Here is a 60948-nt window from a genome sequence, read left to right on the forward strand (position 1 = left end):
TGTCACATTAATTACCATTTAATGTGGAAACGTCTTTTTATGCGATTATTGTCGATTTCTTGTGCGACTTTGTGCGATTTTATAGCTATTGTGTTTGCAATTTTTATATTTGTGCGATTTTTGTCGATTTCTTCTGCGACTTTGTGCGATTTTGTAGCTATTGTGTTTGCAATTTTTATATTTGTGCGATTTTTAGCGATTCCTTGTGCGATGGTGTGCGATTTATATTCAAATATGTTGCCAACCAGGATTATTTCTGGTGTGCGATTAATGTGCGATTTATGTGCGAGTTTGTGCGATGTTGTATGTCATTCACTGGCTGTTATGCGATTTCTATGCGATTTCTATGCGATTAATAATCTTCCTGTTTGTATTTGCAGATGGCTCCAGAACTCATTCTCCCCTTGGCTGAGCATTTTCCTGGGCGTATCACTTACCGAGGAAATGGGTACTTTGCTTCTATTAAAGCAAAGTTTGAAGCCTTTAACCTGACCGAGAGGGTGAAGGAAACTCCTTTTGGAGTTTTTTGGAATGCGAATGAACTGAAATTCTCCGGGGTGATTGTGCATCAACTACTGTTGAGGAAAATGAAAGTGAGTGAGGTAAAGAATGATGAAGTGTGGTTTTACGTGGGTAAAACCGAGGCCAGATTTGGAAGATCTGAGTTTGGATTGATTACGGGACTGAAGATGAGCGGTGGCCCCTCGACTGAAGAATTGAATACACTATGTGAGTCTGATCGGATATTGCGGGACTACCTCAATAATGCCAAACGGGTCACTTTCAAAACCCTTTGGCTAGCTTTTGAGGCGTGCGATGTGGCCGACGACGTGTACAAGCTGGGGCTGTGTGCATTTGTTGAAGGAGTGCTTCTATCTAGGGCTGAGGGTGTTTACATATGGTCGGATATGCTGAAGTTGGTAGAAAACGAGGAGAAGTTCTTCGAATATCCGTGGGGCCTTCTTTCATATCAGAAGTTGTTGTCATCCACAGCCAAAAGTATGACTGACCTGAGGAAGAACTACCTTGATAAATCTACTAAGGATAAGAAGAAAGGGAAGAAGGAGAAAAAAATTACTCAACCAGAGGCGAAGTACAATGTCTACGGATATGCACCGGCGCTACAATACTGGGCCTTTGAGGTGATGCAGGATTTGGGGAAGAAGTACGGGCAGTGCAGAGGGACTAGATTCCCTCGAATGTTGAATTGGAGCACCCCCAACACAGTTACGAAACATGATGTCAAGCAACCTGATGTCGCTACCCTATTCGAGAAAAGGGTATGCCAATCTGACTTTCTTTGTTGTTTTGGTATTTCTTTTGCTAAATTGTGCTTTACAACGATTTTATGCGATTTTAATGCGATTTTTGTGCGATTTAAACATGTTTTTCATTTGCCTCTGTTTCATTTAGCGAGTTTATGCGATATCAATGCGATTTTTGTGCGAGTTAGACCTATTTCATTTGCAACTGTTTTATTTTGCGAGTTTATGCGATTTTCATGCGATTATTGTGCGATTTCACTATGCTGAGTAGGATTCTGCTATTATTCTGCTATTTTCTGCGATGTTATGCGACTTTGTTGCGATTTTTGGGCGAGTTTAATATGCTTTTTGTGTTTTAAACAAACCTGATCTTTTCTGCGATTTTATGCGACGTGTGTGCGATTTTTGTGCGATAATTAATATATATTTTTTTCCAGATGGTTGTTCTTCAAATTCTGTATCCTAGGAATTGGGAGGTGGACTATTGGAAGAGCAATTGTGAGGGTGAGGTCCCCACGGTGGAAATGGGGTTGGATGAGGTCGAAGAAACGCAAGTCGGGGCGCAAGATTCGACCGCATTCCAGACCCAAGCCGAACGGGTGGCGGATTATGTGAAAAAGTCCAAAATTATTCCACCATCCCCACCCAAAGAAGCACCAGACGCCTCCACATCTGCCACCGTGCCCCCAACGCCTGCCACTGTGCCCCCAAGCTCTGCTCCAGCCAATGACTCCAACTACCTCTTGTTGGCTAAGAGGTTGGAGAAGGTAGAAGCGCAACAAGTTGCGATTCTGACTGCGCAGACTGAGATGAAGGCTGACTTCAAGAGAAGTCAGAAAGAGATGAAGAATCTTATCATGGATCAAATTGCGACCGTGATAAGTTTGTTACAGAAGCAGCCTTCGGAGCCGACACAACCATCAGGGCCGGCACAGCAATCAGACCCCACACCATCAGACACGGCAGAGCCATTACAGACGGTACATCCATCACCGCCGACATATGATGATGATGATGATGTCTACCCAGAAGATTGGCAACCTGACGCATGTGACGTTCCTTCTACTCCTGCAAACGCCATTGTCATTTCGCTGGGTGATACTGAATCTCAGGATGTGGAAGAGTTGCAGGGGCCACCAGATGGAGTGGAGTTCTGTAGGCTTAGGCGAAAGCGCAAGCCGGTTTTCTTGAATGACTACACTGCTGGGAAGAAGAAACAACGACATGGGCCCGTGGTAGTAGACACCCTGAAACCGGCGGACGCCCGGCTGTTAAAATTCTTCCAGAAGTGGATCACTTATGCTAGGGACAATGGCCGTCCTAGGGATGTTCACCTTTGGCGAAGCCACTAGATCGTGGTTCGTGAAGTTGATGGTCTTTTGAACGAATGGCTCGAAGATGCTGTAAGTTATTTCTTAACAGAATTAATTTATTGTGTTTTTTATTGTTTGTGCGACTTATATGCGACTTACATGCGATTTATATGCGATTTATACTTATTGTATATGTAATCTGGTTTATGCGACTTTATGCGATTTAAGTGCGATGTGCTTGCGATTATAAACTGATTTATGTTGGTTCGCGATTACTGTGCGATTTTTGTGCGATTGTTGTGCGATTATTTGAAACAATTTTGGTAATTTGCTGTGCGATTTCCTGCGATTCGTTGTGCGACTTTTATGCGACTTCTTTCTAACTGTTTTCATTTGGAACACAGCAAATTGATGCCATGGCGCACTTATTGAGAAGAAGACGGACCCTGTACCCAGAAGTCTACACCCGAAAAGGTGTAGTTTTGGACACATCTGCTCCACAGTTCTTTTCCATGTTTTGGAATATGTGTGAGGGTGACAGGGGCAAGATCAAATGGGATGAGAGCGTCATGAGTTACGTGCAGGGGATACCGCACAGATACTTGCCATGTTGGGAGAAGCAGGAGTACATATACTTTGTGTTGCACCTTCCCAAAGAGCGCCACTGGGTGGCAGTTGAGGTGGATATCGAGAACTGGGAGATCATTGTATATGATTCTGATATCGGTGCCACCGTTGAGGCAGCCATGGAGTCATATTTGAAGCCTTACAGCGAGCTCTTTGCAAATCTAATTCGAGATAGCGGTTATTTCCAATACAATAATTATGTACATCCGGTGGAGTTGGGCGATCTCAGTCAGCTCCTACCCCTCCATTATAGACGAGCTACCTCGGAGGTTGTACCACAAACGAACGACGGTGAATCTCTTTTTCTTTTGTATATTTTGAGTAATTTATTTAATTTTGCACTCCATTATGAATTACTTAACTTAATTGTTGCTAATATTTAGTTTTTTTTTTAGTGGCAATTGTGGAATGTATGCCATGGAGCACATTGAGCACTTGATGCTGGATCGGTCGTTGGAGCATGTGCATGATGATAACATGCTCACCTTTAGACATAGGTGGTGTGTGGACCTATTTTACCAGAACTTAACGTGGTAGTTTTTTGTAGGTTTTTGCAATGTTAATCTTGTACACATAAACTCCCCTTTTGTAATTGTATTATAATCTCACCAAATTTATATATAACAAGTAAATTTAAAGCTATTTAAATTGTTGCTTATATCAATTTATTTCTTTTTTAAATTTTTCATAAATCCTGTGAGAAGATGACTTCTTGATAAATTATTTCACTAGGAATCGCATTAAAATCGCACATTCATCGCGCATATAATCGCCAAAATACACAAACTAACAAATCTAGATTAGTTCACATCGCAGAAAAATCGCACCATAATCGCACAATGTCGCCAAAAATACAGAACCAAAGCAAACTCAAAAACAGGATCCTGTCAGTTAACATCGCACAAAAATCGCACCATAATCGCAAAATGTCGCCAAAAATACAGAACCAAAGCAAACTCAAAAACAGGATCCTGTCAGTTAACATCGCACAAAAATCGCACCATAATCGCAAAAATATCGCCAGACACTACAGAAACGAGCAACCAAAAAACAAGATCCTATCAAGATCCTGTCAGTTAACATCGCACAAAAATCGCACAATAATCACAGGATATCGCCAAAAAAACAAAACAAACTACAAACTAGCTCCTGTCAGTTACAAATCGCACAGTAATCGCATAATGTCGCCTAAAATGGGTAAACAAACCAAAAAATTATTAATCTAGGAGAAAAAAGCACAATATCCAACAACCAGCAATACAACACATATTCATTTAAAAATTGGAGAAATGGTTCAAACTCGAGCTTTGCATGTAGCTCTGTTGTGCCCTGAACCGTGACATAGCGAACAATGACGAGGTTCCACTACCACCTGACCACTAGAAGGTCGACGCTTCGTCGGTCTTCTACCTGCATTGCTCTTCCTAGGCCGACCTACTGGTTTTTTCTCCACTGGTACCCCGATTCTTATGTTCTTGATATGTTCCGGTAGTACCCACTCATCCTCCTCGCCAACAATATTAATTGTGGCATCGTAGGTTTTCTTCCACGTTTCTTTAGTGTAATATGGAGAGCAAAGTGTGTACACGCTCACATTCTGACTAACTTCGCGGCACATGCATGTGGACAAGGGATTTTCAGCATTTGGAAAAGTCCGCAAGTGCATGTTCTCTCCACTAAGTTCACATCACCACCTCTCTCACCTTGAGGACTCGTACCAACGTTGAACAATTGGGCACCATTACGAAGGACACTCCTGAACATACCATCTTTGTGTTGATCCTTTAAATCATTTTCAAAAGTAGTAGCCAAAGGAGTAGCGCACTTACTAGCCTTTTCGAGACGAGAAGCAAACCAATTTTGAAGTGTGAACCTGATGAAGTCAACCAAAATAGTTCCGGATATTTTACGAATTCTTCGTCACCTTGTTGAAGCTTTCGGCAGCGTTGCTTGTCATTATGTTGTACCGATCGCCCGGACAATAAGGACGAGCCCACTTTTCAAACCCTATTTGCTCGACGTATGTAGCAATGGCGGGGTCCATACGTTTCAGCACCTCAAAATGCCTATCACATTCCGTCTTGTTCCATGCGTAAGCTGCAAGCCATATTTGCTTGTTGCATACATCAGTCTTAAACTTGTGATTGACATTCATAGTAATATGCTTGAAGCATGCACAGTGGCATGCTTCTGGGAAAACAACATCAACAGCATGTTCAATGCTTTGATGCCTATCCGATATGAACATAAGATTTTCAACCGGACCAATGGCTTCCTTCAACTTTCGCAAGAAATACTTCCAAGAGTCATGATTCTCACTGTCAACAATTGCAAAGGCTACCGGAAACAATTGGTTGTTTGCATCGTACGCAACAGCAACTAACAGTGTTCCTCCATACTTCGTCTTCAAGAATGTTCCGTCGATACTAATCACAGGACGACAATACTTAAATCCCTTCCTACAAGCATCGAGTGACCAGAAACAGTACTTGAACCGGTTATCCTCGCTGACAATGTCAGTAATAGTGCCTGGATTATTCTGTTCCAGCATGTAGAAGTAACCATATAATTTCGTATAAGATTCTGCTGGAGTACCCCTCTTGTACATAACTGCCTTCTCTCTACATCTCCAAGCTTTCTCGTAACTCATCTTGATGCCATATTCATCAAACATATCCCTCTGAATGTCTTTTGCCTTGTAGTTAGATCCATCGGATGTGTACTTGTTCTTAATAATGTGACCAATGACCCACGGTGCTGCTTGCCGGTGATCAGAATGTCTAGAATCCAAGTTACATGTGTGTTCGTTGTGAAACACAGTAACCTCAAACATGTCACAAAGTGCCTTCTTCTTCCCCCTTAATCTCCATTTACAATTTTCATCCTTACAAGTAACGTAAAACACATCAGTGCCAGACTTACTTACCATCCACTCAAAATTATTTTTCAGTGCATACCTACCAACTACATTCTTCAATTCTTCCTTGTTTTTGTACAACTTGCCAAGATATATCTCCCCTGAAGGCGTACCACTAAGAGATGTTGTATACACATTATTTTCCTCTATGTCTTCCCTTGTCCACACAAGAGGTTTGAATTTAGTAGAAACTTCAAATTCGGATACGGGAGCACTATTAGAAGGACACGGCCGATCGCTACTAGTTCCTGGTGTTTGGCGATTCTCCCTACGGGGGGGGGTCTTCTTTGTCGCTCTACTTGGTTGCTTGGAGTTAGTTCCATCCTCAGGGGAGGTACATCAGCAGCCACATCATCATCCACACCCAAATCAACCACAGGATCATTGTTGTAAAAGGGAGCATCGAACTCATCTGAATGATGAAACTCGATACCCACTCTCTCATCATCTACATTAGTGCCAACTTGCTCGTCCAAACCAACCCCCAGATCAGTTTCTGGGACAAAGGTCCCAACAACACTTCTAGGGGTTACATTTCGGGGAGTCTGCTCCAAATTCACATTCTTCTTCACCTTAGTCACAAATAGTGGCAACAAGTTGTCCACACTCATTTTTGCCTTCATGCTCAAGAACACTCGTAGTTGACTATCTTTCACTAAAACCTCAGGTGGAAACTTAGTGCCTTTCATGTACATGTAAAGAACTTCTAACTTCAATTCAAACACCAAGGGGTCCACCTCCAACTCCTCATGCAAAACTTCATGCAACTTTTTCAGTGTACAGTCAATGTCCAATATCAATGTCTTACTTTTTGAGGAATCAAATACCCAGTTGAAACCCTCCAAAGTCCAAACGCCATCATACAGTACAGGCACAAATACAGATGAATCTGTCCCAAAGAAAAACAAACAAACTTACATTTAAAAATACCATACTATATCGCACACACTATCGCACAATATCGCACAACATCGCCTTAAGCTAGCATAAAATAAACCAGTTATGATGTCGCACAATAATCGCACAACAAAGGAAAGAAATCGCATAAAGTCGCACAATATCTGGAAATCAACAAAATCGCATAACGACGCAATATAAATCGCACACAAATCGCCAAACATTAATATCGCATATACAATCGTACAATAATCGTACAAAGTCGCCAAAATTGATCATGTCATCCCTAACCTCAGATTTCTCATGACATCGCACAACACATCGCATTATGTCGCATAAAATCGCCAAAACCAAAAAAAACCCAGAAAAACACAGACTGTTAGCCACAAACTCTACCTCCATTTCAAGGACACAAAAGTCACATATTACAACTAACAACGTTCAGATCCATACAATACAACAAAAAACAACACTATTTACTAAGAAAAATACTTACCCATTGCTTTGTTGAGTGTGGTGGACTTTGAGGGTGAAAATCTTCAAGGTGGCAGTCGGCCAAGACGTGGAGGTGGCAGGCGGCGGCAGTCGGTGGCAACGGAGAGAGCAATGAGAAAGAGAGACAAAGTGAAAGAGAGAGAGTGCGAGAAGAGAAAGAGTGAGAGAAGAAAGAGAGAGAGATCAAACGAGAGGGAAAGAGAGAGAAATGAGGGGCTGATTTTTTTGGGTTTGAGGAGAGGGCATTTTGGGGTTACCATTAAAAGATTGGCAATTAGGGGTGTGCATAAATTGATCCAATCCAATGAGAACCGACCGATCCAATTACAACCGACCGCCAAACATTGGATATCCAATTGTGATCGGATCGGATTGGATGTTATTTTTAAATATCCAATTGGATCGGATCGGATGGTGGATGGGGTGTCTAAAAATCCAATACATCCAACATCCAATCGAACTAATTAGTATTTTCATTTAGTTTGGATGAGTAATTAGATTTTATATTGTTATACGTCAAATTTATATGTATATATGAAAATTAGCATTAAAGTTTTACTCTTTTTTTCTTGGATTGGATGGATCCAGTCTGATCCAATACATACTGGATCTAAAATACTGGATGGATCCAATCCGATCCAAAAAATACTAGGTTTAAAATATTGGATAAACCCAAATTAAATAAATAAATATATATGAAATACATCCAATGGATAGAACCGATCCAATCCAACATCCAATGGATGTTGGATCGATTGGATGATGAAATTAATTGGATCGGATCGGATGGTAAAATCTAACATCCAATATATGATTGGATCGGATCTGGATAGGCCTAAAAATATTGGATGTGATCCAATGAACACCCCTAGGCATAGTTACCAAATTCTTAGGATGATGGTATAATTTAACACCATTACACATTTTTAAGCATAAAATGTCAAATTTCCCTTTATATATATTGTCAAAAAAGAATAATTTATATTGTATAAGTGATCGCACGTCTTAATTAAATCAATATAAAAAATTAAATGCTGCTGAGTAGAATCGACCACACAGGAATATTGATTCTCATTGCGTAAAATTTTGATATAAAAAAATATTAAAAAAAAAAAAAGGAGTTAGGGACAACTATTATGACGTGTAATTGCGGCAGCTTTGTTTGCTTTCTCCCTACCTCTATTTGCTACTCCTAAAATACCAGTTGATGTAAATAAGTGAAAATAGTAAGGGTAAAATAGTAAAATAATAAACCAAAAAACTAAACACATGAATGAAGGGCCGAGAAAGCAACAGAAAAGAAAGTGAAGAAAAGCCCTGATTATTATTATCGAGTTCTGTGTGAGATCTGCCAAAAACCCACCCCACCCTTTCTCTTCTCTCTCGTTTTTTTCACAATATTATTCTCAAAAATTACATAATAAAAATAAAATTAAATAAATAAACCCTAAGACCGTTTTTTATATTTGGGCGTTGCGTTGGACTCCAAAACGTCGTCGTTTTCCAATGCGCCTCGCTACCTCTTCCATCGATCTTCTTTTAACTTTCTTACATATAAATATCTAATTTTATATTTATTATATATATATTGACAGACAGGTATCTTTCTATTGATTTCGTCTTCGAAAGAAAGAAAGAAAGGAAGAGAGGAGAAGAGGAAGAAGATGAGGATCCGGAAGAACGCGAAGGTCTCCCCTTTGCTATTCTCTTCGCACGCTTCAGCTCCCGAGGTTCTGCAGTCGCACGTGTGCCAGCTCAACCAGTCTCCCTGGGATGTGATTCCTTTCGCCCAATACTCTTTCTCCAACCAGGTTACTTCTCCTCTCCCCCTTCTTCTTCTTCTTCCCTCATTTCTCTTTCTCTACCCATCGCAGATCTACCCCAACCCCTCTTCTGCATTTTCTTTTTCATCATCATTATTATTATTATTATTCACTAGGGTTTTTCTTCTTATTATTATCATTTTATCTTTTTATCGTTTCTCATTATTCTTTTAGGGTTACTCAAACCCTAAATTTCATTCTCTTATTCTGTTTGGCCAACAACGGCCGATTAGGTTAGTGGGTTTTCCTCATTATTTTGTTTTTTCGGTTTCATCATTATTATTATTATTATTAAATATATACAGACAGAAGGGGATGAAGATAGTTTCACCGGGAATGGGAGCCTTGGCGATTCTAATATTGGAGCAGTAGAGAGGTAAATATTAATTATAATAAGCATAATCCACTCATCCATATTATTATTATTCTAATTATTGACTGTCTTGCTATTATTCTTTTTTCAAAGTTGTTGATGAGATTCATTTTATCGAGACTCGACTGTTACTGTTATTAGTTAGGGTTTTTCGTATTCATTAATTTTTGTGGTGACGAAATTCTTTAAGCTTCTGGGTTGTACTGCAATTAATACATATATGGGTTTTGCGAAAGCAGTGTGTCATCGTTGATGGACGTGGGCGAAGACCCTATAATGATCATTAAGGATAATAATAATGATGATATTATCGTCAAAAACGACAATAATATTATATATAAACAACTATCGAACGACAACGAATTACATCGAGCTTCGTCCAGTAGTACTGTCGTTGGTGAAGTATTATTATTGTGCCAGAAAAACGACGGCAAAGGATGGCAATGTAAAAAACGAGCTAAAGACGGTTACTCCTTTTGCCACCACCATTTGACTCTCCTTAGGTCTTATGCCCATAACACTAATAATAGTACTAACTACGATACTACTATCACTACTACTTCTACTTCTACTAAGGCCAAATCAGCTGCCGTCGACGCCACCGGAGTTCGCCGAACGAGGGGACGCGCCGCCGCCACCAAGAAGGGTTTGAATAATTCCACAAACCCATATGAATTTTACTATTATTCTGGGTTTGGTCCTCTATGGGGAAGGAAGAGAGGGGAGAGAGGTGAAGTTAGGGCGGCCACGGTGGCCGCCGCTGAGGAAGAGAATAGCGATTCATCGGATCATAGCCCACCGCCACCACGGCCGCCGTCGTCGTCGAATACGACGACTTTAATGGATAACGATGAATTCGACTATGATTTTGACGATGACGAGGATGATGAAGATACTGCCAGTGGCGATAACGGTAAGAAACGGATGCGGAAGCCGGTCAAGGCTCGATCGTTGAAATCCCTAATGTAAATAGTGAACCAATTTTATTTTAAGGGTTAACGTTTAAAATTTTAAGCTTTTCTTTTCAAGTATTAATTAATTTGTATTGTAATCGTAGTCGTTAATTAATTTCTCTTCTTATATATATGTTGTTGTATTTAACAAAAAATGAAATAAGAAGAGATTGACTGTTTTTGTGTTATGTTTTTTGGTGGGTGTTTTTAGGGTTTGGGAATATTGGATAATATGTATGATTTTATTTATTTATTTTTGGTGTTAAATTTCCATATTGTGTAGTGGGTGGGGTTAGAGTATCTCTGGTTTTGGGAGTAATTTTAGGGTGTGAATATCTGGTGGACCGAAGAAAATTATTAGTCTCTTCCGATTGAAATGAAAAGGGTATTGTTGTCAATTTTGGTCCCACTTGGTTTGGAGAGTGACATGGAAGGGGTAAAGTGGGTATTACAATACACTCCGATATTAAAAAAAAATAATAATAAAACCAATTTTAAAAATTTACTCTTTAAATGTATATATTTTTTAAATTTCATTTCTCTCATTATTTTGCATCAATTTCAATAAATGTTTTAAGTATTTTTTAGATAATGTATTTAAAATATATTTATTTTAATTTTTTTGTATTAATCTTTAAAATATATAATTAATTTTTATTTTATTTATGTATTTTTTTAAAAATGTGAAAAAGGAAAAAAATAAAAAATAATATAAACTGAAAATATATATTTTATAGAAAAAATGAAAGAGTGTTTTTTTTTTAATTTTTATTTCTACACTTCAAAATAATTTCTTTTTTTTTTATTTGTATTTTTACAAAAATTCACATAGCAATCCGCATAGCAACCAATCAAGCAATCTGAATCGCAATAAATATTCACATAGCAACCCACATAAAAATTACTAGAGCAACTATCGAAGTAACTTAAACCGTAAATTTAAAAAAAAAAAAAAGTTAAAAAATAGTATATACGAAAATTCTCCAAAAATTAATAAAATGAGATGCTTTGTAAATTTTAGAGGTACAAATAAAATTTCCCTATATCTACACTCCAAAAATTTATATATGCACCTCAATATTAAAAATTTAGATGACGTTTGGTAACACTTTTACTTTAAAATTTTTAATCACAAAAATAAGAGTAGAATTTTTGTTTTTAAAAAATTTATTTTTGAAAAATAAATATATGTTCTATAACCACTTTTATTTTTTAATTTTATTAAAAATATAAAATAAAAGTGTGTTTTGTAAATTTTATTTTTACCTTATTTTTTTAATTTTATTTAAGTCGGGTCTGAGGTCGGGTCTGGGTCCAGGTCGGGTGCTAGGTTTGGCACCAGGACCAGGACCGGGTTCGAGTCTGGGTCTGAGTTCAAAACATTGATTAAAAAAAAATTATTTAAAAAAATAATGAAAGTGACTTTTTTGTTTTCAAAATTTTTAAAATTTTGATTTTCAATTAAAACATTAAAAAGTAAAAACAATTTTTAAAAAATATTTTCACTTTTTCAATTTTAAAAACAGAAAATTGGTTTAAAAAGTGTTATCAAATGACACTTAAATTTAAATTAATTTTTAAAATCTACTAATCTAGTATTAATATATACATAATTTTTATATACTCGTTGTGTTAATTTTAATAATATTTTTTAGAGTAATTTGTGGCATAAATACTTAAGTTTAACTCCTAGTTGCAAATAAATACTTAAGTTTAATTTTTGGCGGTAATAATACCTAAGTTATATTTTTGGAACTCTGTAGGTAACTAACCGTTAAAATTTTATGTCATTATCTATGTGTCATTTTCTTAGTGGTATATTTTAATTAATTTTTTTTAAAAAAATAAAAATTTAATGACTTGGACTAATTAGGAATTGTCACGTGGCAATTTACTTAACAATTAACAGTCAAGTACCTACAAAAGTTCCAGAATTATAACTTAAGTATTATTACAGCCAAAAATTAAACTTAGGTATTTATGCCGCAAATTATTCTATTTTTTATAATGTATCATATATATATACTTATTTTTTTTTTTGAACAAATATATATATACTTATTAAAATAACATTTCATATATTTTATTGTGTTAATATTTAAAAATAAATTTATTTAAAATAAATGCATTTTTTAAGAATGTGAGAAGGAAAAAAGCATTAGAAAAAGTGAGCATAAATTATAAATTATTATTTTATATACAAAATAAAAATGGCAAACTACTTTATTCTTTAATAACTTTTTGAAAAAAAAAAAATATACTTCAATATTTTAAAAATGCTCTCAATCTTTTTTTCTTATCACATTTCAAAATAACACATGTAAAAATAAATATTTTTCAAATATATCAAAAGATATAAAACTTTGGGAAATTCTATAATGCACCCTCTTAAAAGAGACACTGATACATCTCTATCTGTTTCAGTATCTGAAATAATTTTTTAGTCAAATTTTTTCTCATGGTCATGTAAATTATAGTTATTTAAGACATCCTGCAAAATTTTAAGAAATTCGAAAAAATTTAACATGCCGAAAATTACGTTCTAACAGTGTGTTGCACGCGTGACTATTTTATTTTATACGTGTGTAAAATAGACTGTTTGAATATTGTTTTCTATATTGTAAATTGTTCTGAATTTCTTAAAATTTTGTAGGATATCTTAAATAGCTATAACGTATATAAATATGGAAAAAAAATTAGACTAATTTTTTTTTTTTTGAATGCCGAAATAAGTAGAGGGTGCATCAGTACATCCCTTTTAAGGGGCTGCATTGTAGAATCACCCTAAAACTTTTACTAAAGTCAAATAAAAATATGTTTTAAAAAAAAGTCAAATAAAAATAAATATAAGGGTGATTCTACAATGCACTCCCTTAAAATGGATGTATTGATGCACCCTCTACTTGTTTCAGCATCTAGAAAAATTTTTTAGTCTAATTTTTTTCATATTCATGTACGTTATAGCTATTTGAGATATCCTACAAAATTTTAAGAAATTTAGAATAATTTACAATATAGAAAATAATGTTCAAACAGTCTATTTTACACGCGTATAAAATAAAATAGTCACGCGTGTAACGCACTACTTGAATGCAATTTTCGGCGTGTTAAACTTTTTTGAATTTCTTAAAATTTTGAAAGATGTCTTAAATAAGTATAATTTACATGACCATGAGAATGAATTTGACAAAAAATTATTTCAGATATTAAAACAGATAGAGATGTATCGGTGTATCCCTTTTAAAATAGTGCATTATAGAATTACATTATTTATTTTTGAAGTCAAATATACACTATTTATTAAATTAACATAAAATGTAAAAAATAATGAAAAACAAAGAAGAGCAAAATTTATAAATTGCATTCTGTTCAGGAGACGGATCCAAGTAGAGCTTATGGGGTTTGTAGCCCTCATTGAAAAAATAAATTCATTTAAAATTTAAATATTTTATTATAGTTAATAATTAAATACAAAAATAATAAAAAATGGTCATCGCAAATATATTTTTTTTATAATAAGCCCTCTTAAATTAAATAAATTTACTAAGAGTAGTTATATTTTTTTGTTTAAAGTAAATATAAATACTTTTATGGGGGCGTTTGGTATGAGGTGTTCAAAATAATTTGATTATAGGGAATATTATGAAGGAGAATATGATTATAGAAAAATATGTAAACTGTGTTTGGTTCTGTAGGGTAATATGTAATCACATTCCCGTTAATTGAATTATACTGTTTGGTTGAGTACATGAATCTTATATATTATTTAAAAAAATTAAAATTAAAATATTTTTATATTGTATCTATAGAATGTTAATTATGCATAAAAATAAAATAATTATTCATTAAAGAAATATATTTATTAATTAGAAAATATTAAATTTTATTGTATTTTTTATTAATTAAAATAAGTATTTCTATATATCACTATGTTATTTATTTTTGTTCGCTATGTCATTTATACATTATTCTCATAAAATTTATATATATGTTATTGCTAATAACATAAAAATAACTCAGTTTCAAAAAAACCGATCATACAAACTAAATAATATTTTATTTATAATAAATCATAATATTAATGGTATTAAATTTATTTATTAATTTAAAAATATTATTCAAATTAATATAATAGAAGGGAATAACTAATCCCACCCTTTTTTAATGCATCAACATTACCCTCCTCAAGAGTATTTATATTACCAAGGGAATAACATTTTAAGATTAAACCTTCCAAACAAACAAGGTAATGTTTAACATTACCATTCCCTTGCTAACATTAACCTATTCCAAACATGAATTCCTCATAGATCAAAATTTAAGAGTCACTCACTATTTCTGTTAATATCTTTTAGAAGGAAATAGGTACATGATCTAATTGTAGGTTTTCTTAAACAAATAAATATTATTATTTTATCAAAACAAAATATAGAGTAAATTTTATTTTGGATCCTGTGTTTTGTAAAAGTTATTAATTGAACTCTGTTAAATGATAAAATGAATCATGTATTTTCCAAAATTGTACAAATAGGATCCTGAACTGATTTTTTTTATCAAACTAAAATTTAATAATAATCTAATCTAGAGATGTTATGATAAAACTAGTTATATTTTCTGAATCTGTTCATATTAAAAATTTTCTTAAATTTGATTATATTAAAAAATAAAATTGTTGAAAATTAAGTTCAATATCCTATTTTTACCATTTTGGAAAATATAGGGTTTATTTTGTCATTTAATAAAACAGAGAGTCTAATGGGTAACTTTTGTAAAACGCAGGATCCAAAATAGCATTTACCCCAAAATATATGATATAAGGATTTTAAAATAGGCTAATTTTTTCTAAATATATTTTAATTGTAGTTATTTACGTTTGCTAATTAGCCTATTATTGCCACCTACACTATGACTAGATTTTTTGAATTTGAAAGTTATCACTTGGTAGGTTTTTATATCTGTGTTCAATCCAAGGCAAACACTTTAAGAAATATACTACTGTAAAATTTAAAAAATAAAAAATAAAAAAATTGTAGTGATATGAGATATATACTGTGTAATATTAGTAAAGAAATTAATTTTGTAATTTTGAATTTCTATAATTAAATCAGGTAAGCAATAACTATTTTGTCCTTATAATTTTTTTTTTTTAAGAAAATAAAATCCTGTATGAATAAATATTCCTGATATATAAGAATGACAACTCATAGTTACGAATATTCTTAAATATTCCTTCCGATGAAATAAGAAAAAAAATTGTTCAAACAAGGAAAATTATAATCTAATTTTATTTATATATGTTTTTTTTTTATAGATTTAATCAAACTAATTTTATTCTATATTTGATTAATTTGATTAGTGGGTTAATCATAAATATTAAAAATATTTTTTCTTTTAAAAAAAAGAAATTTATATCTATTTTATATAAAGTGTGCCTATATAACAGAATTCTTGGTTTATGAGAAAGTGTGCCTATATAACAGAATTCTTAGTTTATGAGAAATTTATGGGTGACTTTTTATTTATATTAAAAATAAAATGGTTTATGAGAAATTCATGGGTCACTTTTTATTTATATATAATAAAATAAATAAAATAAATCCTATTTAATCCAAAAAATACGATTGGGTTTTTGCTGTTGTACATCTACAATTGGGTTTTCTTTAATTATTTATTTTATTCCTTTTCCTATTACAATTTAGACATTCCCATGGGATCACACCTAATATTCTAATCCGCACTTCTCTTTTTTCTTTTTTACAACTTAATAACAAAATATATAAGTAATAATAATAAAAAAAAAGCGTGACTTTTATCAAAGTTCGCAAAACCAAGCATCAATGACAAAAAAACACAACAAAGTTTATAGCTAACAAATGATTTTAAGTACTCGGCATATGCATTAGTTTCTAGGAGCAAATTTTTTTAAAGTTACATAATAATTTACATATATGCTGCAAACACAATATACAAAAAATAAAGAAGAATATGGAAGAAAGAAGAGACCATTATTCACATCTAGAAAGGCAGTAGAGATAATAATAATAATAATAGAAGCTTTTCATTTTTGTTTCTTTTCTTTTTTTATCATTTTTTTTTTCTTTTTGAATAAAAATAAATATAAATTTTTAATCGTATAGAGTTTTATTTTAATAAAATATAGTATTTTAAAATAATTTAATAGTATTTTGTTATAGAATACTATCACTTTTTGTTAAACATGGTTTTCACTTTTTCGTCAACACTACCATATTCAATTTATCAACGAAAAATAGACAATCTACATATATGCGGACACGGCTAGAATAAAAAGTGCAAAATATAAAAATTACACTATTGTCTCTATCGAAGCAAATGAAGATTGAAATCCACCAATGACTATCATTAGTTTTTTTATCTACAATTTTTAGACAAATGCTATCTTCAATTATCAACAATTTAGAGATTGATTTTTAATTTTCTTTTTATCTTACACACATTTAAGTAATGTTTCTTTAAGTATTGGAACATCAATTTTTAATTTATTTTTAGATTAACTTAAGAATATATTTAAATCATCAAGCTTTCTTAAACACTAATATATTGCATTCGGTATTCACTTTTAATTGACAGCATTATAAACTATAATATTTAGATACACATAATAATAATCTCACCTAATAACTAATAATATTTTTTCTTTAATTTTTAATTGTATCACTTTCAAATAACTTAAAAAAAAAAACTAGCATAAAATTTAGTTACGTGCCTCGCAAGTAAGTTTTGCTAGTATAATATATATGTGCCTTTTTTGGAAGTCAATTGCATAGTTGAGACTTTGAGATATATTTTTCAAATGCACCGTATGCTTTTATTGAGGGACGAAGTTACTTTTAGCTCTAAAGGGGACCATAGGCCCTCCCAAAATTTTGAAGAGAAAAAATTAATATAGCAATTTTATGTAAAAAAAATTATTTTTTCAAAACATTATGTAATTGGCCTCCCTTAATTTATTTATTTATTTTCTGCGAATGTTATATTCTCTACCTTTGTCCCTGATTTTATTTAGATGGTTAACTATTCTTTTTAATGATGAAAAAGAAAAAATGTTTGAATATAATTTGATTTAGAATTTGGAAACTGATTTGTGTGTGCACATTATTAATTTGGTAAATAGCGGCATAAATATCTAAAGTTTTATATTTGTAAGCGACATAAATCTAATGTTTATTTTTAGCGGCATAAGTACTGTAATTTTCTTTCTTCCAGTTTCGTTAGTGCAGACTCTGTTTTAAATTTATTAAAAGAACATTTAGAAGTAATTGATAATACACATTTCTATCTAGACCCAATGATCAAGAATTTAGGTTTTATATGTGCCATGTTTAAGATAATAATAGAGTTTGTATTGACGAAATTAGAGAAAAACTACAGTTTTACAAACATTGAGTACTTATGCCGTTAAAAATAAACATTAGGCTTATGTCGCTTACAAACATAAAACCTTGGGTACTTATACCGCTATTTACCCTTATTATTTTAATAAGGTCTGGGTGGGATTGCAGTGATGATAATGGTTGTTGGTGTGACAGTGGTGGTATAGTGGTTATGGCCCTAGTTGTAATGTCCCCGCTTTAAGCCTCTATTGGGCATTTTCCCACGAATTTATGGCACTTATACATGAGGACGTCACACTGGCTGCTTCTTGAACTAACGACTAGACCTACAGAACAAAATGAATATTTCCAGCATGCTTTGTCCTCACTCGCACGCTTCCTTAAAAAACTTCTTAGAAGGTCACCCATTCTAAAATTATTCCAGGTTAAGCATGCTTAACTGTGGAGTTCTTTCATGATGGACTGCTAGAAAACAAAATGCATCTTATTGATATAAGTAGTACTAATCAATCTATTTAAGTCCTCTTCAACTCTATAATTTTATACCTACAAATTCTTAGAATCATCACACATGACCTTTTCGAGGCAATGTGGGATTGTACAGCTCCCGGGTTTTTCCCTTACAGATCACGGGTGATAAGTCAATATTTTGTCTTATAAATATGACCAATTTATGTAATAATATTCTTAAATTGATTCTTTAAATTATTGATTAGAGTAATTATAATTTGTTAGACTATTTTAAAGAATAATCATTTATTTAGAGTCATTTGAAAGGATGTTAGCACATTTTGGTGGAAAATAGTGGAAGCCGACGAGCTCAGTTTTACAAGGTAGAGCTTAATTACAAATTTAGACGACTTTAAAGGTAGAATTAGACTTAGAGCTCAACATGAAAGTTGTATATCTCGTTTTTAGCTTTCCAAAACATCTTGAATCATCCAATTTTGAGTTGTATTAAAGAAGTTATGACCAAAATACTAATCTGAATACGTGAATTTTTCGACAGCAAGTTGTTGTCGCGGCGAGGGGAACTCGTGGTCGTGGTGAGAGTAAGAATTCTACCAAATTTTGAAATTTTATCTAACTAAGATATTTTTAGGAGTATTTATGAGACTTTTAGGGTTTGTTTTTAGCAACTTTTGAACTATGTTTTGAAGGAGAGAACTCATGAGAAGAGGAGAGTCTACATCTACGTCTAGTTTTTCTTCTTAAACTCTTTTAATTTTCATTTATAATTATGTTTATGATTATGTTTGAAATTATGGAGTAGTCTTCTTTTAGTTAAGGGTTATTTCAAAACTCAAGACATGAATTTTTAATTTCTATTATGAATGTTAATTTTTAATTTCCATTATATCAAATTGTTTTCTATTATTCTTATGTCAATATCGTGTTTATTGTTTTAATCTTGTTTAGACGATCGCTAAATTAGGTTTTACTTTAATCTATTATCATCTTATGATTACTATACACCTAATAGTCTAGGATTCTAAGTGTTTGTGACAAATTACAATTTTTAATATTGTCAAAGGTATTTTTAATTGTGATGAAGAATAGAACTTATGTTAAATAAATTGTATGCTTCATTAATTTGTTGTCTAGATTAGTCTATCTCCATAAATTTTAAAAATTTATCTAAGTTAAATAAATTGCATGTTTCGTAGATTTACTGCTTAGGTTGAGCGCTTTGCCTTGATTACATGTAATAGGAAGATTGAAATAATTTGACTGCATCAGCTTTATCTGCAGAATAGTAGTTTGATTGAAAAATTAAAATTACATTCATTAATAGAAGTTAATAATTATTGTTGAGGGTGGAGAATGATCTCTGACTATTTTTATCTCATATCGTAGTATCACATTTTTTTTTTAATTCATGTTATTTTATTCTCATAATCAAAATCTTTTATTTCTTGTCACTAATTTTTGAATAATAAATTGATAATAATCCTCATGGGATCGACCTGTATTTATCATTATACTAAAGTAATTGGTAATATAAAAATTAAAATAATTAGTAAATTTGTTGTGGCTTACGACACGCATCAACGGGACTCTGACTGTCTTAATCACCCTCATCGAGATTTTGACGTCCTCATCGACCACACTTTCAGCTGAATTAGGGATCTAGTACCATTTTGTAACGTCTCCACTTCAAGCCTCTATTAGGCTTTCTCTCGCGAATTTATGGCTCTTATACACATGGATGATTCTTGAACTAACGACTTCTCATGTATGGGTATCACTTTTCTACCGTGGGGCGTTTTTTATTTCCCATACTTTAAGAATAAATCAAATTTTAATTTTTTATATGAGGTTGTATATTGTAGTTGTAATATGTATCTTGTTCATCTTTAAGAAATTCTCAATTTATAGTATAAAAAATAAAGTTCAAAACAATTTATCGTATGTGTATAAAATAAATAAAACTGTCTGCAACTAACTATTTGAATCTTAATTTTTTGACATCATAAATTATTCAAAAAAAATAAAAATCAAAAGTAAACAAAGACTTAGTATTATAACATCTACAATCATATTATTAATTAGGTGCCGTTTGGTAGCACTTTTGTTTTTTAATTTTTTAATCACAAAATGAAAGTAAACTTTTTGTTTTTAAAAAATTTATTTTTGAAAAACAAAAATGCGTTCTGTAACCACTTTTATTTTTTAATTTTAAAAACAGAAAATAAAAGTGTGTTCTGTAAAGTTCTTTTTTATTTTTATTTTTTGATTTTATTTACGTCGGGTCTAGGTCCGGGGTCGGATTTGGGTTCAAGTCAGAAGCGGGGTTCAGCGCCAGGGCCGTGGGAAGGGGATTTGGGTCCGGGTCTGGTCGTAATCCAAAAAATTGATTAAGAAATTAAACTGTTTAAAAAATTATTAGTAATTTTTTTTTGTTTTTAAAATTTTGATTTCTAATTATAAAATTGAAAAGTAAAAACAGTTTTATAGAACATATTTTTGAAATATATTTTCATTTTTCCACTTTTAAAAACAGAAAACTAATTAAAAAAGTGTTACCAAACGTAACCTTAGTTTATAATTGCATGCCTAATATACCACAAATAATAAATAAATTATAAATAGCGTTATATTAATATAAAAAGTGATGCTTCTACTTATTAATTTTCCTATACATTTATATATGGAATTAACATTACTTATTAATTTTCCTATACATTTATAGGGATACGGTTTTGTCTCGTTATTGTACTTTCACTGATTGTAATTCGTGATGTACAGTAGCCGTCAGATGATGGAGTTATTTGATCTGACGGCTGAGATTGATCTAGGGGTAATTAAGATTAAAAAGTAGAAACGTACCATAACATTCATTTAATGTACCCCTGAGACCCATCTAATGTACCACAGAATACATTCCGTGAAACATCGGGACAAAATCATATCCCTACATTTATATATGGAATTAACATTAGACAATCTATATTGAAGGAAACGATATGATTCCGTCATTTTCAACTTCCAACTGAGGTAGTTTAACTCGGTCGCAATGTAGTACTACTCTTATATCTATACTTCACTATACTAATTTATATTTTAAGCAAATTACAACTTTGAAAAGATTCGAATCTTATTCGAAGAAAAGCTGGCGCACAGCTTAAAAAAAGTTTAGGCAGTAATTGCCGACCAAGAATGCATGAGAGAATGTTTATATAAAAAAAAAAGAATACATGAAAGAATACATAACTAGGTCATAGGGCATAGGATAGGATGGGGTTAGGGTGTTATTTTCTTAGGTTGCCAAAATTATTGTATGTAAAATTAGTAGGGCATTGGTATAAAGCACTATAAGGTGATTCTTAACTGTTATAAAGTGACGTCTTATAAATAATTAAGGATTGTCTATAATTTTTATGAAAATATAATAATTGTACAATAAAATGCATGTTTGTGAAAATATAATAATTGTATAATTAAATAGCATCAATTCACATGAATTTATTTGCATAACAAAATACATATATAGGAGAGAATAGCCGTGGAAGTAACTGTAGAAGCGCCATTTTCACTTCAAAACACTACAAAAGAAATGCAAATAATAATTAGGAGAAATAAAAGTAATACAATTAAATCGTTAATAATTCTCTTTGGATTTTTCTTATGATTTGTTTAGTGGGTGTGATAGTTACATTTACAGCAAAAACAAACAAACAAACAATAAGACAGAGACAGGAACAAACATTTTTATGCATAACAGGACAAAATTCAAAAGATTCAATTTTCAGTCAAACATACAATGTCACTCCATAAGTTTTTGAATGTGATAGGGTTAGGAAATGTAATTGTGGTAATATATGGAATAATTTATAAAGGATTGGGAAATTTAATCCAGGGATGATGAACTTCTTATCAAATTTATTTATGTATGAATGACACCCATTTTTGTTTTGGCACAAATTCACAGACAAAAGTGTTTAAAATAGTCTTCTTTCTTATTATGTACTGAAAGTTAAAAAGGGATCTGACATGAATTTTCACTTTTTGTAAATGATACTGACAAAAGATGGTAATTCTATTTAAGTTTCTTACCCAAGGTGTTTTATGATAAAGAACTTAAGTAGTATTGCATTTTTAATGGGTTATTTGGGGCCAAAATTTCTTATATTTATATTTTTACACTTTAACTTAACTTTTTTTTTAAAAAAAAAACTGTTTATGTTCAATTTTTTTTACATAAATTTAAGTTATCAGTTGGATATTACCGTTAAATATTGATTGAATTATAACTGTATTGTCTTTGAAGTTGTACTTCTAGGTATATGCCCCTAATTACTCATTTTTAATTTATTTGTGTTTTCAAATCAGAGAATAAAGAGCTAGCTTACTTGTATAAATAAGCAGCAATTCCCATTACTATGATCAGAAGAGTGATGTCAATGCAGAAATTCCTGCTTGACCTTAGCTGAAGAAAATTATTATAATTGAATAAAAGAAAAGCATTAATTTGGAGTGAAAGGGACAATGAGATGGAAAGCTTAATCCAAATCTGGTAGTAATCTCAAATCCATATATACCTTAATTATTGTCTCCTTTAGCCTAACATTAGTATTTTTAAGGTCAGAATTTGCTCTGTCAACCTATAATAATGAAATGAAAACCAACAATGAAATAAAGCTGATGAACTAGTAGTAGTAGAGTTGAAGATATGAATATATAAAGGAAGAGAATTAAATATATAGATAACTATATGAGAATGGCTTACCTTGTCATCTATCTCATCCATGAGGGGGACCTGCCTATCCAATTCCTTTAAATATAAAACATAAAATGTCTTAGTAATAATATCAAACTGACAAATTACAATGTTAATGTACCAGTATTTTCACATCAGAGATATGAATACAAAAGGGTACAAGACAAACCTCATTCATGTCATGGGCCATATCTTTTAATGTGTGCAATCCTTCTGTTATGACATCTAAATCTTCATCCTGTTGAATTCATTTAACAAGGACTATTTCACACCACACCCTTTTAAAAGCCTTTTTTTTTTTAAGGGTACAAATACCCAAGTTAATGAAAATGGAAGAGCACAAAAGGGTAGCAAAAACTATACAAGTAAGACTAATTTCTTCTTTCCACTTTCCAGCAGACTGGTTACTATTCATCTGTTATGTCAAATACTTTTTACTGCCTAACAAGTGAGAAAAAAGGTGAGGAGGGCCACAATTGCAAGCACAATTATGTCTCCAAGCTTTATTGACAAAAACTTATACTTGTATCTTTTTCTTTTGAAAACACATGTACATGTTACATCAAAAAAATAAATAACTTACCTGTTTCATTCTTCTCATTTCGTATTCCTGTCTAAATCGATCCGATTCATCTGTTTGTTGATAGTACTCATTGCCAAATCGCCCATCTGATGAAAGTGTTTTGGAACAACAACTAGTGGTTACTTACCAAGGAGCACTATGCACATAGATTAGTGAAATAGAATTAAGAAAGAAAGAATATTTGATTGACAAACATTTACAGGATAAGGTTTAAGAAAAATGGTGACCTGAGGTTGAATCAAATTTAATTCCTGTATAAGAAGTGGTTGAAGCTGTCCAACCACCATGTTCAGCTCGGTTAGCTCCATTTGATGAAGAAGAACCATCTGGTATAGCTTCAATCCTCTCTTTAATCGTTAAAACCAAATCATTTCGAGCCTCAACCTCTTCATTTGAAAGCCCTTTAACCTTATAATTCACCAAGTGTATGCTCCTTTGATTATTATTTATTAGAAATTTAAAGGAGAAATGCTAAATGGCATTTACTTATGTATTAATATTGCTCAATTAAATATTAAATTTTATATAATTTAATGTAATAAATTTTAAGAAATATAACTAATTAATTGTAAAATGAATAATGCTTGACAAATATTAATTCTCAAATTTAAAGTGGACCAAAGAAAAGGAAAATGACTCCCAAAAGGCAAAACCGGCCCCATCCCATGTCATGTCATGTCAGGTGATTTTTAATCCCCGATGCCTAACATAGAATTAAATCAATAAACACTCTTTAATTATTTACTATGCATAATACATATTTATTGGGAACAAAACCTTTTTAAAAGCAAGCCTTTGCAATTTGGGAAGTTCCTCCAGCAAACGAGCCTTGGTTCTTCTAATCTCGGCGTTCATAGCAACCGCACTAGCCCTGTTCTTCTCTGTTGCCGCAGCCTCCCATTTCTAATATTATTCAAAAATAAATAAATAAATAATAACAATAATAGCAAAAAAAGGTTTAGTTTTTGAAGCATGAAATTAAAAACGATTAGAATTTGGCTATTCAAAAGTAACTGTTCCATATAAAATCCAATACCCATATAGCATAAAAATTGGTTTTTTTTTTCCTACTTAAATTTTCAGGGAAAGCAATGGAAGAGAAAGATAGAAGACCTGGAGGGCAGAGTCGAGTTCGGCCTCAACGACGCCGTATAGACGAGAGAAAGCATCGTCGCCACCATGAAGATTCTGAGCTTGATCTTTACGCTTCTCCAAATCGTACTTGTCGTATTTATTACAAATCACGTTGACCCTCGTCAATAAATCTCTCACACTCATCTTCTGCACTCTCTCTTTTCTCTGTTTTTGTTTTCAGTTTAGAAATGAAAAAAATCTACATGTCAGAAGAACTCAGAACAGAGCTCTTTCCAAGAAAAACCAAAAAAGTCAAAAGGACAGTGACGACCGCACCAGGTGTTAGTGATAAACAAAAAAAAAAACACAGAAACAATTAAAAAAAGTGTTTTGAAAGAAAGGGCGAAGATTTTAATGTACGTGGTTGTGAATGGTTGGTTGGGTTGTATTTGTATGAATAAAACTATGTATAATACAAAATAAAGGAATCGCCATGCACAAGCCAACACGTCCAATATAGAAGGCTGGTTTCGACAGTTTCCATTTGGCGAAATTCTATAAGTTGTTTTGGAAAACCTACCTACTTCTACGGCGGTCGTTGTCGTTTTCCTTGGGAACGAGAGGTCAATTTTGTAATTTTATTCTGAACGACAAAAACGACTTGTCGTCCTTTACTGGTATCTATCTAGCTAGTTCTTTTGACTATGTATATAATATCTATTTTTTTTCCACTTTTTGAGAAAAGTACAGTGTATCCGTGCTCAAACTAATTTGTTGTAATAATTTATACTATTGTGTCTTCAGAATTTTAACTTTGTGGGGGTTTATTTATTATTAAAAAATATTTATACCTATATTATAATTACTCTTACTAGATTTATTTAATTTTATGGGGGCTTTTCTACTATTTTAATCTATAATTATCAAATTAAAAAAAATTACATTTAATTTTTTAAAAGACAATATTTTTGTTAGTGGGACTATAGCCCCATATCAACACTACTAGGTCCGTCCCTGACTGTGATGTTAGAATCTTTTTCATCTATTTTATTTTTTGTAAAATCATCTGGGAATTAGGCGACTAATTATTTAGTTCATTTTTTTAATTCTAATCTTAATCGTGTTTCCAATAAGGTCCAATTGGATTTCATGCTATTATTTAATAAAATGCCATGAAAAATATGAGCTTAGCATGCCTTTTGACTAGACAATAAACATGCCTTTTTACTAGACAATATAATCTACATGCCCTTTGTGGCTCATGGATACACCCTTTGGCTAGACAATACTGATCAGTTCAGGGGCAAAGCCACATTCATGGCTAGAGACGGACCCACTAATACTATAGTCCCAAAAAAAAAATATTATCTTTTAAAAAATTAAATGTAAATTATTTAATTTGATAATTATACACTAAAATAGTAAAAAAGTACCCACAAAATTAAATAAATCTAGTAAAATTAATTATAATGTAAGTACAAATAATTTTTTTAATAATAAATAAGTTCTAAAAGGTAAAAATTTTAGGTCTGTCACTGACCACGACAAACATATGACCATGCTCCCGATATATATACATCCTCTTATTATATACATACGAAAAAAAAACAAAATTATTGATGATAAACACATAAAACATATATATATAGTCTCTAATACTACATAATTTAAAATATATGTAGTGTAAATTGAGCATCTATGTGGTTTCTTATAAAAAAAAATTTAGAAAAATTGTCATACTATATTTTTTTAGATTTTATTTTTATTTTTATAGCAACTGTTTGAATTTTGAGATTATATTGTTTACATTTTATAAAAATTATTTTCATTTTGAGGTTATACTGTTTTATTTCGAGATTATGTTGTTTCTATTTTTATAAATAAATAAAAAGTCAATTATAAAAGTTTAAATTAAAGAACTCCAAAAATATATAGGCATATAATAACTTTTAATAATTATAAAATATAAATATAATATACTATTTTGGACCTTATATTTTGTAAAAACTACTAATTGGATCCTCTATTTTATTAAATGATAAAATGAGCTTTGTATTTTTTAAAATTGTACAAATAAGACCCTAAATTAATTTTTTGTCAAAATAAAACTTAATAATAATCCGATCTAAAGATATTATGACAAATCTGGTCACATTTTCTGTATTTGTTCGTGTTAGAAATTGTCTTAAAGTTAGTTATATTGAAAAATAAAATTATTAAAAATTGAGTTCAGAGTTTTATTTTTTTACTATTTTTGAAAATATAAGATCTATTTTGTTATTTAACAAAAAATAAAATCAAATTAATAATTTTTGTAAAAGACCGGAAATAATTCGCTTTCCATTAATTCTCGTTACTTACTAATGTTTATAGCTTTTGTTTTCCCAAAATTAGTTTTTTCGCAAAAAGATTTTCATTTTTTAAAAAAATAAATAAATAATTTTTTAACCCAAATTCTCCTCAAAGTCATTTTTTAATTTGATTTCAAAATGTTAGACCAACTCCAAACAGGTGTAAAATTTGTACTCGGCCAAAAAAAAAAATGTGCACAACAAAGTTTGATTTAATTAATATTTTATTATTAGTTTGATCCCAAAATCTAATAAGGCCTAAGACGATCTTTTCATCAGTTGAAAGATCTTTCCAAAAAAAAAAAAAATGCAAATGTAAATAATATGTGTTATTAAGAGTGGATTGAATAGCATTCTCTCAGGAAGTTGTGTAGTCAATGAAATCATTTATAAAACTTACCTAATTCCAATTATTCCCAAATTTCTTAGGTGTTGCTGATCCCATCTACCAAAAATTACTTTTCTTCACTTTTGTTTAATGTATATTTTATAAATTAATTAATCAGCTATAGTCTTCTAGACGATTTCTAGATGGTAATAGGGTCAGTTTATATATTTTTTATGGTGAATTGTATTTTTTTTGTGAACAATAGTTTTGGTAAATTGTTTAATTTATCCCACTTTTATAGAAAACAATATACACTATGTTACTTTCAAAAAACAAATATATAATATTGGATTTTTTTTTAACATATTATATTGGATTAAAATGATATATTTTGATTTTCCAAAGAAAAAAAAACTATATTTTGAGAAAATTATGGGATTTTCCGTGGAATTGAAGTACCATGTGGAATTTCAATATTATGCATGAAATTCAACAATTTTAACGTTTGAGACAAAAAGAAAAGGAAAAAAGAGGGCGCGTGATATAACGCTCCACCTATGCAGGCTGAGTGGGGAGAGTGCGCTAAGAGCCCGAATTGACGAACTCAAACACAAGTCAAGCTTGTATCTGTTTTTTACAATTTTTAATATTATTATTATTATTTCCCCAGAATAATATTATTAAAGCTCCTAGATTTTCGTAAACACAACATAAACACTAATCTGAGAAAGACCCCATATTGGGTTCTGGTTTTCTTTTCATCTTCTCTTTTACTGGACCAAGGAAAAAAAATATAACAGTAAAGATAGAAGAAGAAGAAGAAGAAGACTGATAAATGTCTTCCAATTCAGTTCGTTATCGTTCTCACTCTCTGATTTTCAGTGTAATACTGCTATATTTTGGTCTCTTTGGCCATTGTTTTTCTTCTGGTGAACAGGTTTCGTTCAACACCTTTACTGTTTCCAGCTTCAGTTACCCTTCAACCACTCTCAGGTCCTTTGACTTGCGTTATATAAGAGGTTCGGAAGTTATTTTGTTACGACTCTTTTGAGAATTCGATTCAATTAATTTGATTTCTCCATTATTATTATTTCAGAGGTTTAAAAGGGTATAATGGTTGATGGGTATTCGTCAAAATCATTATTTTCTCTTCATATTTTTGTTTTGAGGAATCGTGTATATTGTTCTTGTAGAAACTGATTGTCGTTTGGTAAACCTTAGTATATTTTTATCACTCTGTTTGTGCGAGTTTGTTGTTTTAAGAATTTTGCTGTTGTCCTTTTTTTGGTTAATTGTCAAATTGATTAACTTTACTGCCTTCCCCTTACTGGATTGTAAATTTGAGTTTTTGATTGTTTTGAGTCGCTTCTCATTTATATTCATTTTTCAAAACTGTTTATTATTCGTGGGTTGCAAATTGCTTTTACTTTTTCTCATCAGTCTACCATCGCAGCATTGTTTGATATTTTTCTGTTAATGTTTTTAATGTTGATATTGGGAAAGTGCCATACTTTTGTTAGTACGGTAATCTAAGATAGTATCTTTGTCACTGAATTTGTGCACATTTTTGTTGGCTTCGTGGATTGGCACTCTTTAAAATAAGAAGTTGTTCAATTTAATTGTCTGTGCTTTTCCGTATTGGCTTATATACCAAGTGAATTTCATCTTAAACGCGTGAAGAAGAGATCACAGTAGGTCAAATATCCTGATATTATGGTTTATTATGCATTTTTGTTAATTTGTGGTTTTGGTGTTTTGGTTTGTACTAGTTGAATTGCCACCCTGGTTCTCTTCAATGTCATTGGAGTTGCACTCAGATGTAGACCTTGTAAGTATGTTTTCAGGTTCATAGAATACAACATGAACTGGGGTGTCTATCACTTTGTTGTTTTTCAGGTTCTTAACTTGTTTTCTACTGTCAAAAGGCTATTCCTTGATGGCAGGAAAAAGAAGAAGTTACTGTCTTCAAATTAAATCCTCTCATCCCTTTTCATCTCATATTTTCATATATTTGTGTTGGTTTTAGGGGACTGTAAAGCTGGCAAAGATTCCTAGAAGTCGGCTTCCAATAATTTGCTTCAGATATGGCAGCCTCCCACTGACAGATAGTAGTGGTTCTCTGAAGGATTCTGGCCATTCAGGTAAATGTAAATTTTGATTTAAAATGCCTACATGGAATTTTACTTGTTCATTCATCTGGTTTTTGTGGCCTTTGGTGGACTTTTGTATGATATTATACTGATTATGAACATGCATACACATACTGCACTAGCTTCACCCGACGAAGTTTCTGCAGCTTGAGTTCTCAATGATAATGCTATTTACCATATAGAGATGAACATGGATAGTGCTTTGTCTCATTATTGTTTGGTATTGATTGAATTTTCCTCTCTTGCAGTTTTAGTTCCTGTCTTTAATACCTCATTTGAAGGAATACAAGCTCTTCAAAATGGGGAGCAGTGCTACCCAATGCAGAAAAATTTCACACTTAGCTTGACAAATGAACAGGTCTCATAGAATCTTTCGACTTTGATAGTACCTTTGTTTCAAGAATATCATCACATTTCTAGTTCTATGGGTGGAGACAACCTATGCAAGCTATCAGAGCTTTTATTTTCTATTTTTAACTAGTGCATTTTATTTTATTTTAATTTACTAGAAAGTCTAATTGTCAAACTTCTTGTTCAGATATCCCCTGGAGTTTGGTATTTTGGTCTTTTTAATGGCGTTGGACCTACGAGGACACAGTCGAAGATGGTAGTGTTTTGGCCTACTTAAATTCTACTATATTTCTTACCATGAGTTTTGTACTATTGTCATTTCTCTGTCTGTTATTTCCATACAGCTACTGTCATGTATTTATAGTCAAAGAGAACTTTTCACATGTGTATTTTATCTATAAGCAAAAAATCTACAGAAATAGCAGATTTCACTAGGCTCACTATCCACATCACTGTCTAATTTTATTTACTTGTTTGGCATCCTAGAGAGGTGGTTTTGTTGCTACGATGAGTCTTCCAGTTATGCTTGTTGTAAATGGGAATATGTTGTGACTGGTGATGTATTTTATCAATAATTTTGCCTTTACATTGCAGATTAATCGTGGCCCAGCATATTCTTTCAGTGCCAACATTAGTGTGGAAGGATGTACAACCTCAACCATGTGGGGTCAATACTGCAACCAGACGATTGATTCACTTTCATGTGCTCTAACCAGCAACTATAATCTGGCAGAAAATTCTTCAAATGCTATGTTATATAACCAAACGACAGATATTATTGCCTGCCAAAATAATTTCGAAACTTCTTGCCACGGTGATGGTGAACCAAAATTCTACACTTTGGACATAATGGGAGTGGCGGAAGAGTTACGTATTACTGCAAGGAATGTCAGTCTTAATGTAACTCCTCCAAATAAGACAGGCAATGTTAGTGAAATAAATTTAATGTGCATTGTTCGACATGGTGCTATGCCATCAACAGTTCTGTACGATTATTCCGGTGACATCAATAAAGCCCCGTTGGTGATTCGTTCACCAAAGATTGGTCGATGGTATATTTCCTTCTTGCCTTCTAATCTTTCGAAAGTACTTGGTGGAGTTCAGGGAACAAATAATAAGCTCTGCTACTCCATGGAGTCTAAAGTAATTCAGTGTCCACTGGGGAAGGCTGGACCAAATTGTACTTGGGAAAAATACATCCTTCAGGTGAAATTTCTGTGGCTTGTGTGTATTTTGCTTCAAGGAGTTTTCTACTATGTATTTTCAACTGCTGTTTAATTTTCACTACGTAGTTGGTTTTTCAATAGCAAGTTTTAGATTTTGAGCATGCAACCAGAAATCATAGATTTTTTGTTTTTGGATTTGATAATTTCTAATCTGATAAAGATGGCAATTGCCAAAATTGAATAGAAAGAGAGTGTGGGGGTGAGAAGATGACAAGACTATGTATATTTACTTCGTAATGCTTAGCAGCAGATAGGATTCACAACTGCACTAGTTAAAAGGCAAGTATGAGATTAGATTAATACATAAGCATTTTAAGGGCATGTTTTTTGTTTTGTTTTAAGTGGTTGGATCTTACTTGCCAATAAAATTAGACCATAATAGTCAAAAGTTTGTGATGTTCATGTTGCTTTGGAAGTAACATTTCATTGATGCTTTATCGAATAAAGAGATGACTGCATTTTTATTAGCTTCTTGCTTGAAAGCATCTCTACAATTAGTTTCTTTTTGTAGTGTTTTATTTTCATCTTGATGCATCAAGAAACTTATTGGCAGGAGTATTTGATTGACAAGATAAGAATTGTTATCTGCAGACAGTTGTCAGGAGAGGTTCCGCGCCATTTGAATCTTATTTTTTGCCAGTCAGTGGAAAAGTGTCATCAGATTCAGCCAATTTTCCTCTTGAACCCATTCTTACCAACTCCACATTTAATGGAGAACCAGATAAGTCATGGACTTATTTTATTATGGACATTCCTAGAGGTGCAGCTGGAGGAAATATCCACGTCCAACTCACATCAGACACAAAGATTACTTCTGAAATATACACTAGGTTTGGTGGATTGCCGTCGCTTGATAGCTGGGACTACTATTATGCAAACAAGACAATAAATAGTGGTGGCTCCATGTTTTTCAAGTTATATAATTCAAGTGAAGGAAAAGTAGATTTTTACATTCTATCGATTAGGGAAGGAACCTGGAGTTTTGGAATAAGGCATAGAAATGAGAGCCGTATTGCTTCCAAAGATCAGACCACTATGTCTATTTCCCTTGAAAGATGTCCAAAGAGATGTTCCTCTCATGGAGATTGCAAATTTGCTCTGGATGCAAGTGGTTTAGCATTATACAGGTTTTTTTTTCCTGCACCTTTTTAGCTTAATGACTTCTCTTTGAGACATTGCTAGTTACAGTCAATGAGTAATGATTATTTTTTTTCTGTGCCCTTAGCTTCTGTGCTTGTGATCGAAACCACGGAGGCTTTGATTGTAGTGTTGAGATTGTGTCACACCAAGGTACATGTTGCTTTCAGAAATGATTTCAACGAGCTCTTCAAATTCAAAACGTTAACATTGATTTGTTTTCTCTAAATTGCATCCTTCATAGTTAGATTTACTCTACTATGTTTGAATTTATCAATCTCAGGGCACATAATACAATCAATTTCTCTTATTGCATCAAATGTAGCAGCTGTATTTCCTGCGTTTTGGGCCCTTAGGCAAAAGGTAGTGCTCGTATTTATTCTTTTCAATTAAAATGAAGATGCTGATAACTTCTGTACTAAACAAATTATTGGGATCTATACAGGCATTAGCAGAGTGGGTAATATATACATGTAGTGGAATTTCAAGTGGACTATATCATGCATGTGATGTTGGATCCTGGTGTGCGTTATCGTTCAATGTCTTACAGGTAAAGTTCTTTCTTTTCTTTTATTTTTTTCTCCTCTTCTTGAGGTTGAGGTTGAGGTTTCGGGTGAGGTTTTCTCCTTTTTGAACAATTTTGTTGTTTGACGATTGCTCTTTCTTAAGAATTCCAAATTAAACTAGCCAGGACTTAGTGTATTGGAAAATGTTTCAGTTCCTCGACTTTTGGCTGTCTTTCATGGCTGTGGTGAGCACTTTCGTGTACCTGACTACAATCGATGAAGTGTTCAAGAGAGCGATACACACAGCTCTCGCCATCATCACTGCTCTCATGGCAATTACAAAGGCTACCAGGTACCTTGAACTCAAAAACATATGTAGTAGTCTATGCATTCAAAATCGCAATCATGTTGTCCCTCTCCTCATTATCTTTTTCCCTTCTCAATCTTGATGTTGCTACTTTGCCTGGTATCTAAAAATGTCAACCTTTGCAGGTCTTCCAACATTATTCTGGTGATAGCAATTGGCTCTTTGGGTCTAATTGTTGGCTGGCTTGTAGAGTACTCAACTAAGCTTAGGTCATTCTCCTTGCCGATTGGAATGTGCTTAAATATGATTGACAGGTGGGTTGATGCCAAATTTATCATATCTGGTTGTGAATTTTACTTATCTTTTGCACAGTCCAAACATATATAGAGGGTGTTTAAACGTTGTCTTACTCTGCTCCTTCTAATTTTTGTGGTTGAATACCGTGATCTTGCCCTCGAAGGGGGCAAAGTGATTCGAGTTATATAATATAATATATTTAAACTACAGTAATAGGTTTGTTTGTCTCTAATGTTGCTTGATTTTGTTCTTTTTACTTTATTATTATGCTTTATACCATTGCTAAAAACCAAAAAACAACAAAATATATTGTTTCTCTAGTGAATTACTCTCTCTCTTTTTCTTCTTCTTTTTTCTCTTGTTATTTTTGTGAATTTTATTGCTGTCTTATACAAATATATGTATTTTGTCATTGTTATCTTGCATAGAACTACGTTGTTAATTAATTTATTTTTTTGCTCTTATTTATCCATAAAAACATAATAATAATATGAAAGTGAGATTGATTTGAAATAAAATATCATGGCTGAACAGGAATTAACTAACCATTTGTTCAAAACCTCATTTAGATCAAAATGTTCCTATAGAACTTGTTATTTTAAAGCTCATCTTTGTGCAGATGGCAAGCAGTTAGAGTGTGGCTTCGTAATGTTGTGAAGACGATCTTTAGACGATATGTATGGGGCTATTTACTTGCAGGCTTTACTACATTAGCCATGGCAGCCATAAGCTGGAAACTGGAGACCAGTGAAAGCTACTGGATTTGGCATAGGTATAATGATTCATCCACTCTTCTTCTTCTCTCTCTTACTTATCTTAGTTGATCTTTTAATTCTTTGCAGCATTTGGCATGTGACAATCTACATATCATCATTCTTCTTCCTTTGTTCAAAAGCAAATCCTGTAGATAGTGAGGATGAAAGACCGCTGGATCGTAATTATGAGTTGACTCGGCAGGATTCAGTCCCTAGATCTTAATAGACAAAAGATTCACTAAATAAAAAGAGAAAAAGAGAGAGAAAGAGAGAATTTTGCATTGATGCCATAGGAAAACAAAAAGAAAAATTTTGTGGAAGAGGTGAAAGAGAGTTTAAAACAAGAGGACTTCTTTTCATAAGTTAAAGCGTAGAATTAGCATTTCCAATTGTATATTATCTTCATAAGTTAGCCTAATTTTTATGAAATGATTTTAGAGACAGGAGTCACAGCCACAAGGATATTGTTTTGTAAGTATCATTCTGTACATAATGAGTATTCAATATTCATTAAAAAGAAAAAACACAAAAAAGACTTGCAACTTGTCAATATTGAATGTCATTTTGGTAGAGTGAGGGGGGAATTTACAACGGTAAGAGTGGTCCTTTTTCTTTTTTTCTTTTTTTGCATCATATTTTAAGTTGAGCAACTTTTAGGAACTGTTGAAATTTCTAACCTTAAAGCAAGAAATTTAAACCAAGCCCTTCATATGATTCTGTGGGCTTTCACCAAGCGATATCTTCATGATGGAATCCCTATTATTTTTGGATGGTTCATTTTTTTTATTATTATTATTTCTTTATCATCTTGGTTGGGAGTGAGAGATTTAATGTGTGTATTATAATTTATATGTATTGTGAATTTGTAAACATGAAGTGCCACTATTGCCAGGGCTGTGTACGGTGACGGGACCAAAGATTGACTTTAGTTACTGTAAAGTCTGCAATAGGTATTTGAAGCAAATAATATTAATTATAAATGTAATATATTTGGCTGAAGAAACAAATATTCAATAGATACAATACACAAATTATTATATTAGTATACATAGCAACCCAATGTGAATAACATGTTGAAATTCACGAAAAATATAGCACATGGATCTGAATTCATCTCTAGCTAAGTTTTTATAGAGAAGACAATTCTACCCGCATTCCTTGCACTCTCCCCCCTCTTAGCCCTACCAATCCATTCGTTACAAATAGCTGGGTTCCCTAACAAATTGAAATCGACACACACTGCTCGGTGTTGCATCCTAACACACAAATACTCTATAACTCAAATTCATTAGGGATTAACACTGTTGAAAAAAAAAAATTTGATGATTCATGGCAACTTACTTATCTTGGAAGCACACTGTTGCTCTAGCTCCTTTGGGAACGAGTTGAAAATGAACGGAAATCTGAACCCATTAGTTCTTTGTAATCTTTGCGGATGCTCCAAAGGATCTCAGCGCACCTTCTCATGCTAGGCCTACTCTGTCTGCGCGGTGCCAAGCATTGTAAGGCTAGTTCAAGAAGCTTTTCAATAGCCAGGCTGTTTCCTGCGTAGTGTTCCAACTTTGGATCCAATACTGAAAGAGCATCACCATCATCAAACTTCTTCATGGCCTGCAAAAATATGGAATGTCAAGTTCTACATTTGAGGAAAGCTTGGTTACATAGGTCGATGAAGCCATATTTACATTTCCGAAGACGATGTGATGGAAACACACTTACTGATCCTACAGAACATAAGAAAACAATCTACATATTTTCAAGAAATTCAGTAAAGAAGATGAGGTTCGAACCCATTTCACAGTTATCCGTTCCTTGAGTTCCCGTTTTGCCTCTATGGGACGCCTGCCTGTGACAAGCTCCACTAACAACACACCAAAAGAGTAGACATCACTTTTCTCAGTAAGCTGATAGGTTCGAAGGTACTCTGGATCCAAGTAGCCAGCAGTTCCCTTTACTTGGGTGGACACATGGGTGGCACCTGAATCAGTGTCAGCTGCTAGTCTAGCAAACCCAAAATCCGCCACTTTGGCTCGAAAGTTTTCCGTAAGGAGAATATTTGAGGACTTTATATCTCTATGAATGATAGGGTGATCTGCAAAGAACTCACGACATGATTAGGACTATCTCTATTTGGAACCAATACTGGTATTAACTAATTCTAAATTAAGTTTGCGGCTAGAAAACAAAAACCTGTGTACATATGCAGATAGGTGATTGCATGGGCCACGTCTATTGCTATATCAAGTCTTGCGGCGAGGTCAAGGATGTTTCCATGAACACCTGCATTAGTTTCTTGTATGTTAGATAGTTAATTACACATGAACATAGACATAATGATAGACGGGCACACAATGTAAATGCTCAAGGCTGACAAGGTACTCACAATCTAAATGTTCTCTAAGGGTTCCATTTGGAACATATTCCACAACGACAATTCTTTCATCTTCGTGCTCCAAAAATCCATAAAACTTAACCAAATTCAAATGTTCTACCTGTGCTAGTGTTCGGATCTCACTCTGAAACTCAACGCCCAAATGCTTGTCATATACACTCTACAGAGAAAGATAATACAACACAGATGAATATCAAGTATCAGTCATCCTCTTCCTCCAACACAAATGAAAGAAAATTACAAAAAGCTCTGTCAACACTTGTATGATGACATTATCTGATTTTCTAGAACCAGCCTCCTTATTACTTTATTAAGAACTTATATCAAACCTTTTTAGCGCGTTTGATTGCAACCGTTGTTCCATCTGCAAGCTTCGCTTTGTAAACTGTCCCAAAACCACCTTGTCCTATCTTGAAAGATGGCGAGAAGTTCCTCGTGACCCTGTTGATTCCTTCCATGGTAAGTTTTTCGGTAGCACCAGCAGGTTCTCTTTCATGGGTTGAATTATTTGAATGAGCATAAATTCCCCTATTCGAACTGCGTCTTCTCTCGCTACCAGCTCCCGAAGCATCCGACGTAACTAAGAAGAAGGCCAACCAATTTGTTTATTCTACTTCATAAAGAAACAAATATGCTTTCAATTTAACACGGAGATAAAGCTCCTTAGATCATTCTATAATCACAGATACACAGCTATAAGATTGTTACATAAACACTAACCATCTTTTACGTGTGTTTTACTTTTCTCACAAACATAGTATATTTTATTAAGAAATGGACATTGGGCATTGGGCAATTCAAAAAATTCCCTCACTCATCTATGTTTAACATGTTGCAAATAGTGCTAATCCTGTTTTGGAACTTGGTTATCTATATACCAGTACTCTTCCCAGCATGAAAGCCACAATCCCGGAAAGGCAATTTCCCCGTTTTAGAAATTGAATATAATTGTTACTTTTTCCTATACATTCTGCACATATTGATAGATTTTTCCGAAAAAACTATAATATAGACATAGAATTCAGGTTTTCCTAGACAAATATATTTGTTATCAATAAAGTCAAAAGACACTTGATCGGAACAAGTCCAACGATATTTGTTGAATGAGTCGCAATCTTCAAACTCGCATTTTCCTTTTCCTTTCAACAAATTTTCTCAGCCACCAAACACTTTCAGAAATCAAACTGCGAGATCCAGACGTCAAAACCAATTCAAAAAAGACAAAAAAAAAAGAGGGATCAACCAATAAATTTACCAGAGTGGGCTCTGTATTCCTCAGAGTCAGCGAAACTGTTGGAGCTTTTCGTCTCTGGCGGAGTGAAGCAAGAAACGAAGACTCCTGCAATAGAACGTGCTGCATCGGCTACGGAGTTCCGGCTCCGAACACTGGAAGTGTCAGAGTAGGCCGAGCTCAACGCCGGCGAGTATGGAATCCGGTCCTGCATGCTAGTCCGTGAACTGGAGCTAGAATTCCGCCGTCCGTGCGAGGAGTCGGAGCTAGTCATTCTACAGAGAGAAACGGCGGGTACCTGTGAGCTATATCGAGCAGGTGAGAGAGAGAGAGAGAAAGAAAGACTGTCTTCTATATGGTGGTGCGAGAAGAAGACAACGACTTTGAGTTTCAACGCAGCAAAAAGTAGAAGACGCTAACGTGCGCGGATGAAATGAACTGTGTGTCACGACACGGTTTACTACTAAAATGCGCCATTCAATCCAAATTCCAAACAATATTAATGGGAACTAATACTATTTGACTATTTAGTTTCATATTTTTAAGAGGAAAATAAATATTATTTCATAACAGAATCGGTATTAAATAAAGCCATAAGGCTAGCTTAGTGGTGAGGGGATGGGAAGAAGGGAGAGGTAATGGGTTCGAATCTATGATCCTTAAACTATTAAGCTAATATATGATTATATAATAACATTACGCTACATTCAAAAAAAAAAAATTGGGTATTAAATATTAATTAAATTGGTTGGTGTTGCCATGATAGTGATATTATTAAATTAGTGTAGGATAAACTAGATTTTACCAAAAAAAAAAAAACCTATATTTTGCGTTAGGTTTTATGTTGTTTAATGGGACTTTTTTTTTTTTTCAATAAGTAATCTTCTCGAATATTATGAATTAAGAACTGAGAAGTAAAAATCTACCGTTTTGACTTTTTTAAATAATAGTTTCATTTGGTATGACTATTTATTTAATATTACACGCAGATATACTAAAAAAAGGGTGACTCAATAGTTCTGATGTAATAACTTTAACTCTATTTATTAGGTCCAGCTCATATTATTATTATTATTATTATTATTATTATTATTATACGATGGATTATTGTCGTAGAAGAACAAAACTTCGAATAATTAATTAAGCTAGCAATTATTATTATTATATACAGTTTTTAATTTTTTCAGAAAAAATTACAGACAGTTTTATTGCAAAATATTACTCAATAAAATTTTGATTTTATATGCTTAAAAAATTAAAAAAATTTATAATTAAACTAAAAATTTAAACTCTAAAAAAACTATACTTTTTTTTCAAAACCTCAAAAATACCCCCCTCACAATTCTCTATCTCTGCATCATTTCTCTCTCTCCATCTCACCCCAACCGCCCACCCTCACCACCACCTCCGACCTCCATCCTCCGACCACCGACCCTCACCGCCACCTCCGACCACCCGCACCAACACCCCGACCCATCCCCACTCTCTCGGACCGCCCAAAAATCGCACCCCGAAATCCACTCTCTCTTCCTCTCTCTCTGAAATCACAGAAAAAAAAATGGTCCCAGGTCCGATGGTCGGACCATGGGGTCCGATTAAAAACGAAAAAAAAAAAATGGTCCCAGGTCTGATGGTCGGACCATGGGTCCGATGGGTCGGACCCCATCGGACCCATGGTCCGACCATCGGACCTGGGACCATTTTTTTTTTCTGCGATTTCAGAGAGAGAGGAAGAGAGAGTGGGTTTCGGGGTGCGATTTTTGGGCGGTCCGAGAGAGTGGGGCTGGGTCGGGGTGTTGGTGCGGGTGGTCGGAAGTGGCGGTGAGGGTCGGAGGTCGGAGGTGGTGGTGAGGGTGGGCGGTTGGGATGTGAGATAGAGAGAGAGAGAGAGAGAGATGATGCAGAGAGAGAATTGTGAGAGGGGTATTTTTGGGGTTTTGAAAAAAACAATATAGTTTTTTTATGGTTTAAATTTTTAGTATTATAATAAATTTTTTTAATTATTTAAACATATAAAATCAAAATTCCTTAATAAATATGGAGACAGTCGTTGGCGGGAGTATGAGTTGAGAACCAGCTATGCCACGTGTCAGACTTAACCGAGTGGGTCCCTTTACTTTGGTAGTAGTCTAGTTGGCAGTTGGTAGTTTGAGGAGAGAGAAGTCTCCTCATTTGCTGATGGTAAATTATGTCAAAATTCACGCGCAATGGCTGAGAATCTAGTACTCCTAATTTGGGAAGAAGACTATGGATGAAGAATTTCAAAATGATGACAGTAGGAGGGATAGAAATGATAGTTATTGCCCTTTTTATGGTTTAGTATTAGAAGTAAAGTTGGGAAGATGGTGACTAAAATAAATATTAAAATTATTATTTTATTATTATATTATATATTGATAATTTTTTTTTATTTTTATTTTTTTGTAATTTTTTTATTTTTGAAGGAATTAAAAATTGTATATTTACAGTGAAAGAGTCTTCCTTCACCAATCTTCTCCCTTCCCTTCTCAATCTTGCCAAATAAAGTAATTCATCAATTCTTCTATCGCTCTTCCTCCTTCCTCTTTTCCCTTTTACCAAACTTAGTGTTTTTTTTTTAAAAAAAAATGTGGTAATAAATAAAATTGAAGTTAGATTTCATGATCATTACAAAAGATATTAACAGGTATAGTAGATATTTCTACCATACCCGTAACATTGTTAGCGAACGCTTATTTGACCACATTATGGGCCATGTAGTTACAGTTTCTAGTTATAGAAGAAAAATTACAATTAATCATAAAAGTAGAGAGGAGTTTGCAATGACGCACATAGTTCTCAATCCCCCAAATAGAGTCACCCCTTTTAGGTTCTTAATAACAATCTCTGAATCACTCTCCACCAAAACAAAAGGATGGTGCAAACTGCCGTCTCCATGACTAAAAGACAGGCCGCTGCTTCTCAAGCGAGTGGGTCAGAAAATTGTAGCATTTTTGCCGCTACCCACAAAATTGATTCGTGATGGTCTCTCGCAATTACCACAGCACACATAGTTTTACCTCTGATTTTAACATCGCACTTAGTGTTAGTAAAAAATATAGGAGTAGTTGATTTTTATATATATATATATCTTTATATATTAAAAGTGCCTATCTAACGGCAATTCTTGGTTTAACGATTCTTTTTGGTTTATCTGTTTATTTTAACAGAATATACCATTCTTTAACAGAATATCCATAATTGATTTTATATTATTTTATAAATTATTCCAATAAAAAATATAAATATTCTTTTTAAAAGATAAAAAATATTATACAACTTAGCCCTAAAAACTTGGAAAGTAATTAACTTCTCCTTGAGATTAATTCTCTCTCAGTTTATTCAAAAAAAATTCTCAGTTTATTCACCGATGCATTGAGTATTAAATCTCCATAACTTCTAATTTTCTTTGTAAATAGATAAATCTTAAATTGTGAGTATTATGAATTTTTTAAATTGGTATTTTAGGTTTTTGTAATTATTTTTTGAGGATATGCAATTGATGTTTTCTGGCGCAATGTATTTGAAGCATCGATCGTTGACGTCAACTGGTCTTGACCCATTTCATGGGTGTGATGTTTTCTGTCTCATCAAAACTTATTCTTTACCCTTTCTTATTTTTCTATATTAATTATATTTTTTTTTTCTGTTCATACTGCCCTGGCTTCGACTTTTCTGGTGATTGTTTATGAGCTCTCATTGTTTCTAGAGTTTAATGTATGCCTCTTTTCATCATTTAATGCCTTTTTTGTAATCTAAGTTTGGATTTTTTGATCTAGGTTCTTATTACCTGTCATTAATATGCTAATTAGTGACCCTTTTAATCGTTCTCATGATTTCTATCATAGAGTCGATCGACCACTATCTGGGTTAAAACCCAAAAATCCTAATCACGGATTACTCTTCGATTGTTGAAATTCCTCTCTTCATCATTTTTCATCATTTTGTCTATTATGGTTTTTGTTTTTATAATTAGTTTATTATAAAATATCGTAAGCAATGATTAGATATATGTATTTTGATTTTTTTTTTATGGATTTGTTTGTTTCCTCTGTTTATTCATTTTGGTTTCTTGATGCGGTCATACTCTTCGAACCTGTTCAAGTCTCCATCGTTCTTCAGCTTTTTTTTTTTTTTTTTAATTTTTTTACACATGTAGATAGATAATATGTTCTTTTTGACACATTCATAGGTTATGGAGGTTAAAGTTACAGTGATAAGTACCTCTCCTGATAAGAAGGAAGAAGCTATTGACAATCTTGGTGCTAACTCATTTTTTATCATTCGTGACCAAAATCAAATAGAGGTACTAATTCATTTAGCTATTAAAAGGTTTTTTAAATTTCAATTAATGGGTTATGCATGTTTTTTAATTAAAAATTATTATGAAAGGTGCCATGAGTACAATGGATGGAATTATCGACACAATCTTTGTAGTGCACCCACTTATGCCTTTGATTGGTCTATTAAGGTCTTAAGGAAAGTCGATTATGGTTGGAGCACCAAACAAGCCTCTTGAGCTACCAATTTTTCCATTATTGTTGGGTATGTGTATTTCTCACCTTTATTGTATATAGGTAAATTTAATATACCATAAAAGATGATGTACTGTGATTATTTTAGTTTAATTTTGTTAAAGAATGTGATTTTATGATGATGGAGGAAGGAAAATAGTAGCTGGAAGTTGCACTGGAGGAGTGAAAGAGACACAAGCGATGATTAATTTTGCAGCCAAACAAAACATTACATCTCATATTGAACTTATTCCCATTCATTATGTCAACACTGCGCCATAGAACGTCTTCTCAAATCTTTCTTTAGCTTCTTCGATTTCTCTATTCAAAATCTCAATCGTGGTCTATCTTTGATTTTAGTATGTTTATATCTTCCTTTGAATATTGTTGCAGATACAAGTCTTTGTTTTGGATAATTAATCTATATCTTCTTTATTATGCTTTCTAGGGTTGAGAATTCGCACTTCAAAAGATATTGAGTTTGCATTTTATATAAAAGATAGAAGAAGGAAGAAAGTATTGGCTCCGATGATCTCCGCAAGATAGGTAATTTCAAATGACCTTGATAAGTAGAATAATGCCGAGGATTTCTCTAACTTGTGTTTTTTTAAATTGAGTAGGTTTTAGCTTTATAACATTAAATTTGTTTTCATTCACACAATCGTTATGAAACTAATAATTTTGTTGTATTTTTTTCAGTTTCTTGAAATTGAATTTGTAACAACATTCAATTATGCATTATGTGTAAATATTAATTTATTTTGGTTTCAATTCTCATTTTTAATTTTCCTTTCTGATTTGCTTGCAGATTTGGTGGAGCTACTAAATAGAAAAAATGATAATTTTTTTTTTTCCAATTTGTATTTGCATTAATATTATAGTGCAAGTTTTTTTAAGATTTATATTTAAGAGAGACCATTTTGAATATTTATTTGTTACAATGACATTAATTTTAGAAATTATGAAATGTACGTATATTTTTAGTTTTATAATGATAGAGTATTGACATTGTTTTCAAGCCTTTTTTTAATTTTTAAAAGTTTAGAGTATATTTTCTTTTTAATTTTTAGAATAGAAACAATGTTTTTTTTTTTTTTTAATTTTCAAAATGTAATTGTTTTTAACTTATTTTATAAACATTTTGCATCTAATTTACTATTATAACTTTGTGTATTTTCAATTAACTTTTTCAAATTAAGCATATAACTAAGTATACGTGCATTGCACGTAACTTCTGCCTAGTATATATATATGGAGTAGTTAACAAAATACAATTACAGTTATAATTTTTTTTTTTTTTTTGAGAAAACAAATTATACGTTTACATGACAAAATTATTGGACCAATCTCAAAAGATACTACATATTTAATTTTCAATTCTCGGTTTTCTTTTTCATATGTAATTGAGCTAAAGATTTTTTATAACACTTAAATAGCATTTGGTTGGAAACTAAAAAAATTGAAAATATGAATATGGTTATAGGAATAACAATAGAAACATGAATATAATAGAATTAAATTTAAAATGTATAAAAAAAAATTATTAATTTTTTTTCTTACATTAAAATGGTATTTATTTTCATTTTAAAATAAAATATTCATTCTACTAAAATAATAAAAAAAATCATTTTATTAAAATAAAATTTCAATACTTTAAAATACAAAAAATAAAATAAAAAATATTTTCTTTCCTTTTATTTTATATCCTTAGTTATATATCTTTATATATACACATGTGACATGTTCGCCAAAAACAATTATACACGTCATTAATAAATTTGTATTAATTAAATCCATTCAAAGCCCTTCTGAGAGAAAAAAAAAAAACTATTCAAGTAGCAGCAAGCATTGTTCAAAAAGAGAAAGGGTACCCCTGATTTTTTTTTTCTTTTTAATATTACTTTAGTTATATAAACTTTTAATACCCTTTTTATGGCCTCTCTAATGCCTGTTATAAACTACAACTTCATTTTATTTTTCTCTCTTTTCTTTCTATCATAATATTTTATAAATGGGATGTAACTTGTAGAGAACACACTGCTCCTTGTTCAGAAAACCTTAAGAAACTAGACTGAAAAAGATACACACTGGTATTTACTTTGGAAGATACTACATGCAACCAAACTTTTTCTAATAAGAGAGAAGAGCTAGGCAAAAACCTTTTATTGCAAGTTAATCAACCTGTAAACCTTTGGTTAGGGAACAAACTGTCATCCTCTAAATCAAAATGATTAGTACTACAGTTAGGTGAAAATTGACAGATCTCTCAGTCCCAGGTTGGTACTTGGTAGAATGTTTGCCAGAGTTTTAAGGGAATTCTTCAAGTCAACTTCTGCTTGAATACAAAGAAAGGGAATGGACAGTAGATTACATTGCACCCTTGATTTTAGTATGAAAACAAAAACATATGATCTGCAGAATAGTGAAAGAGACCTTGGTTTCTTTAGAGAGTTATTCATGTCTATCGAAGGGTTGTTTTATTTTAGTAACCACTGATTATAACAAAAATGAAAGAGTGAAAGTGTTTGAGGAGGAATGAAAAAGAAATAAAGGAGAAGGGTCAAAACTCAATAATGGATAGCAATAGAAAACACTCTTCAGATTTTCATCCTCATTTGGTCAATTACTTATCAGTAAGCATGACAGTTATGTTGTAAATTGAGATTTCAGTTTGTTTGTTACATTGTCTATGAGCAGACTGCAATTTTAAGTGAATACATATTAAGGAAAGAGATAACTGTTCCCCTCTGGTCAGATCTGTCACATTTGATAGGTACTCTATGAAAATAATGGTATGCTCATAGACAATGTTTGGTAGACCAGAAACCCTACCAAATTTCTAACGGAATTCATAAGAATACCTTGTGAGTGGAGGGTGACCCAGCTCAAACATTTCATGAAACATTGTACAGAGGAATTTACGAAACAAAGACAAATAAAGCTGGTAAGCCCATCCACAGGTTTCATCATGCATGTTTTGAATTGGGTTGGTTTTGTTTGGCAGAATTTCAATTCCATATCTCCTTATACAGTTTTATGCATAACATAAAGAGGAAATACTTAACTGTTAAAAAAACGTCGACAGAGCTTTTAAATATATGCTAGAATGAATATGCCATCAGCAGTGTAAACTTATTCCTATTTGAATTTAATGTCCATTGATAATCTTTTTTGTATAAATTAAATTGAACTCTATTGTAAATGCCAGCAAATTGTTACCTCACAGGAGACAAGAGTGACAAGCCAAAATGAGAAGCGGGTCAGTATCATAGAAACCATGATTAAAGTCCAAACATCTTTCTCTAAATCTGTGGGAGCAATTAAAATGCATATACTTCCAGAAGAGTTTTTGAAGTTTCTGCGGTTATTACCTCTTCCTTCATTACCCAACATAACAATCCTAGCATATGATACACCTTGACAGTCTTTGAGTGAGCTTGATCTCTTGAAACAAATGTATGGACCTCACCAGCAATCTCCACCCAGCTAAAACCAGGAGTTTTAAGATCACAATTTCTCCTCATCATTTTACGAATTTTCGCTACATCAGTCCAACGACCTTTGGAAGAATACATGTTAGACATGATAGTGTAATTCACTGGATCGTTTGGTTCCAATGCAAAAAGCTTTCCTGCAGCCCATTCTGCTAATCTTAAATTTCCATGGATTTTGCATGCTCCAAGGAAGGCTGCCAGTGCATCTTTCCCAGATTCATTTTGAATGCAATTCAAAATATTCAAAGCCTCATCAAGAAGGCCAGCTCGTCCAACTAGGTCAACCAGACAGGTATAATGTTTTGAATCTGGTAGTATCCCATACTTCTTAGTCATCATCTCATAGTACTGATAACCTTTATCTATTAGCCCTCCATGGCTGCAGGCAGAAAGAACCCCAAGAAAGACGATTCTGTCAGGAATCAACCCACAAGTCAACATTTCCTCAAAACACTCTATGGCTTCTTCAGCAAAGCCATGGAATGCATAGGCACATATAATTGACGTCCATGTAAAGAGATTACGCTCTTCAGCCAAACTGAAACACTGAAATGCACCAACAATGTTGCCACACTTGGAGTACGCATTTATCAGTGCATTTGCAGTTGACAGAAACGAATGAAATCCAAATTTAATTGAACGTGCATGAATTTGCATAAGCTCAGTAATTACACCTGCATTGCCGCATGAGCTACAAATACTAGACAGGGTTAGTTCATCTTGAGAAAAACCTTCTTGAAGCATTTGTTGGAAGAGTTTGATAGCTTTCTTACTGTCTCCATGCTGTCCATATCCAACTATCATGGTGTTCCAAGATACTCTATTTCTAAAGGCCATTGTATTGAAAACCTTGTGAGCATCAATTATGTTTCCATTCTTTGAATACATGTCAATGAGTGCAGTTGCAACTAAAACATCCAAATCAAAAGACTGTCTAATAACAATCACGTGAATCTGTTTTCCCAATTGACATGATCCTGGAATACCACATAACTTAATCAAGCTACTGAAGGTGAACTCATCCCCCTTGACATTTTGTGACTGCATACAATGAAAGATGTGAATAGCCTCATTGATAAAACAATTTGAAGTATAGCAATAAACCATCACATTCCACAAAACCAAATCTTTGAACAAGACAGATTCAAAAGCCCGCCTTGCATCTTCAACCAAACCACGTTTTGCATACCAATCAACAAGAGCACTACCAACAAAACAATTAGAACCAAATCCTAGTTTCAGAATAAAACATTGCAATTGTAAACCAGTTTGAACATGATGCAATAATACAATGCATGAACGGAGCAAAAGATTGAAGGTTATATCATCTGGGCGAACCATTTCGAGCAACATTCTCTTAAAATAAACAAAACCCAATAAAGAACTGGACTTACATTTACTTATTTCATCAACTACCCCGCTTATCACTGTATTCCACGCTATAACATTTCTCACAGTCATTTCACCAAGCACCTTGTGTGCATTATGAAGCTCCTTGCATCTAACGTAAACATTCAATATCTGATTCTGCAAATGAAGATCACTATATAATCCCAGTTTTACCAAATGTCCATGTAATTGTTTTCCTTCGCAAACAAAACCCATTTTGGCGGAAATTTTGAGGGCGTTGGAGGAAAGAGAATGAGCCAAGTGAGATTCATGGAAGTGGGCCGAGTCGGGAACTGATAATAAGGCTCTGAGTCGACTAAGTGGGGGAGATGTGAGAAAAGATGGGTGGGTCTGTTTTGAGGCATTTGTAGTTGTTGCTGTTTTAATAAAAATGGGAGAAGTTGGCGCGAAAAGTAACTGTCGTTTGAAACTGACGGTCGAGATTGAAGATGAACGGCATTTAAATAGCATGGAAAAGCTTAGATACAAATGCTCCTCTGCGGATAACTGCCAAAGCCTCTTTCATCGTTACGTACGCTACCAAAACTATATTACTATTTTTATTTAATTATTCAAAAAAATAATAAATAAATAAAAATAGACAAGTCACATTTTTTGTTTAAAGAAATTTATGATCACATAGTTAAATTATGGAAAAAAAAAACTAAATTTAACGTGTTTTTAAAAATTATAATAAAATAAAATTGAGATTTCACTTCTGATTTTTTTTAATGAGTTTACTTTTAGATTAGGGCATTATAACATGGTATTAGAGGAATTAAGGTTTAAAGTTTTGAAAACTAACTGAATATATATATTGATTGTAAAGGCTCGATCATTCGACTCATAGTATAGTAAGTGTTAATTATTTATTTTTTTAATTAATTGAAATATTTGCTTATGTGAAACAAATATGTTGTTAGAAAAAGCATGATAGGGTTATTTATAATAATATTACATTTATGTAAATGTGAAAATATTTATTAGCATTGGTGTTGGTTCAGAAGGTCTAATCGGTGTTAAGCCTATGGTTGCAGGTATATTAAGTTATGCCTTCGAGGCGATCTGACAGGCTTCAGCACAAGCTATCTGGGCTCAGTGCTGGTGATGAAGGGGGAATCCTCCACCACCACAAAACTAGGAACAAATGTATGTTGCGATGCAAGAGACTGTACAATACGACAACAAGGAGATCAAATCAAAGAGTTGAAAGAGCAGCAAGTTCGGCCTGCTCATGTCCATATTCCTCCGGCACCTCTGGTTGTGCCACAGGATGTGGAAAATCAGTTGGAGTCGTTGTATGAATGACTCAGGAAGCAGAACCCGCAAGTGTTCGAGGGTGGTTATGATCCACTGAAGGCGAAATAGTGGATGAACATGTTAACGTCTATCTTCGAATTTATGCTAGTCGAGGGTAATGATCAAGTTGGTTGTGCCATATTTATGTTTAGGGAGGATGTTCGTATTTGGTGGGAGATTGTGTCCCAATGTCATGACCTGAATACCATGATTTGGGATATGTTCCGAGCTTTGTTTTATAAGAAGTATTATAATAAATTTAAATAGGATGCTAAGGCAGAAGAATTCATAGATACATTACTATGGATGCTTACCAATCTCAAAAGCTATTTTTTTGGAAATATTAGAGAATTCCACCGTTCCTCCCACGATGGGAACCTAATTTTGGTTGATGCTTCTTTCAAAAAAGATAGTGCAGGTTTGGCTGTTGTGGAAATTTGTGGCCACTCCTTGTTTTGGAACTACTATTCTTGTAGTGGCAAAGCTTCTTCAGTTCAGCTTTGGAAGTTAAGCTAGAGGCTATCAAGATGGCTTTGAAGTGGGCTTTGGATAAGAAGTGATTTAGAGTTACTATCTTCGTAGACTGCAAAGTTGCTATCCACTCTCTTATTGAAGAGTATTCTTCTCTATTATTCATTTAAAATCTTTATTTGATTATTTTAGCTTTAAATTTATCAAGTGTGAATATCTCACCTTTGTGGACAATCTAGCTAAGATCTCTAAATCTAATGCTAGCTGCTTGTCAAGTGTTCAAAGGGAGGGACTCACTCTTGTGTAGAGTTGGTAAAATGGGTTAGATACGATAACACGACTCGAAACCTGCACGAGAATTAGCGAGTTTGGGTTTGTCTAAATTGTTAGACTTTTATTTGGGCTTACATTAAATTTTATTGGTTTTATTAAAACTTGGGTTGATTGGATAGTTCTTTGCTGTGTTAGCCCATGTTGTTGGTGATCAATTGTTAATGGGCTTAGCATCTGTGAGTAAAGTCTAGGTGAAGTAGAAGTGTGGGCTTTTCTAGTTGACTGAAGCCTTTGATGAGCAGGCCCAGCCCAACTAGGGTTTTGTAGCTAAGTCCCCTCCCTAACTCTATAAATACATATTGTCTCATCACAATAGTATACCTTTTGATAATCAGATAAAATAAAATGCTTCTGATTTAGAGATCTAGGGAGGAAGACTTAGTTGATAGTATTGCACTATCAAATTGGAGTAACTGTTGTGGATCAATCAGAGATAATTGCTATGGATCAATCAGGTACACATACCTAATTATTATATCTTATTATTGTGTTCTATGTTATATACAAATAGATCTTGGGTTAATTGTTTATTTATCTAACATGTGGTATCAGATTGCCTATTGTATATGATTTAGAACCTATAATTAGTATAATTAATTTGTATATGTTAATTATCCATAATTTCATATTAATTTAGTTATTATTTTATGTGCAATTTTTTGTTTATAAATCTTAAAACTTTAGGGGTTTTATTGATCGTTAAATTCTCTTTCAATTGATATATTATATGCATGAAATCATTGTGTATATTAAGAGAATTTTTAACTTTAAAGTTTTAGGGTTTATATAATTACATTATGAAATTATAATTGTGTATTTTGATTTTATTGTTTTTAATCTAAAATTGATTATAGATATCTCATTATTAATTGTTTATGAATGTTCTTAAATGATTAATTTTGTATTTTGATTAAGATTGATATTCCAAATCAATTTTTGTTATGTTCTTTATTTTTGGATAGCTTTTCTTTAGATTGCTCATATTGCTCATATTGCTTATTCAAGTTTTAATTTTTTGAATTTTTCAGTCTCCTTTTCTGTGAACAACAATAATGCTTCCATCCATATTTTGAATGCTTCCAACTACAAGACATGGAAACGAGATGTGGAATTTACTTTAGGCATAATGGATTTGGACTTGTGCCTACGAGAAGAAAAACCCGCCGATCTTGCGACTCCCGCACAACTGCCGAGAGAACTCATCATGCACAATGGGAAAAGTCAAGTCGACTTAGTCTTCTTACTATGAAAAGATCCATTCCTGAACATCTATTGAGTGGTTTGCCAGACACTACAAATGCCAAAGAGTTTTTCAATGCTGTAGAAAAATTATACGACACTGGTGAAAACGGCGAAAATTTGGACATCTTATGGATGAAATGACAACCATTAAGTATGATGAATTAAAAGGAGTGCGAGATTTTATTCTGAAATTGGTGAATGTTCAGTCCAAGTTGAAAGATCATAATATTCCTCTTCCTGACTCTTTCATTATTCATCGAGCTCTTCACGCTCTTCCTGCCTCTTTCAGCCTTATCAAGACAGCCTACAACACTTACAATCAAACATGGACTATCAGCGACCTAATTTCTCAGTGTGTGGCTGAAGAAAGCAAGCTTAAAAGGGAGAAGAATGAATCTGCTAACTATGTTTCTCACCTCAAGCCCAACAAAGGAAAAGGAAAATTCAAGAATAAAAATGATGGTGCTACAAAACAGAATGGTAATGGTAAGGAGCATAAGAATAAACAGAAGAATAACAATGGAAAGTCCAAATACTCTAATGTGAAGTGTTACTTTTGTGAAAAATTGGGGCATCGGAGAACAGACTGTCACAAATTTAAGACTTGGTTAGAAAAGAAGCAAGCACAATCAGGTAATCCATTGGCATGTGTTTGTTTTGAATCTAATCTAGTTGATGTTCCTATTGATTCTTGGTGGTTAGACAGTGGTGCTACTGTTCATGTTTCGCTTCCTTACGGGGGCTAAGGGATCTCAGGAAGCCAAGTGAGAGGGAGTCCAAGCTTAAAGTGGGCAATGATGTTGGAGTTGACGTTATCTATGTTGGAACATTTATTCTTGAATTACAGTCTCGTGATAAGATTATTCTGAACAATACTTTTTATGTTCCTACTTTTAAAAGGAATTTAGTTTCGCTTCCGCTTTTGGTTAAACAAGGATATTCTTTTCATTTTGCAAATGATAATGTTGACATTATGCTTGACTCTCGAATTATTGGAAATTGCTTTTATTCTGATGGTCTTTACAAGTTGTCATTGGCTCATTTAGATTCCTCTTTTAATGTTGTGAATTCTGTGGGTAAAAGACCTCATATTAAGGAAACATCCTTATTGTTATGGCACAAAAGATTGGGTCATATTTCCAGAGAAATGGTTGATCGTTTAATTAAATCTGAAATACTTCCTCCTCTTGATGCTTCTGATTGGGATACTTGTGTTGATTGTACTCGTGGAAATTTAACTAAAACAAGAAAGAAGACTGCAAACCGCAGTCAATCTTTATTGGAAATTATCCACACAGACATCAGTGGTCCTTATTCCACCACGTTGTGTAGAAATAAGTATTTTATCACTTTTATCGATGATTTTTCTCGTTATGGATTCACCTATTTAATTAAAGAAAAATCTGACGCCCTTGATAAACTCAAAATTTTTCGAAATGAGGTTGAGAAACAATTAGGAAGAGTCATCAAAGTTGTTCATTCTGATCGTGGAGGAGAATATTATGGTCGTTATACGAACTGGACAACACATGGGGTTTTTTGCAGAGTACTTACAAGAAAATGGTATAGTTGCTCAATACACTATGCCTGGTTCACCTGAGCAAAATGGCGTTGCTGAAAGGAGAAATCGCACTCTCATGGATATGGTTAGAAGTATGATGAGTAGAACAAATCTTCCAGAGTTTTTATGGGGTAAAGCACTTATGACTGCAACTTATATTTTAAATCGTGTTCCCAGTAAATCTGTTCCCAAGACCCCTTTTGAGTTGTGGACTGGGCGGAAGCCTAGTCTTAATCATCTTCGAGTATGGGGTTGTCCAGCTGAAGTAAAGATTTATGATCCTAATTTGAAAAAGTTAGATCCGAGAACAGATCGCTGTTATTTCATTGGTTATCCAATGCGCTCAAAAGGTTATCGCTTTTACTGTCCCACTCGTGGTACGCGAATTGTTGAATCTCAGACTGCTAAATTTCTGGAATTTGATATTGCTGAAAAAATTCCTTCAACATCTCTTGAAATGGGGGAGTCCTCTAAAGGAATTTGTATTCCTATGTCATTTTCAAGAGATGATAATAGTAGTCTCCATCCTACTCCAGTTGGTAATGCTCCCATTGTTGATGAATATATTGCTCCCGATATCGAAGATGATGAAGGTCCTATTATTGATGAAGGATCTATTAATGATGAAGCTCCTATTGTTAATGAGAATCCTGTCATTGAAGAAATTCCAGTTGTGGAAGATGTTATTCAAAACAATGATCAACAAAGAGAAGTTATTCCAGAAGTACCTCCTCTAAGAAGATCTCAGAGACAAAAGAAGTCAACAAAGTGTCATGATAATTTTGTTTATCTTGGAGAAGGAGAATATGATATTGATCATTTTGTGGATCCTGTCACTTTTAGTAAAGCACTTAATAGTCCACAATCTTCAAAATGGTTAGCAGCTACGGATGATGAGATCGACTCCATGAAGAAAAATGGTGTATGGGAGCTAGTTTTATTACCTGATGGTTTTAAACCAATAGGTTGTAAGTGGATTTTAAAGGCTAAAAGGGATAAAAAGGGACAGATTGAAAGGTTTAAAGCACGTTTGGTGGCTAAAGGCTTTACTCAAAGAGAAGGTATTGATTACACTGAAACTTTCTCACCTGTTTCCACTAAAGATTCATTCAGAATTATTATGGCCTTAGTTGCGCATTTTGATTTAGAGTTGCATCAAATGGATGTTAAAACTGCTTTTCTGACTGGAGAATTGAATGAGGAAGTCTATATGTCTCAACCTGAAGGCTACAAGGAGAATGGAAAAGAACACTTGGTTTGCAAGTTGAAACGATCCATTTATGGTCTCAAACAGGCATCTCGCCAGTGGTACTTGAAGTTTGACAAGGTTGTGACATCTTTTGGTTTCGTAGAGAACAAGTTTGATCAGTGTATTTATATGAAGATCAGTGGGAGTCGTTATATTTTTCTTGTTCTTTATGTAGATGACATTTTACTTGCCAGCAGTGATTTGTCACTACTAAATGAGACCAAAAATTTTCTGTCTTCCAATTTTGATATGAAAGATCTTGGAGAGGCATCCTATGTTTTGGGGATTGAGATCCATCGTGACAGGAATCGAAAAGTTCTTGGCTTATCTCAAGAAGCTTACATTAATCGTGTGCTCAAAAGGTTCAACATGGATTTGTGTAAAGCTGGTTCTGTTCCTATTACGAAAGGGGACAAGTTCACTAAGCGGCAATGTCCTAAGAACGACTTGGAAAGAGGAGCAATGAAGAACATCCCTTATGCAAGTGTAGTAGGGAGTTTGATGTATGCTCAGGTTTGCACTCGACCTGACATAGCTTTCGTAGTAAATGTTCTTGGGAGATATTTATCTGATCCTGGCCTTGATCATTGGGTTGCAGCCAAGAAAGTTTTGAGATATTTGCAAAGAACGAAGAGTTTTATGCTTGTGTATAAGCATGTTGACAATCTTCGAGTTGTTGGTTATTCAGATTCAGATTTTGGTGGTTGTGTAGATGATTTAAAGTCAACTTCTGGCTATATTTTCACCTTGGCAGGTGCTGCTATTTCTCGGAAGAGTGTCAAACAGACTTTGATCACGTCATCTACTATGTATGCTGAGTTTGTTGCATGTTATGGGGCATCTTTGCAAGCTTTGTGGCTGAAGAATTTTATTTCGGAGATACGAGTGGTTGATTCTATTTCCACACCTATGCTAATCTATTGTGATAATGATGTTGTTGTTTTCTTTTCAAAGAATAACAAGATTAGTAGTGCTTCTAAACATATGGAAATAAAGTATCTCACTGTCAGAGACTTGGTCAAGAAAGGAGACATTGTCATTGAAAATTGCAAGACCGAGTCGATGTTAGCTGATCCTCTAACCAAAGGGTTAAGTGCCGTGCTGTTTAATAAACATGTTGTTAATATGGGCATTTTAGAATCTTTTGATCTTTTGGGTTAGTGAGAGTTTTGTTTTCTGTTTGTTTTTAGAAATTATTATTTATAATTTTCTGAATAAAGTTATGAACTACATTTTATGTTTCAATATTTTTTATTATTGAATGGATATGTTTTCAATTATGTTTTGTTATATTCTCGAGAATGATTGAATTGAAAGCATGTGGTTCATATTGTTGTGATCATTGTCTTTTAAATTTATTTGCTTATTGACAATGATATGTTGTTGGCTTAATTCTTTAAGCAAGTTTAGTGACACTTACTTATTTTAAGTGGTGTATGTTTAATTTCACTGGCTTATTTATTAAGCATCACGGTATCAGTGAAATTGAGGACTGATAAGGATATTATGTTATTTTAAATTGATCACATGTTGAACATAATTCCTTACCACACTACTAGACTTATTGACCATGTCGATTTAATACTTTGGTATTTGTGATTATGAATGTATTTTGTTGAGCTAAAAACAATATGATTGTCATAGTTCATTATCAAAGGTTAAATTGGACCGGTATGTTGAGATGCTATCAGAGAACTATCATTTTTTAAAGTGGCCACAAATGTTTTCCTGTTGTTCAACCCATGAGTCGTTTTCAAACAAAATTATTTTGATATATAATATATATGTATTAAAATCAATGTAGCCCAAGTGGGAGAATGTTAGACTTTTATTTGGGCTTACATTAAATTTTATTGGTTTTATTAAAACTTGGGTTGATTGGATAGTTCTTTGCTGTGTTAGCCCATGTTGTTGGTGATCAATTGTTAATGGGCTTAGCATCTGTGAGTAAAGTCTAGGTGAAGCAGAAGTGTGGGCTTTTCTAGTTGACTGAAGCCTTTGATGAGCAGGCCCAGCCCAACTAGGGTTTTGTAGCTAAGTCCCCTCCCTAACTCTATAAATACATATTGTCTCATCACAATAGTATACCTTTTGATAATCAGATAAAATAAACTGCTTCTGATTTAGAGATCTAGGGAGGAAGACTTAGTTGATAGTATTGCACTATCGAATTGGAGTAACTGCTGTGGATCAATCAGAGATAATTGTTATGGATCAATCAGGTACACATACCTAATTATTATATCTTATTATTGTGTTCTATGTTATATACAAATAGATCTTGGGTTAATTGTTAATTTATCTAACATAAATGGGTCCGGATCGTGTTCGGGTTAGCTCATCTAACTCGTTTAATAAATGGGTCGTGTTCGGGTTGACACGGCTAACACAAAACTGACCCGTTAATGACCTATTTAAAGTTAGTTTAGTACTTTAACATGTCATAAATGGATCATAAACGTGTTATTGGTTGACATGTTTAAACAAAATATATGCTTATAAACGAGTTAAACGAGTCGTTTCGTGTCAACCTGTTTATAAACGGGTCATGTTCTAGTTTCATTTTATGATACGATTATTAAACGGGTCGTGTTCGGATCAAGCATTGATAACTCTATGGTATAGAGTTAATTTTTATGCTTTTAAACTAAAGTATTGTGAGGAGAGTAATGAAAATGTGTTTATTTTGCTTAATTTTAATTAGTTTTAGTGTTATTTTCTATTTAGTAATCTAATCTTTAAGTTTTGTAAATATTGATATTGTTGGGTGTGTTTTTCCAATTAACTGTGCTTATTTTGTTGAAAAGGAGGAATTAAATTGACAGGTAAAAGAGAAAGAAGCAAGGAAGAAAAGGAGTACAAAATTTGGAGCGGGTTGATTCTTTGAAGCGATGCTAAAGCAATGCTGAAGTGAATTCAGCATCCTGGAAGTGACGTGGAAACACGAATTTCACTTATCCACCTCAGCAATTTCGGTCCAATCATTCAAATTGCATCAGCTAGCTGACACGGAAGAAAGAGGTCTCACCCTAGTGGGCCAAAGTGGAAAAGTTTGGGCTTCTATTTTGGGGGAGGAGGTTGGTACCCTAAAAACCCAACATCAAAAAAGAAAAGGAAAAGGAGGAAGTACACACAGTCATCTTCATCATCCAGTACGGGGCAGCTGCCATTTTTTCTATGGAGGAGTTTTAATTGCAGCAGGAAGTACAACAAAGAAGAAAGAAGAGGGGACCAAGCCTAGTGTTTGAATTTTCTTTTACCCTTTCTTGATAGTCTTCTTTATTTCTCTCTTTGTTATTGTTGTTTGTACTTAGTATTCAAAACTTCTTGAGATTGTAAATTTGGGCAGCAGCCATGGATGAAGTATTTTTAGCTTGGATTTTATCTTTTTATATGAATATGAGCTAAGCTTTTGAGGCTTGAATGACTATGAACTTCTAAGTTGGGTATGATTAAATTTTAAGCTTACTTTAGTATTTGTTTGCCTTTGTTCATTCAAGTGAGTTTCATTTTAATTGATTGTTGTTTTTTGGCCATGAATAACAATTTGCTAAGCTAAATCTTGTACTGGAAGGGCTAGATCTAGTAGTTCAACTTGAATGAAGCAAGTGAAAACCTAGATTTAGGCTTTTCTTTGTAAGTGGATAGGAATATTTCATTTACCTTGCATAACTTACCAAATGAATGCTTGAATGGTTGCTGGTTTGATATAGGAATATATTGAGCTTAATGGTAGTATTAAAGTTGTGAGTGTTGGAAAATTCTCACAAGCCTAGAGGAATTTGTTGTTATCTCTGTGCAGAATGCTAAAGTAATGCTGAACCAATGCTGTACTGACTGTAAAAAAACCTGACTAGAAGGAATTAGTTATTCAAGCCATTTTTTGCCATATTACACTTGTTATCTTGCAGCCAATTTTTCTTAGCAGCAGTAGTTTAATTCTAGCAAGTTTAATTAAAGTCTATTTTAATTTTGAATCATTACTCAACCATTTGCATATTATTTGCTTTTACTTTAAGTTGTAATTAGTTGGTTTTACAAGATATTTTTGTTTGCAATCCCTGTGGAGACGATCTTACTTATCACTTTATTACTTGTTTGACTGCGTATACTTGCGTATAATAATTTTCACAACAAGTTTTTGGCGCCGTTGCCGGGGATTGAAACTAAAAATTGTGTATTGTCAACTATTTTGCAATTTATTTTCTGGTTTAAGGTTTTAATCTTATTTGGTGCGCTGAATTTTTATTTTTCAGGTGTAAACTAGTGTATGAACGAGCAAGAAGAAGACCTTGAACTTGCTCCTATTGACCCCGAAATTGAACGCACTTTCAGACAAAGGAGGAAGGAACAAAAGGCTAGAAAACGTTGCAATATGGCCGATGGGTTTGAAATTGGAGGTGCTCATAACGAAGCCAATCCTATTGCTTTGGCCGATGATAGAGCCCGAGCAATAAGAGAGTATGCAGCCCCTATGTTCAATGAGCTAAATTCGGGTATTGTGAGACCCGAAATCCAAGCACCTCACTTTGAGCTCAAGCCCGTGATGTTTCAAATGCTCCAAACGGTTGGTCAATTTGGTGGGTCGCCAACGGAAGATCCTCACCTCCATATTCGCTCATTTTTGGAGGTGAGTGATTCTTTCAAGTTACAAGGAGTAAGTGAAGAGGCTTTAAGATTGAAGTTGTTCCCATTTTCCTTGAGGGATCGGGCTAGAGCATGGCTTAACACTCTTCCTCCCGATTCGGTGACTAATTGGAATGACTTGGCTGAAAAATTCTTGAGAAAGTACTTTCCTCCAACAAGAAATGCAAAGTTTCGAAGCGAGATCATGTCCTTTCAACAATTGGAAGATGAGACTACTAGTGATGCATGGGAAAGGTTCAAGGAGTTGTTGAGGAAGTGCCCACATCATGGTATTCCCCATTGTATCCAACTTGAGACTTTTTACAATGGTCTCAATGCGGCTTCTAGGATGGTGTTGGACGCTTCGGCTAATGGAGCCATTCTTTCCAAGTCTTACAATGAAGCTTTTGAGATTTTGGAAAGGATAGCTAGCAACAACTATCAATGGTCAACTAATAGAGCTCCTACAAGCCGAAAAGTAGCGGGTGTTCTTGAAGTAGATGCTTTGACCGCTCTAACCGCTCAAATGGCCTCAATGACCAACATTTTGAAGAATATGAATATGGGAGGAAGTGTACAACCAGCCGCTGCCATTCAAAGGGCAGAAATCTCTTGTGTGTATTGTGGTGATGGGCATACTTTTGAAAATTGCCCCTCAAATCCAGCTTCGGTTTGCTATGTGGGTAATCAAAACTTCAACCGCAACAACAATTCATACTCAAACTCCTACAATCCGGCATGGAAGCATCATCCGAACTTTTCATGGGGAGGTCAAGGGGCCAGTTCAAGTGGAGCACAACAAGCACAAGGAAAGCAATCATTTCCACCGGGTTTTTCTCAACAACCTCACCAACCTCAAGGCTCTCAAACTAGTTCTTTGGAGAGCTTAATGAGAGATTATATGGCCAAGAATGACGCTGTAATTCAAAGCCAAGCAGCATCTCTTCGGAATCTTGAAGTTCAATTGGGGCAATTGGCCAAGGATTTGAAGAATAGACCACAAGGCACTTTGCCTAGTGACACCGAAAACCCAAGAAGAGATTGCAAAGAACATTGCAAAGCGGTAACCTTGAGAAGTGGAAAAATAATTGAGTCAAATGTGGCTGCAGAAGAAAAGAAAGAGCCCTCTTCAATCCAAAAAGAGGGGGAAATGAAGAAAAAACCAGCAACTTCAGCTGCTGAAATTCCCCCAGTAGTTACAGCATCCAGTCAGCATTCTACTGCAGAAAAGTCTTTGCAAAAGCCACCTCTACCATTTCCTCAACGGTTCAAGAAACAACAAGATGATGGTCAATTCCGGAGATTCCTTGATGTTTTAAAGCAGCTCCACATCAATATACCATTAGTGGAAGCTTTAGAGCAAATGCCAACCTATGTGAAGTTTTTGAAGGATATTTTGACAAAGAAAAGGAGGCTTGGGGAGTTTGAAACGGTCGCTTTGACGGAGGGATGTAGTGCTATGTTGAAAAGTAAAATTCCACCCAAATTGAAAGATCCGGACAGCTTTACAATTCCTATTTCTATAGGGGGTCGAGATGTTGGAAGAGCTCTTTGTGACTTGGGAGCTAGTATTAATCTCATGCCTATGTCTATTTTTAGGAAGTTGGGAATTGGAGAAGCAAGGCCAACCACCGTCACTTTGCAATTAGCGGATCGTTCCATGGCTCATCCGGAAGGAAAAATTGAAGATGTGTTGGTACAAGTGGATAAGTTCATTTTTCCGGCCGATTTCATTATTCTTGACTATGAGGAAGATAGGGAAGTTCCAATCATTTTAGGGAGGCCATTTCTTGCCACGGGAAGAACTTTGATAGATGTTGAAAAGGGAGAGCTTACCATGAGAGCTCAAGATGAGCAAGCCACATTCAAGGTCTTTCATCCTATGCGTGCTCCGGATGCAATAGGAGAATGCTTAGCAATTGGAGATATGGATCCTAACATGGTTGAGGAGTCCAAATTCAAAAATAGTAAGAAGGTGAGAAAGAAGATTCCCCTTAAAGAAATTGCTAAGGATCACGAGCCGCAAGAAAGCAAAGACAAAACATCATTTGACCCTAAAAAACCACCCAAAAAGAAGAGAAAGAAAAAGAAGTTTAGTAGAAAATTTTGGTCTCAAATGTTTGAAGTTGGGCAACAAGTGATTTTTGCTAACTCTTTAATGAAGGCTACTCATGGACGACTAGATTCAAGGTGTGATGGATCTTTCTTGGTGGTGAGAGTGTACCCCGATGGGGTGGTAGAACTACGTGATGCACTTTCAAGAAGAAAATTTTTGGTGAAAGGCCAAGGAGTGAAGTTTGGGAGTGGTGAGGTTGATCGAGCAAAGACCTCCATCACATTGGAAGAGGCTTGAGGAAGAAGGGTCTCGGGTTGTCATGGCTGTAGTGAATCACATTTGGGCAACCCAAGAGCGGAGGAACAAGATTATATTTAGTTATATATATGTTATGTAATAAGTTTGGGGTGTGCCACCCCTTGAAAAAATATATATATGTATTTACAATTAAGTTTGGGGTGTGCCACCCCTTGAAAAAAAAAAAGAAAAAAAGAAAAAAAAAGAGAAAAAGAAGAAAAAGAAAAAAAAAATTAGTATATACATACTTATATAATTACATATATATATAACTTTTAATTTCCTACATTTACTAATGATTTTGCTGTAGTGTGGTGATCTTTATTGCTGGTGCAAAGCAAGGAATGACAGAAAAAGGAAATTTCTTTGCAATATGGTGTGAGCAAATTTGTATGTTGAAGCGGTAGGTCCCGTACGGACATTGGATCGGCATCGCTTGACATTTTGAAGCAGA

The 60948-nt window shown here is 33.5% G+C and overlaps 7 protein-coding genes, 1 long non-coding RNA gene and 1 other non-coding gene across 17 annotated transcripts; 5 read left to right on the forward strand and 4 right to left on the reverse strand.

Annotated features, from left to right (window-relative positions):
* The first annotated feature begins 238 nt into the window (after window positions 1-238).
* Window positions 239-2617, forward strand: LOC133034340 (uncharacterized). Its single transcript, XM_061109405.1, has 2 exons — window positions 239-1280; window positions 1703-2617. Exons 1-2 carry the CDS (start codon window positions 381-383, stop codon window positions 2615-2617), a joined length of 1815 nt encoding a protein of 604 aa, XP_060965388.1. The 5' UTR covers window positions 239-380.
* A 6259-nt stretch (window positions 2618-8876) lies between these two features.
* On the forward strand, window positions 8877-10851 carry LOC115704688 (uncharacterized). The gene is made up of 3 exons (XM_030631888.2): window positions 8877-9325; window positions 9643-9713; window positions 9950-10851. Exons 1-3 carry the CDS (start codon window positions 9179-9181, stop codon window positions 10677-10679), a joined length of 948 nt encoding a protein of 315 aa, XP_030487748.1. The 5' UTR covers window positions 8877-9178; the 3' UTR covers window positions 10680-10851.
* Window positions 10852-21885: 11034 nt separating this feature from the next.
* On the reverse strand, window positions 21886-25543 carry LOC115706451 (syntaxin-71). 3 transcript variants are annotated; one of them, XM_030634105.2, is made up of 9 exons: window positions 24954-25533; window positions 24618-24743; window positions 24068-24248; window positions 23841-23926; window positions 23427-23495; window positions 23267-23311; window positions 23079-23141; window positions 22890-22966; window positions 21886-22082 (listed from the first exon to the last, which is right to left on the reverse strand). In XM_030634105.2, the coding sequence occupies exons 1-9, from the start codon at window positions 25116-25118 to the stop codon at window positions 22070-22072; spliced, it is 825 nt and encodes a 274-aa protein (XP_030489965.2). In that variant the 5' UTR covers window positions 25119-25533; the 3' UTR covers window positions 21886-22069. The 3 variants fall into 3 exon arrangements, with proteins under 3 accessions (XP_030489965.2, XP_060964314.1, XP_060964315.1); XM_061108331.1 differs by lacking the exon at window positions 22890-22966 and having other exon boundaries at window positions 24954-25541; XM_061108332.1 differs by lacking the exons at window positions 22890-22966; window positions 23079-23141 and having other exon boundaries at window positions 24954-25543.
* A 2474-nt stretch (window positions 25544-28017) lies between these two features.
* LOC115706449 (uncharacterized) lies at window positions 28018-34919 on the forward strand. Of its 2 annotated transcripts, XM_030634101.2 has the most exons (14): window positions 28018-28612; window positions 29363-29421; window positions 29620-29734; window positions 29992-30101; window positions 30282-30350; window positions 30689-31300; window positions 31912-32447; window positions 32546-32610; window positions 32741-32820; window positions 32903-33007; window positions 33176-33315; window positions 33456-33584; window positions 34187-34339; window positions 34410-34919. In XM_030634101.2, exons 1-14 carry the CDS (start codon window positions 28429-28431, stop codon window positions 34543-34545), a joined length of 2493 nt encoding a protein of 830 aa, XP_030489961.2. In that variant the 5' UTR covers window positions 28018-28428; the 3' UTR covers window positions 34546-34919. The 2 variants fall into 2 exon arrangements, with proteins under 2 accessions (XP_030489961.2, XP_030489963.2); XM_030634103.2 differs by lacking the exon at window positions 29363-29421 and having other exon boundaries at window positions 28473-28612.
* Window positions 34920-35275: 356 nt separating this feature from the next.
* LOC115706450 (calmodulin-binding receptor-like cytoplasmic kinase 2) lies at window positions 35276-38415 on the reverse strand. Of its 2 annotated transcripts, none has more exons than XM_061108333.1 (7): window positions 37970-38415; window positions 37044-37294; window positions 36706-36874; window positions 36513-36602; window positions 36113-36414; window positions 35664-35933; window positions 35276-35594 (listed from the first exon to the last, which is right to left on the reverse strand). In XM_061108333.1, exons 1-6 carry the CDS (start codon window positions 38217-38219, stop codon window positions 35688-35690), a joined length of 1308 nt encoding a protein of 435 aa, XP_060964316.1. In that variant the 5' UTR covers window positions 38220-38415; the 3' UTR covers window positions 35276-35594; window positions 35664-35687. The 2 variants fall into 2 exon arrangements, with proteins under 2 accessions (XP_060964316.1, XP_060964317.1); XM_061108334.1 differs by having other exon boundaries at window positions 35276-35578; window positions 37970-38375.
* A 3707-nt stretch (window positions 38416-42122) lies between these two features.
* On the forward strand, window positions 42123-43466 carry LOC133033520 (uncharacterized). 5 transcript variants are annotated; one of them, XR_009685636.1, is made up of 5 exons: window positions 42123-42269; window positions 42356-42508; window positions 42603-42836; window positions 42926-43023; window positions 43286-43466. It is a non-coding gene; the product is annotated as an uncharacterized LOC133033520 (long non-coding RNA). The 5 variants fall into 5 exon arrangements; XR_009685639.1 differs by having other exon boundaries at window positions 42626-42836; XR_009685637.1 differs by having other exon boundaries at window positions 42630-42836.
* Window positions 43467-45574: 2108 nt separating this feature from the next.
* Window positions 45575-47928, reverse strand: LOC115704478 (pentatricopeptide repeat-containing protein At2g46050, mitochondrial). The gene has a single exon (XM_030631683.2). The coding sequence runs from the start codon at window positions 47829-47831 to the stop codon at window positions 45798-45800; it is 2034 nt and encodes a 677-aa protein (XP_030487543.2). The 5' UTR covers window positions 47832-47928; the 3' UTR covers window positions 45575-45797.
* Window positions 47929-57785: 9857 nt separating this feature from the next.
* Window positions 57786-60494, forward strand: LOC133034344 (uncharacterized). The gene is made up of 4 exons (XM_061109408.1): window positions 57786-58082; window positions 58164-59204; window positions 59298-59709; window positions 59761-60494. The coding sequence occupies exons 1-4, from the start codon at window positions 57786-57788 to the stop codon at window positions 60492-60494; spliced, it is 2484 nt and encodes an 827-aa protein (XP_060965391.1).
* Window positions 58329-58435, reverse strand: LOC133033796 (small nucleolar RNA R71). The gene has a single exon (XR_009685859.1). It is a non-coding gene; the product is annotated as a small nucleolar RNA R71 (small nucleolar RNA).
* Window positions 60495-60948: the final 454 nt, after the last annotated feature.

This window comes from Cannabis sativa, chromosome 1, assembly GCF_029168945.1.
Source record: "Cannabis sativa cultivar Pink pepper isolate KNU-18-1 chromosome 1, ASM2916894v1, whole genome shotgun sequence".
Taxonomy (NCBI): domain Eukaryota; kingdom Viridiplantae; phylum Streptophyta; class Magnoliopsida; order Rosales; family Cannabaceae; genus Cannabis; species Cannabis sativa.

Coding starts and splice junctions, on each gene's coding strand:
- LOC133034340 (XM_061109405.1), top strand. CDS start 381: ATGGCTCCAGAACTCATTCTCCCCTTGGCTGAGCATTTTCCTGGGCGT. Junction 1,281..1,702: donor CTACCCTATTCGAGAAAAGG/GTATGCCAATCT, acceptor ATTTTTTTCCAG/ATGGTTGTTCTTCAAATTCT.
- LOC115704688 (XM_030631888.2), top strand. CDS start 9,179: ATGAGGATCCGGAAGAACGCGAAGGTCTCCCCTTTGCTATTCTCTTCG. Junction 9,326..9,642: donor AATACTCTTTCTCCAACCAG/GTTACTTCTCCT, acceptor AAATATATACAG/ACAGAAGGGGATGAAGATAG. Junction 9,714..9,949: donor AATATTGGAGCAGTAGAGAG/GTAAATATTAAT, acceptor TTGCGAAAGCAG/TGTGTCATCGTTGATGGACG.
- LOC115706451 (XM_061108331.1), bottom strand. CDS start 25,118: ATGAGTGTGAGAGATTTATTGACGAGGGTCAACGTGATTTGTAATAAA. Junction 24,249..24,617: donor AAAGGCTTGCTTTTAAAAAG/GTTTTGTTCCCA, acceptor GTGAATTATAAG/GTTAAAGGGCTTTCAAATGA. Junction 23,927..24,067: donor TAAATTTGATTCAACCTCAG/GTCACCATTTTT, acceptor CACTTTCATCAG/ATGGGCGATTTGGCAATGAG.
- LOC115706449 (XM_030634101.2), top strand. CDS start 28,429: ATGTCTTCCAATTCAGTTCGTTATCGTTCTCACTCTCTGATTTTCAGT. Junction 31,301..31,911: donor GGGAAAAATACATCCTTCAG/GTGAAATTTCTG, acceptor TGTTATCTGCAG/ACAGTTGTCAGGAGAGGTTC. Junction 32,448..32,545: donor AGTGGTTTAGCATTATACAG/GTTTTTTTTTCC, acceptor CTGTGCCCTTAG/CTTCTGTGCTTGTGATCGAA.
- LOC115706450 (XM_061108333.1), bottom strand. CDS start 38,219: ATGACTAGCTCCGACTCCTCGCACGGACGGCGGAATTCTAGCTCCAGT. Junction 36,875..37,043: donor CAATCAAACGCGCTAAAAAG/GTTTGATATAAG, acceptor CTTTCTCTGTAG/AGTGTATATGACAAGCATTT. Junction 35,934..36,112: donor AACGGATAACTGTGAAATGG/GTTCGAACCTCA, acceptor ATATTTTTGCAG/GCCATGAAGAAGTTTGATGA.
- LOC115704478 (XM_030631683.2), bottom strand. CDS start 47,831: ATGCTATTTAAATGCCGTTCATCTTCAATCTCGACCGTCAGTTTCAAA.
- LOC133034344 (XM_061109408.1), top strand. CDS start 57,786: ATGAACGAGCAAGAAGAAGACCTTGAACTTGCTCCTATTGACCCCGAA. Junction 58,083..58,163: donor TGTTTCAAATGCTCCAAACG/GTTGGTCAATTT, acceptor GATTCTTTCAAG/TTACAAGGAGTAAGTGAAGA. Junction 59,205..59,297: donor GCAAAGAACATTGCAAAGCG/GTAACCTTGAGA, acceptor GGGGAAATGAAG/AAAAAACCAGCAACTTCAGC.